Source organism: Mixophyes fleayi, chromosome 11, assembly GCF_038048845.1.
Source record: "Mixophyes fleayi isolate aMixFle1 chromosome 11, aMixFle1.hap1, whole genome shotgun sequence".
Taxonomy (NCBI): domain Eukaryota; kingdom Metazoa; phylum Chordata; class Amphibia; order Anura; family Limnodynastidae; genus Mixophyes; species Mixophyes fleayi.
The window spans coordinates 63662146-63712843 of NC_134412.1; the positions used below are offsets into that span (position 1 = coordinate 63662146).

General features: G+C 40.1%; 1 protein-coding gene across 2 annotated transcripts; it reads right to left on the reverse strand.

The window, feature by feature from the left end:
• Positions 1-4985: 4985 nt before the first annotated feature.
• On the reverse strand, positions 4986-27502 carry IL18 (interleukin 18). Of its 2 annotated transcripts, none has more exons than XM_075191083.1 (5): positions 27409-27502; positions 15516-15566; positions 15269-15409; positions 10772-10905; positions 4986-5344 (listed from the first exon to the last, which is right to left on the reverse strand). In XM_075191083.1, the coding sequence occupies exons 1-5, from the start codon at positions 27419-27421 to the stop codon at positions 5132-5134; spliced, it is 552 nt and encodes a 183-aa protein (XP_075047184.1). In that variant the 5' UTR covers positions 27422-27502; the 3' UTR covers positions 4986-5131. The 2 variants fall into 2 exon arrangements, with proteins under 2 accessions (XP_075047184.1, XP_075047183.1); XM_075191082.1 differs by having other exon boundaries at positions 10739-10905.
• Positions 27503-50698: the final 23196 nt, after the last annotated feature.

Below are 50698 nucleotides of genomic sequence, written 5' to 3' on the forward strand. Positions count from 1 at the left end.
TCATGCAAACCATGTGGGAGAAATTTGGAGTAAATCCAATCCGTACCAAACCATACCACCCCCAGACAAACAAATTGTGTGAGAGGTTCAATTGTACCCTGAAGAAGTTACTGAAAGCATATGTCCACTCGGAGGAGGAAGGTTGTTGAAGTTGCAGAGACCGCAATTCCAAAAGGCAGGTCACATTCATTTAGTCTCTCACCACGTCGATACCAGAAATGGACAGCCACTGTGGAAATCCGCGTAAAGAGTATCCCCAGAGGTACTCACCATGATGTGATCAGAACTAAATGAAATGCTAGCCATTGGTGTCATTATCTCCTCTGCAGCCTTTGGGCCACTGGGGTAGTCTTAGTGCCCAAAAAGTAATGTATCACCCACTTTTGCGTGGACTATAAGTTGCTAAAGGAGGTGACAGTGACTGAAGTACACCACATGCCTAGAGTAGATGAGCTCTTGGATTTTGGATCTTAGCAAGGGGTACTGGCAAATTCCCCTCACCAAAGAGGCACAGGAGCGATCTGCATTCATTACACTGTGTGGGCAATTTGAATTCAAAGTAATGCCCTTTGGTATGACGAGCGCCCCAGTTACTTTCCAGAAGGTGGTGGATGATCTGTTAGACAGATATCAGGAATTCTCGCAAACATATTTAGATGATATCTCTATATTCAGTGTCTGTATTACCATCTATGGAATAAACTTCATTTTGATTGCAACAATTCACCAAGGTGATTTCAAAGGACTCACTAGCATGCACGGTCCTCACAATAATCAACTTATTTCTGTGCTGTACCAAGTTAATTCAGGTAAAGAGACATATTTGTGATACTTAGCTTCCCTATGGTATGCTCTTCCTGGCCAGATTGCAGGTTGTGGCTGAGGGAGAACACACTTTTGATAACAGATCTTGTGAAGCCATGACTGTTGGATTGAATGGCTGCGCCGACGGTTCCTTATAATTTATATACATTAGTGGTGGTTGCAGATGAAATTAAGTTTCTCTTCTGATTTGGCATGGGCTGATAATACAAATGTAAATATTCCTGAAATATTAGATGAGAAGTGCGAGTAACAGATTACTACAGGATGCAGCAAATGTATCCTAGAGTTATTATGATAATGTGTATGCTACACAATCCAGTATAGGCTGGAAGGGTCTATTTTTATACTTAAGAAAAACCACAAAGAAAGTATACAGCGCAGAAAGGAGACACACACAGTGTACAATAACACAAGAAATACCATTTGAGTGGAGTACAAATATGTATACAATATCCAAGAGAATTGCAAAAAAAATCAATATTTAATAATCTAAACCAGATAAAATACAGATGCATATAAAACTACAACACGCATAACCCTACCCACAATAATTGAATTACAAAAAAATAAAGATAATTATTTAAATATAGTAAGTAATTCACATAAATGTGATAGATTTATCAGTTGCAATCTGACACTGTTAGCTAAATCCTCTTTTGATATGGTAAAGTATGTTAGGACTCCTCAGGTCCAAAAAAATCTTTTTCCACATTAAAATCAATTAATAAACACTTAAGCAGAAAGTCTCTTCTCTGAACAAACATCCAATAATCTGGTTCACGTAGAACAAATGTACTGGCGGATTTCCAATGATCAGTCGGATACAATAACTGCTGGAAGAGAGTTTAGCAAATTTCTTGCACTTACAGTCTCCACAGATAATATCTCCAGGCTATTCTCTCCTTCTCCGCTGTGAATGAACTCGTAGATAGTTCTCAGTACTTAAAATAAGGTGCGCACCTTTCAATTGTCCGGATAACATCAAGAGACAGTGAATATATGTTTCACTTGGATAAGACTTTTCAATACTTCTGGCTTGGAATAAATCACTTCAATAGGGATTCCAGTCTGCTACACAGGACAGGATGAAGTTATATTGAGGACTTTTTCACAGCCATATTCATTAACATTGTATCCCCACCTATATACAGGGCAGTCTTTTAGCTCTCATTAGATCTCTTACAGGCGTCGCTTAATTAATCGATCTCTCACATGACTCATCTCTTTATTCAATTTCAGAAGCAAATATAAAAATCTATATATATACCCTTAAAACAGCTGAAAAGCAAATGGGGTATTCATACAAATAGATTCCAATTCCTACTAAAAATACATCTAACAAAAAAAACAATAATTGTGACTTATTAACAATCTCAATATTTTGCAATTGTCTTAAATAAAAACATTTATTTTTTGGTGTCCCACATTCGTTTTAACCTCCACTCGAAACATAATTCTACTTAATAACATCACAAAATGTAAGAATAGATCTAAATTCACCCAGAATATTTAATACTCTCTAATCTTATGATCATACATTAATGATTCTAATTTCCCTCTAATATTTACATTTATAATAATGACACACCAATGAAGCAATATTAACCTCTTTATATGGGTATATTTTTCAAGTCATATATAGAGCTCTAAGGTTATTATTCAACACCCCTAATCTATACTAATAAAACCAGTCCGATTCAACTTTTATAATCATTTTCTTTTTCTTTTCATTTTATTGTCATATTGAATTAAGACTTATTGAAAGATCTCCTCATTTTCAATACCTTTATAAAATCCCATTTCTTTGAATTAGCAGTACTCCCATCAAAACAAGAAACTTTATTCAGAACCTTTAGTTGACAAACTTCACTAAATAAACCAATTGCCTCTAATGGTAAACGATAGAACAATCTATACAAATACCTCTTCTACCTACAAGTACCAATCATTGAATTCAATGGTCTCATTGAGACCTTCTGGAAACATAATTTGTAGTTTAAAAATCCCCCTCTAAAAGTAACATCAAATTTTTAAATTCCTATCAGTTTAATACCAGTCGGGTCATCTTTATGCTTTTCCACAAAATGTCTTGACACCCCATGGGTAAGTAGTCCCTTTCTAATGTTCAACCTGTGTTCCCTGAAGCAAACTTTCAGGGGCGGGTGGTTCTACCTATGAGCTGAAGGCCACATGGGCATTTCAGTACATACACAACATAAGCAGTGTCATAATTGATAAACTGGGAAATTCTGTATTCCATACAATTCACAATTGACTTAACAATTTTTTCTCCATTTTCAATGTATTCACATGTCAGGCACGTATTTTTATTACACTTAAAACACCCATTTGGTTTAGAAGGTATCTACGTTGTCACTGCTGTCTGTTTGGTCTGGGGTTTAATTGCAGTGACTATTCGTAAGCTCTTTATCTTTTTCCAGTACCTCTTCAACAGCCTTTAACCCATCTTTATGTGGAATATGGGTATAAAGGGCTTGTACATCAAGAGTGATAAATGCAAAACCTGGACACCAGATCAAATTATGGATATGCATAGTACCCCTAATATGAGATTTTTGAGTGTTGACATGTTCCTGAAGATAGTGGTCAACAAAAAAAGTAATATTGGACGTTAATGAACCCACACCCGAAATAATAGGTCTCCCTGGTGGTTGAAACATTGATTTATGAATTTTGGGTAAATAATAAAAAATGGGAGTAACAGTGTGCAATGGGAGCAAAAAACAAAATTCATCCTTTGTAATAACCCCTTCAGAGCTTTTCTCTCCATTTTAGTTAAATTATTTTTCCCTAGAGATTTATGCCCATTGCTGGAACTACATAGGTCTTTAAAACTATTAAGACTAATTTGATAGAATAATTGAATAGCAGAGCTTTTATGATTAGTGGGGTAAAACTTTTGATTTTTTTTTTAATTCCTTCCTTACTGGGGGTCTACCTTGACCAGAAATATCAAAAATAATTCTCTCTTAGTTTACATCTTCATTAATGTGACTTTCTTCCCATAAATTTTTCAATATTACAAGACCTTCAAGATCATCAGAATCTAATGTAACCCGACTTCCTTTTTTCAAACCTTTTTTCAAATTTTTAGATATAAAATATCTCTGTAAAAAGATCGAACAAGTTTGGATCGTTACTGGGAGCAAACTTCAGCCCCTTCAACAAAGGTTTAAGTTGACTACCATTTAAAGCTTTACTAGGCAGATTAAAGATTCCTTTTTCATCATTCAGGCTAGCTGGTGTCTTTTGGGGTCTTTTTCCCCCTCTTTTACCTCTGGATCTCTTAACCTTTTCGGTGTCCTTTATATCAACACCTCGTACCTGTTCCGATGTAATTGACGACCCCATGTGTCTTCCTTCTCTAAAAAAATCATCATCCTGTTGTTGGTTATCATACTGATATTTTGGTCTAGCCCCTAATGAATTAAAGTTATCTTTTCTTCTTGCTTTAAAAGTATCCTTAAATTGAGGAGAACTATTAGACCCTGTTTATGAACCAAAACCACCCCTATCACTATATGAGTGTCTCCTATCTGTTTGTCCATTGGTCCTCAGGGGCCTTCTATCTCCAGCATTGTTAGCAAAAAATGTTCTTATTTTTATACTTAGATGGAATTAAAAAGTTGTCGGCTGATAGAAAAACCCACACAATGTTGGCTCCACACTATGCTACAACCTTCACTACACTGACATTCAAATCAAAACTGACACCGGCATATGCTACAATCTACAACACACTGCAACACTACTGGCATCTACACTATGCTACACCCATTGCAATACTGATATCACAGTGTCCTACAATCTATATTAAACTGCAACCACACAAAATGCTACCATCTACTCTGTGCTACAGCCAACACTACACTGACACCCAATGGAATACTGACAGTACACCATGCTTCAAACTAAACAACATACAATTCTGGCATCTACACTATGCTACAACAGACATTAAAGTGACACCTCACAATACTGGTACCCATACCATTCTGTTTGAACTCTACTCATTTTAAATTTTTCAGCTTTTTCCATCGGGCAACAAACAAATCACTTTTGCTAGTTAGCTTTTATTTTAATGTAATGTTTGTTCAAAGCCAAGTGTATTTATGTAAATAAAATAGAACTATTGAGTATTATACAATATGTGTACAAAAATATATTAAAATATGAACGAAGATGTTAGATATTTGCAAAAACAAAATATGTCAGCTCACTTTAAACAATGCAACTACTTATTTTTGGATCCATATCCAGTTTCAATAAAATAAATCACAGCACTTTAGTTTATATTAAACATTGTTGTCTCATCCACCACATCATTAGGTTTCTTGAGGATCAGTTTCCGTTTACCATTTTCTTCCCTGAATGCCAGGAAATAATCTTTATGTAAGGATGATTCAAACTTAAAAGACTCATATCCTGCACTGAATTGTTTTTGGAAAAAGATGATCTCACTGCGATCTCCTTCAATGGTGTTAGGGCACTTTCCTCTCTGTAAGATAAATAAAAACATTTTAAATGCATTTTCTGTCCTGTCGAAAACTCTATTTGTTCCTAAATTTTATCCTCCTTACCCAACACTATCCTGGTTCATACATTTGATCCCCTCCGTATACTTCCAATGACATTCCCTACAACTATATTCTCTATATTTTGTCTTTACTACAATGGTGGCCAACTTGTAAAGTATGTGGCTCTTTGAGCTTAAAAATGTGGCTCCTGGCTGGCAGTGTGACTGCAGCATCGTGCTCCAGACGCCGGCAGGGACAGATTTAAACACATTGAACTGCTCGACTGAATGAGAGAAGCAGAGTCATTTTACCTCCTCTGCACAACACACATAGTGTCACAGACCAGCCAGTCAGGAAGGAGGAGGGGAGAGTGTAGTGAGCTCTCCCTCTTTCATCTATGCTGAATCCAGTGGCTAAATGTGACAGGTAAGTAAGGGGCAAGTGATGTCTGATTGCATTTGAAGAGACTGATATGCATATAAGGAGCTGGTGGCAGGTGGAGATGCCTGTGGGCATGTAAGAGGCATGTGGTGAGATTTGATAGTATATGGGATGGTATGTGGGATGGCCCAATGGCATCTAAAGGGCATGTGGGTAGATCTGATGACATGTGGGGAGGATGATGGTCATGTAAGGGGCATGTGGTGAGATCAGTTGGCAGGTATGGATGGTTAGGGGCATGTAAGATACATGTGGTGAGATCTGATGGGCATGCAAGGGGCATTTGGTTAGCTTTGATGGCATGTAGGGTGGCCTGATGGCATGTAAGGGGCAATTGGCGAGGTCTGATGTGCATGTAAGGGGCATTTGGTTAGCTGTGATAGCATGTGGGGATATCTGACCTCGTGTGGGGAGCTCGGATGGGCATATGAAGAGGTCAGAGGTGCATGTGAATGGGTCTGAGGCATGTAGGCCATTTATGGCTTTTTTTTAACTTCAACAGTTCCCTCCACAGTGCTTGCGGAAGCAGTAGCAGCATGAGCTACTGTGAAGAGACTATAAGTAGCCCTTTTAATCCTCCCCAGCTGGACACATTATCATCATTTATTTATATGTCACTTTACAATTGGGAACAAACACAGTAATAAAACAAGGCTGGGTGATACAGTCAGACAGAGAGTTAAGAGGGCCCTGCTTACAAGCTTACAATTTAGCGGACAATGGGAGTTTGATACATGATGTTTAGTGCTACATATTGTGTATTGGTCCAGCCAGATTGTAAAAGTGCTTAGTGCATTACATGATCCAGTCACGCACCAATTTTGGTCAGGAGGGTCAGAGACTTGTTGTCTTGTGTGAACTGTGTAAAGGGTGGTAATATGATACCACAGGTAGATTAAGAGGGTGGTTGAGAAATTTTGTAAGCTTCTCAGAAGAGGTGGGTTTTCAGAGAATACTTGAAGGTTAGAAGACTAGAAGAAAATCTTTGTACGAGGGAGGGAATTGCACAAAGTGGGAGCAGCTTGAAAAAAGTCCGGTAACCTGGAATGAGAACAGGTAATGAGTGTGGATGAGAGATGCAGAAGTTGGAAGAAGTATTTTATATTGGATTCGGTAATAAGCGTGCAGCCAATGTAGAGAATGACAGAGCGGCTCAACAGTAGAATAACGATATGCAAAGAAAATCAATCTAACCGCGGCATGCAAAATAGATTGTAGGGGTGAGAGTCTGCTTTGGAGAAGACCAGTAAGAATGTTATTGCAATAGTCAATGAAGGAGATGATGAGTGCAAGAATTAAAGTTTTTACAGTGGCTTGTGTGGGATATGTGTGTATTCTGGAAATTATTTTTAGATGCATGTAACTGCAAGTAGATATAGGTTGTATGTGGAAAACTAAGGATAGTTCTGAGTCAAGGATCACACCTAGGCAGTAAGCATGTGGGTAGGATTTTTGTCATGTTGTCCACAGAAATAGAGATGTCAGGTAGGTGTTAGGCTGCCAGGCTCGTAATATACTTACATAACTAGCAGTAGAGGTCTACGTCTATAGCAGCCACCTTTCCCGTAAAGCTTGATGTGCTCACAGGTACTCGAATGCCCCCAGGTCTTATCTCTTATTGTAGTGTAAGTTTATTAACAAAACCGCAGTGGCAGGATCCAAGCAAATCAGATGGTAACAGCTGGTCAGCCGTAAGCCGAGGTCAGGGGTCAGAAGAAAGCAGAGGACAGATGGAAGCGAATCGCGGCGGTGCTCGTAACCGTAGGTAAATTATTTTGGCTGGTGGGAATATTAGTAGCTTGTTTTTGAAAGATTACGTTGAGATGGCGAGAGGGCATCCAAGATGAGATGGCAAAAAGACATTATCGCATGCTAACACAGATGGTAAGAGATCCGGAAAGGATAAATAAATTGCGTATCATCCGGATAAAGATGATACTGAAATCCAAAGGAGTTCATTAGTTTTCAAGAGTATTGGTATAGATAGGGAAGAGCAGAGGACCTAGGAATGAGTCTAGTGGTACTCCAATGGATAAAGGAACTGGAGAGGAGGTGGGTACAGAGAAAATATTAGTAAAAGAGCGATTTAATAAGTAGGATGAGAACCAATATAATACAATGTCTATAAGAACTCAGGATTGTAGCGTTCTTTTGAGAAGACACTGGTCAACATTGTTGAATGCAACAGAGATATCCAGGAGAATTACAAGTAATGGCGTTTAGATTTTGCAGTGATCAAATCATTGATAACTTTTGTGCAGTCTCAGTGGAGTGTTGGGAGTGAAAGCCTGTCTGAAGAGGGTCCAGTAGGTTGTGTGAGGAAAGAAAGTTTGTGAGGTGAGTACAGACAATTCTTTCGAAAAGCTTGGAGGAACATGGGAGTTGAGAGATGGGACGGTAATTAGAGAGTTTAGATGAGAATTTAGTTTTTTTTCAGGATAGTAGTAATCACTGCATGCTTGAATAATGATGGAAAGATACCAGTAGAGAGAGAGAGAGAGAGATCACAGATTTTAGTTAATGTTGGGATAAGTACAGGGGACATGGACTAAGAGGATACGTAGTAGAGTAGGAAGATAAGAAGAGTAGATACTTGATCTTCATGTGTTGGATCAAATGAAGAGATTGGGGGGGGAGGAATCAAGCTGGTTGGGTAGAAGATGTCATTTCAAGTTATATCTTATGAATCCTGTCCTTGAGATAGGAAGTAAGATCTTGGGCAATGATAGATGAACGGTTTGGGGTCAGTGTGTTGAGATGAGATTTAAATGTGTTAAATAAGCATTTGGGGGTTAGAAGCGAGAAGCACAGATGAGAGATTGCAGTATGTTTGTTTAGCAGTGTCCAGAGTATTTTGATATTCGTGGTAGATAGCTGTATATGTGAGGAACTCATTTGAAGTACGATATTTACGCCAATGACATTCTGCTTTGGGAAAAAGTTTCTGAAGATATTGTGTTTCTTTAGTGTGCCACGATTGACATTGAAGTCGACACGGAGTATGAAGAGTAGCTGGAGTCAATTGATCAAGGACTGTTGCTAGGGTGTAGTAAAAATGTGGTGCTGCCATATTGTGGGAGGATAATGTAGATATTGGGGTGAGAAGGTGCGGAGAGAGGTGGAAAACTTATGAAGATTAATAGAGTTAAGATTTCTGTGGGTAGGCTTGGTAGGATTTGATAGCAGAAAGTTTAAAGTACTGAGGGAGAGCATGTAGCTAATAAACTGATGACCCGATTGGGGGGAAGGAGTGTTAAGGAAATCAGAAACTGAGAATAGTCTAGAGAAAACAAGATCAAGGTAATGGCCATCCTGATGTGTAGAGGAGTTGGTCCACTGGGAGAGGCAGAGGAAGGAAGGTAGAGAGAGTAGTTTGGAAGCACAAGTAATATGTGGATAGTTGATGTAATCCAGGTGGGCGATTGATCACTGCAAAACAAATAGCGAATGGGTTGAAAATCTGAATGGCGTGTACTTCAAAAGATGTTAATGTGAGTGATGGGACACTTTGCTTCCAACCCCACCTCCTTGCCTGCCTCGAGGTCTGGAGGTGTGGGTGAAATGGAAGTCACCATGTGAAAAGGCTGCAAATGAGGCAGTGTTTAATTGTGTAAGCCATGTTTCTGTTATTGGCAGAAGATTTAGGTTATTTGAGAGGAAGAGGTTATGTATGGCAGTTAAGTTTGTTACAAACAGAATGTGCATTTTAAAAGGCACATTTAAAGGACTTTGGAAAAGATAAGAGAGAGAGACAGATGATGTGTTTGAGGTTAGCTGTATTTCTGTAGTGTTCTGAATTAGATATACTTATATGTGTCAATGTGTGGGGGGGGGGACACCTTGATTTGGTGGTGTATCACCAGCTAATAGAAGCGGATACAAGGAAAGCTTGGAAAGATGATTGCAAGATGTCAGACCTTTATGTCCTGGTGACAGGGTGAGGATGTTACAGTTACTGAACAGAAATAGGAAAAAAGTTAATGAGTGGCAATTAGAGGGGAGTGTAGTAGTGAGGGGGTAATGTGGAAAAAGGTGTGTGTTGCAGGGAGGGTGAAGAGTGACATACTTCTAAAGATAATACCGTGAAAGATAATAAGAAAAGTAATTTGTTTAATATTAAGATTTAAGAATAAAGGGCAGAAGCTGAGGCAAATAAACGAAAATGCAGAGAAAAGGCAAAAGAAAAACTTAGTTGCAATGTCCAGTGCAGTTAGAGAAAAATTGTAGAGTCAGGTTGTTGTAGATGTAGCTTAGTTCTGGATGTCTTCAGATGTTGGTCAATGTTTATTCAACTGTGTTGTTTAACTGTGCATTTCCAAACACTTTGTGAGAGAAGGACACACGTCTGTCCGCAATACATCTGTGGCCCTAGACTATATGGACACAGCAGCAAAGTAAGAGCCGTGCAGTGCAGAGCTGTGCTGATTTGGTGATTATTGTGGCAAAGTTGGGTATTTTATTTTTTGCTTAGCAAGATATTGTTAATTATATTACAATTTCAATGTATGTGTGATTATACTGTGTATATGAATATGCACACACATATAAAAGGTAAAGTAGGTCCTTTGCTGCATCTATAGATATCTTTTGGTTCTTAGTCTCTGACTGGTTGGGCACCCTTTGGTCTACACATTATTCCTTTCTCAAGAAATTTACTATTTTAGTCGACATCTAGTGGGGGGAGGAGCAGTTATGTGTCAAACTGAGGCAGTTTCCTCGGGCAGCAGGGTTTGGGGGAAGCAAAGTAAAGATAATTAATTGAAAAAAAAAGTGTATTGTTTTTGTGAAGCAAAATAATTTGTTAGTGTTTTCTATGATATTGCTAAATCTAATAGAGATTAATGTGGCAATGCTGTAATAGTACATCACCCTAACACAAATACTTATGTTCATTTGTAAACATAAATGGGAAATCCTTTCACTTGTTTTCTCACTTTGAAATTTAAGAGCGTGAGACTTAGTCTCACCTTGAAGGTAAGTTCCATCGTTTCTGAGCAACACATGCAGTATTTCTCATTATCAACTGTAACAGTGAATGTCACAGAAAGTCCGTCAGTTAAAATATTAGTTCTATATGTTTGAACCTCAAATGTTCGTCGCTCTGAAAGAAAAAAGTATACATATACTGTATTTATTTTTTAAATTTTAGCTCAATAACAGTAATCAGTTAAACAGGAACAATAAATCAGCTTAATAACTTTTATAATCAAAAATATGATTTTTCTTATTGTCCTTTTATAGTAATGATTATAGTACATATGTTGTCACTTTCAGAAAACCTAGCTGATTTTAGAGCAGGTGTTTTGCATTTAGAAAACTTATATAGAGCATATGTTGAAATATTCACAAAATTCAGAAAACTAGAGCGTCTATTCTTTTACATTTACAAAACCCAGATGATTATAGGGCAGTCATGGGCAACATGCGGCCCTCTGAAATGTCACCAGTGGCCCTCAGCTTCTTCCTGTTTTATTGTCAGATTTGTTTTTATATCTTATAACATTTGTTTAAAATGCCTGCTGATATGTTATTCCAGATAAGTGTCTATTTTGATTACATGTAGTGTTTTAACTTGCTACTGAGACTAAGTGTAATGTGTGGCCCTTTTGAAGGTTAGATGGATGCCATGTGACACCTAAAGTGTATAAGGTTGCCTATCACTGCTCTAGAGCACATGTTTTCACGTTCCCACACCCTTGTCAATTGTAGAGTGTTCAAACATTCATAAAATCCATATTATAGAGTAAATCTATTCTCAAAACCCTGATGGATATAAGCATGTGGTGAGCATTCCCTTTCACTTCAATACACAGACTGATTTCAGTGATATGAACACTAGAACTTTCCTAGCTGGAAAGACGCTAACATTTAAAGCGCTTGTTTGACACTGCCCTAAAGCAAAACAATCTTTGCTATCACTATACACTGTACTGCATGTAAAATTAGTGTTTCATGCATAAACAGAACTCAAGCATTTTCATATGTATCCCATGTTAATGAGAATGTGTATTTATGTTACCAGTTACTGAAATTGTTTAAATAATGTCAACACTAATATTGAAAAACAGTGTTGACATTAGAAATTAGTGTGCACAAGGAATGTTCTGAGATAAAGAGCAGTAAGGAGTATGATTAAATATGAGGAATAGATATGAGTCAGGTGACAAAGAGAGTTGAGACAGTTGAGTGGAGGAGTACAAGAAAGAAGGTGGTGGACATGTAAGAGGTGAGGAAAAGGAACATTGAGGAGAATTTTTTATTATTATTATTATTATTATTATCATTTATTTGTTAGGCGCCACAAGGTTTCCGCAGCGCCGTACACAGAACAAACAGTAGACCATACAGGGTGACAAAGTACAGAACAATAAACACCAAGTACCAATACTTCAGAACTCCGGGCAGACATATGGGTAAAGATGGAGCAGAAGAACAGGTATGGAGACAGGAGGGGAGAGGGGCCCTGCTCATACGAGCTCACATCCTAAGGGAGGGTGAACAAACAGGCACAAGTGGGAGCTGTTAAAGTGAGGGAGAGAAAGGCATGGCTAGGGGAGAGAGGTAAGAATGAGAGAGGGAGGTTAGCGAAGGAGCAAGAAGGTTAGGGTTAAGTGGATGGATGGTAGGCTTTGAGGAACAGGTGAGTTTTAAGTGCCCGTTTGATGGAGCAGAGACTGGGTGAGAGACGGATGGAGCGAGGGAGGTCGTTCCAGTGCAGGGGAGCAGCTCAGGAGAAGTAATTTAGTAATAAAGTATATGAAATGATAGTATATGAAATGATAGTATTGTGACAGACTAAGACTATAGCGGTCGATAAAAAAGGAAGATAAGCTATAGAAAAACCTCAGACCACAAAGATGAGAATCTGTGTGCTGGGAATACGTCAGATAAGTGTGTCAACTCACAGTCCAGTAGTAAACTGTGTGTGTAATTTTCCTTCACAGGTTTATATCAATGAAATACAGTAGTTTCCCTGTCTCTAAAAAAAGGAGTGGATTTAGAGATAATCATACTTAGATTTTACTTACAGCAGAGACAGTTAAATTATAATAAACTTTTACCTCACTAGCTGTAGTAAGATAATGAACACATGAATATATAAAACCTGATTCATCAAGGAAGGCAAAATGAAAATATGGTTCGTTTTTTTAAAAATGCACATAAATCGGACATACTCACGTCTGTATCCAACAAGGAGCAGTTGTAAAGATTTAAAAGTCTTAGAAAAGTCTTTTGATTAATACAGGTCAAGGTGCGCTCTGCTCTAAGTGACAATACACTGCAGGATAAGTTCAATACATATGTGGAATATAAAGTCAATTAATGTCACGTGTTAATAATATTGTCATTAATGACAAAACATGATTTTTTTAATAAAAGGGTTTTTTTGTTTTTTTTTTATACAATAAAATACATTTATTTTGGTGTTATGAATGTCGACTGTACATCAAATAACTTTTTATAGTTGTTCCTTATTGCAAACACATGTTCTAGCATGCACACACAGCCATCATCACTATTAATCAGCACTTACACCAGACGTGCAGTTGGTGCAAGAGATAGAACAGAAAATCACATACTTTAGAGTAGCCAAAAGCTTGAATTTGTTCCTGTTGTGGCACATTGACTACGTGCATAACTCCAGTCCCCTCCCTGTTCCACCTCCCAAATCATAGACTGTAGTAAGGGTCCTTTGCGCTCAAATATTAATTGGACGTTGCTGTGTTCTCTGGCGTGTGGTTTGCTTCTTGGCATGCGCAGTGCGATTTTACCCAAAACACGGCACGTATCCGCATTTACATGCCTTAATGAATTAGGCCCATAGTGTCCGTAGTGTGTACATCTTTCCACAGACTTTTGTGTCATCAGTCATTTATAAAACATTAAATGTTAGGATTCAAAAACAACAACTTGAAATTTTAAAGAAACAGCGTGAGGTTTAAATTATATGTTTTATAATTTTTTTTGGAGATGAATTTGACTATCTAATATGGCAATAATGAAATTGTGGAAAAGTGGAAACTCTCTTCAATAACTGCAGTTTTTTTCATTAATTAAAGAAATATTGGTCAGCATTATTAAATTATAAACATTGCACAAGGATATTACAATATGGAATCGCGCTCTCCACCCAGGGTTTGCGAGAGCTGCACCTGCTAAGGGTATCCCTCCCTTTAATAAAATAACATAAAAATAGATTACAATGCTGGGCGCTCATCAAATGATTGACCTAATATACTAGATTCCTCGTGTTCTAACTATATTTACTTTAGAAATTAATGTAAAAGGTTAAAACATTTATTTAAAATACACAAAAGACATGAATCATGTAACACCATAAATAAATTAAGGATATTGAATACATTGATTATACTGGACACTTCAGTACTGCAACAGTTAAATACCTCAGCTGTCAATATGTCCATCAACTATGTAAATATATTGTAAGAAAATATATTGTATAGTATAAGAATGCATTCATTTCTGGGATGTGCTGTATGATAGTCACCACTGTTGTCATTGTGTAATCACTACTTTCCATTGCTCTAATCAAAAATATAATATAACATATTTTTGGTCGTCTGCGTCATCAATGACGCGGCCGCATCGCGTGTCATGTGATGCGGCCGCCTGTGCGCCCCCTGGGCTGAAACTTGTCAGCCCGTTCCTGTCCCCCTGACACTCATAAACTTATTTGGAAACTCTCGGGCCATATTCTCACTGCTGCTAGATGTTTGATAGCTAGAAAATGGAAACAAACTGAGTGTCCCACAATCCCAGAGCTTATTCAGAACGTATGTCAAATATATAATCTAGAGCACATGACTAGCATCTTAAATTATCGCCCTAACAAATTCCTCTTAATATGGAATTTTTGGCAGGACCATTTTGCCTCTTCATACTACATTTCTTAATGTTTTACACCACTTGAAAGATTTGAGAGCATATTTTTTTTGGATTGATTCTCTCTTTCCTTTGCTTTACTACCCTCCTTTTCTCCATTCAACCCTATACTAAAAAATGCGCCTTTCCCTCCCTTTCTCCTTTTTTCTTTATCTTCTTCCCCCCCTTCCCTAGTCCTTTCCTCCCCCCCACTGGTACGAATTCTACCACACTACGATAATTTCTCAACCTAGACTATTCACTTAACTTCACTTTAGACTGATATATTCTAAACTTGTCTAAAATGTATTTAATGTTTTCTCGAATATTCTGGGATTTAGTCCCATTTCATTCTCTGTATCTTTTAATTTTGAAAAACCTCAATAAAATAGATTTAAAAAAAAAAATATATATATTGGATAAAAACACAAATTTAAACCACATGAATCCTGTGTAATACATTTTCCATCCAGCAATTTGTTTTCTGGATTATCAAAATAAGGGAACACAAATGCTTGGTTATAGTAAGCTTTCAATCTAAAAAGTACAATGAGCACACAGTTACAAGTTTATTTCACTACCTGGGTCTGATGGATTAGCAAACATTGCAACACAGCCACTAGGATCCTCAGGGTGAGCTTCCAAGCATTCCTTAAAATAATTCTCAATAGTCCCTTTTATGCAGCTATTGCCTTTTTTCCATGCGTCTGTCTGCAAATCATCTGTAAAGTCAACAGAATGGAGAATGTAAACACAGGAAATCTAAGGACTATATTTATTATATGTTTGTTTATTTTATTTTTTTGAACAATATGAGTTTATACTTACATCTAAAATAAAGTATGTCATCTTGTATATCCCATATGTCGAGGTCCATTACTGTAATAAAAGTCAAAACATGTAAATGTTGTACAAAATCATGAAATGTCCTACTATGTCTTATGTAGAGTGAGAAAGGTTATGGGCATCGATTCATGTTCGGATGCAACCTGCACGAAACCTGCATTTAAATAATGAGCACGGAACTTGAGTGTAGTTCCGACTGTACTCAAATCCAAGTGGATCTCATGATACGTTTCAATTTGAAACTGAGTATAAGTATGAACTGTCTAAACGTTACTTGCCATATGTTAACAGACAGAACACAGTGCAGGATATGCACATGCATATTTGCAATGTAAAGTCCCAACAGAATACATGCAAAAAAAAATAAAAAAAAATTCTATAAAATAGATTACTAACTCATTATACTATAATCATTAATAAAAATATCAGTTTTGAAAATATATATTTATTTACATTAAATATATAAATCAGAATGCTCTTAATGTGTACTGTACATACAATGCGTTTTTATATTCTCTCTAACTTGCATACAAATTTTCGTTGCTATCTACTGGCAGGCATTCATGTAGTTTTAAATACAAAAATGGTGCTGTGACAGTCATCACTATCAGTCGGCACTTACACCTGCCCTGCAACTGGTGCAAATTATATGGCTAAACAAATGTACTTTAGAGAAACCTAGGACTTGATTTGGACAGATCTGCTTTAGCACGCCCATGGCGCATCCTTACTGTACATCGCCTATATTCGTCCACTCCGTTGTACCTTCACGTCCTAGGCAGTCGAAAGTCTTATTTGCATTAAGACATGAATTGCTTGCAATTGCATTCACTGATGTATGGTCCAATTCTGAGCATGCTCAGAGCTATTTCAAGATACAAATATATATATATATACAGCGCTCAATCTCTGACTACGAATCTGTCAGGGCAAGGAATATATTAGAGTGATATTCTGTATCTGAAGGTACAATATCTCATATACTTAATGAAATATAACCTATATATTGATCATAACGACATGTGTCCAACATATTTGCATACAAAATTTGATATATACAGTAGGAAATAGGATTTACATACAGTCCATGCAAATATCCATAATCTTGATGTTAGTCTATAGGATGTAATATAGAGCTGTTTTTTTTTTATTTTTCCCGTTTATATATCACAACAAGATCTTGATATCCATTGTCGAAGTCAAATAATTTGATGAAGTAAACTAAATTAATTAATATTGTTTTACCGTGCGATTGTGATTAATACGCCACATTATGATGCAATCACATGGGTTCATAACACACACATTTACATTCGCACTTACACTTGTCAATAATACACATTTATTAAGGTTCCAATACACACTTATTTATTAGTAAAATGTAGTAGACTGTTTATTTATGCATAGATAATACTATAGTAAAGGTATTTATGGTTCAGGTGTTTTAAAAGGTAAAGAGTTTGGTCTCATATCGAAAGCTTATTTAACCAGCATTAACCCAGTTTTGACAGCGTAGCGATCGTATCTAGCGATCATAAGATACAAGCAATATGAGATTAATACTCAAAAGTACTTTGTATGTGGGTCAGTTTGAACTTGTTATTCAGAGTGAAAACACGTGGACAATAATTGGGGGAAGTTGCCTCTCACCCTTTGAAAGGATCAAATGAACTGACCTATGACCAGCAGGCAACTGGAATATCATTAACCCTGGACCTGGACCTGGACCGAAGTGTTATCTGTATACATAGTGACATCATCAGTGTTTTTTTTGTACACTGAAGCTACATATAAGCATGCTGCCCATTGTTCTCTCTCTCTGATCCTGACTACATGTGACCATGACTGGGTGTAGCTCTTTAAGTAAAATGTAATGTATTCAGTGTTTTTATACTTTCCTGCTTTATTGTAACATCTTTAATGAGTAAAAATGGCTTGCTGTAAATCCTGCTATATTTTGCAATTAAATATCTTTGTGCTTTGGAACCACAACAATCGCATTAGACAATGTTTTATTTGTAAGCGATAAAATAACTTTATTACCATATACATTATGACAGAAATAGAAAATGATGTGTTAAGGGATCGATCATGCCACCATCAAAAACAAATATGTGCACTTAAACTGTAGTGTCGTGCAGCCAATAGTTGATTCCTGTATGTGATGTTTCCATAGAGGTTATGTCTGAATTTCAGTAGACTATCCCAATAAATCGTGGGCCTGTTCTAATAACTTATATCCTGATTGTGAACCGGAAATGTAATGGAAAGACTCCAATACAGGTGAAGATAGAAACAAGGGTCCAAATTATAAAAGTAACAAATTCATTAATGAAAAAAAAAGTAAACACTCATATAAAAGTTGTAAACATCAGATGATAGGATAACCCTTGTATGTCATGCCTCAGTGCATTTTGTCATCCACTGACTTTTTCAAGAGGGTAAATATACTAGTCAATAGTACCTGTATTTATCATCACACAATATTTGGAATCTGCTTAACACTTAAAAGGATTCTAAAGAAACACTGGCATATCTTAGAGAAGAATAAAGATCTTAAATCATTTCTACCATCTAAACCGCAAATTATTTTTAGAAAGACACCAAATTTAAGTTCTCAATTAATTAGGAATCATATTCTACCAAAAAATAAAACAGGATCGGCATGGTTGGATCAAATGACCCCTACTAATGCCTTCTTCTATTGTGGGACATGCGCCAATTGCAAAGAATTAGGTAGCAGAAGTACCAAACCATTACATATTTTTAAATCCAATCAAACCCAAAAATCATTTGAAATAAAACAATTTTTAACATGCGATACATCTAGCGTAATTTACCTACTAGAGTATTCCTGTCATAAACAGTATATTGGCAGGACTACAAGAAAATAAAAGTCAGGATAGCGGAACATCTCACTAACATACAAAAAGGTTATGAACACCATAGTGTGTTGCAACATTTCTTGCGAAAACACAATAAAGAGATCAAGGACTTACGATTCATGGCAATTAAACAGGTTGGACATAATTGGAGAGGAGGAGAATTCTTGAAAAAAATTAATAAGGAGAAGAAGAAGCAGCGTCCTGAATTTTCAAACTTAAAACGTTAGCACCTAGGGCAGGGTTTCCCAAACCCTGTCCTCAGGGCTCCCCAACAGTGCAGGTTTTCCATATCTCCTTGCTGGAGCACAGGTGTATTCATTACTGACTAACACATTGTAACAGATCCACAGGTGGTCCTAATTATGTCAGATGTGATCCAGAAAACCTGCACTGTTGGGGAGCCCTGAGGACTGGGTTTGGGAAACCCTGACCTAGGGTCTTAACATAGATTGGGGAATATCATCAATCATCTGTCCGGAGTCAATGATAGGAAAAAGACTGGATATAAACTCCATTGGCATACATTCACAATATAATGAAACATAAATGCTGAAACATGTATATGACACAACAGATAGTTTAAAATTAGGATATGGTTGCAATTAGTATTATTACTTTAGGATCTATATATGGGATATGTTTTTTTAAGAGGATATATGTTTGGATATCAACTTTATTCAGCATATGAATGATAAATGTTTTTATTTCCTTGTTTTAACATATTGATACTATACATTTTTTTATATTTTTTTATGTTTTATTTTAGTTGCTTTTATGCTATAAAGTCTAATAATACATGCACACTATAAATCTGATAATGGGGACATGAACCTATAGATTTATGTTTTTATATCTTTACATAGACTATAGGTTTATAAACACTGTTTCTATAATATTGGATAAGTGTCACAACTTGTGCTGTAATACCTGCTAACGTTGACACAACTCAGTGGAAGGTGCGGAGTCTAACCTGGTGAAAACCAGGGGGGTTTTCACCAGGAACGCCCGCAACGAAGTATGGGCTTAGCTGCAGGAGATACGCAGGTCACGGTCCTTCGAATAGCGAGGTACAGAATGAGAGTAGTCAGGTAAGTCAGTTCAGGTAATGTGCTGGCAGCGAGGTACACAGGGAAAATCCAAAAGAGAGGTCAAACAGGCCGGGTCGGTAACTTCCATTAAACAAGATACACAAGGGGAATCCAAATAGAATAGTCAAGCAAGCCGGGTCAAACAGGACACTAGATATCAGAAGAGTAGTCAGACAAGCCAAATATATACTGGAACAAGAAAAGGACCTAATACTCTGGCACAGGCATGGAGTCAGGAGCTGCCTTAAGTAGTACTGACCACCAATGGAAGAGAGACGATGGCGCTGTCATCGGCCACCGTCGGAGATTAGAATAGCGTCCCGTTGCCTAGCAATGGGATGCGCATGCGCAGACGAACCGGCCATCCGGTCAGAAGTATTGCGTCTGGTTGCCTGGCAACCAGAAGAGACAGGAGCAGAGACAGGCAGCCGTCCCGAAGGAGCAGCTGGGCGGCGCCTGACAGTATGCCCTCCTTTCCTCTCATCCAGTTGTTTATGAAATTCTTTAAGTAGTCAAGGAGCGTGTAAGTCCTGTTTGTCCACCCAGGACCTCTCCTCTGGACCAAACTCCTTCCAATGAACTAGGAACTGTTGATGGCCATGCAACATGCAAGAGTCCAGAATCCGACTGATTTCATATTCTACACCAGAAGAAGACTGCGTGGGTGTAGGTCGAGAAGGAGGCCGAAAGAACTCGTTGAGCACTAAGAGTCGTAGTAACGAAACATTTAAGGTGTTGTGGCATTTGAGAGAAGGAGGTAATTTCAGTTTGTAGCAAACAGGGTTAATAACCTGTAAGTGTAAGGACCAATAAACCGGGTTGCTAGCTTCATAGACAGAACTTTAAGTCTCAAATCCCTGGTGGATAACCAGACTTGGTCTCCTACAGCAAGAAGTGGCATAGGTCTCCGGCGGCGATCTACAAAAGTTATATGATGTTGGGTGGCTTTAAGTAATGTGCTTTAGTCCTAGACCAAATAAGCAAAAACTCCCGGAGGAGAGAGTCAGCAGCGGGAACCGTGAAGGCTGAGGACACAATAGGATCCGGCAAAGAAGGATGAGTTCCGAACATGATGAAGAATGGAATAAATCCTTTAGATTCATGGACATGCTTGTTGTGGGAGAATTCGGCCCAAGGAAGAAGTTAAGACCATTTATTCTGATTTTTCAGAAAAAAAGCGCCGAAGGAAGGTCTACAGGTCTTGGTTTATTTGCTCGGTCTGATCATTGGTTTGAGGGTGGTACCCTGAAGAGAATTTTAGATCTATACCAAGGTTTTTACAAAAGGCTCTCCAGAAGCGAGAAGTAAATTAGACTCCTCGGTCAGAGATGATCTCTTTGGGGCAGCCATGAATCCTGAAAATCTCTTTGATGAAGATGTCAGCTAGACGACTAACAGAAGGCAACCCACATAGTGGGACAAAGTGAGCCATTTTTGAAATCCTGCTCATAGCGACCTAGACGGTGTTATATTCAGCACCGGAGGGAAGATCTGTAATAAAATCCATAGCAATACTTTCCCAGGGAGAATTGGGAATGGGTAGTGGATGAAGCAAGCCAGCAGAAGCTCTTCTGAAAGACTTATGTTGGGCACAGCCAGTACAAGCCGCAATAAATTTACAAATGTCAGAATGAACTGTGGGCCACCAGAACCGGAAGTAATACAGTGGTCTTCTTTATCCCGGCATGACCAACATAGCATGAAGAGTATGCCCAATGTAAGGTCTTGAGTAGTAAATGGACCTCAACAAAGGATCGACCACGAGGAGGAGTACAGGTCTCTGTTCTGGTGAGTGCTACTATACTTGTGGGATCAATTATGGATTGAGGTTCCAACAGGGTCAAGCGATCCGAATCATCAAAAAACCTTGATAAAGCATCAGCATGCCCGTTTGTGGCACCTGGACAAAACGTAAGGACCATATTGAACCGTGCAAAGAAGGATGCCCAACGAGCCTTACGAGGGTTGAGACAGCGAGCCTCCCGGATAAATACAAGGTTTCTATGATCCATAAACACAGTGACTGGGTGAAGGACGCCCTTCAGTAAATGACACCATTCCTTGAATGCAGACTTGATAGCCAGCAGCTCCTTGTCACCAATCCCATAGTTACTTTCCCTGGTAAGAAACCATCTGGAGAAGAATCCACACGGAGTGTGAATGCCTGAAGAGGAATCTTTGAAAGAGAACTGCTCCAATACCAACAAATGATGCATCTACTTCCAAGAAGAATGGTCGTTCCTGATCAGGTTGAGCGAAAACTGGGGCAGAGTAGAAAGCCTTCTTTAATGTGAGAAAGGCTGTTATAGCTTCCGGGGACCAGACTCTGGCATTGACAGATTTCTTGGATAATGCCGTGATGGGTGCAATAATGGTCGAAAAGTCTTGGATAAATTGTCGGTAGTAATTGGAAAAAACAATAAATCTCTGAATTGCTTTAAGACACTGGGGTTGGGGCCATTCCAGACTGGCAGAGACTTTAGCTGGATCCATCTGTAACCCTTTGCCGTTATACAATAAATCCAAGGAAAGACACTTGTGGTACTTCAAAGACGCATTTCTCTAGTTTGCAGTAGCGACAATGTTTGCGTAGTCTGGATAGGACTTCTTTGACCTGATAACGATGAGAGGACAGATCCTTAGAAAACACCAATAGATAAACTAAATAAACTACAACAGAAGTGCACAGTAAATCTTGAAAGATTTAGTTGACAAAGGATCGAAAGACCATAGGGACATTGCAAAGGCCAAAAGGCATAACGTGGTACTCAAAATGTCCATCCCTGGTATTGAAGGCCATTTTCCATTCATCTCCAGTTCTAATACGAATCAAATTGTAAGCTCCTCGAAGGTCGAGTATAGTGAAGATCTGGGAACACACTGATTCTATAAAACAAATTGGAGATAAGAAGCAGGGGTTAACGGTTCTTATCAGTAATGTGATTCAGTGAACAGTAGTCAATACATGGGTGTAAATAACCGTCTTTCTTTTTAACAAAGAAGAATCCTGCTCCAACCGAAGTGGAAGATTTGCGAATGAACCCATGTTTTAACTTCTCTACAATGTATTGAGACATAGCTTGAGTCTCGGGTCGAGAAAGCGGATAAATCCGGCCCTTAGGAATTGGTTGGCCAGGCGTCAATTTGATAGAACAATCCCAGGATCTGTAAGGAGGAAGACTTTCGGCCTAAGTTTTGCTAAAGACGTCTTGAAAAGCAGCATATACCGAAGGAAGTGTAGAGTCTGTAGAAATGGAGTGACAGACAACCCAAACCACGGGAGAGGACACCGTGAACAAACATCTATGACAACACTCAGGACCCCAGGCAGTAACCTGGGCACAATCCCAGTCCAACAGAGGAGAATGCTTCCGAAGCCACGGCAGACCCAAAATTAGTGGATTGATAGACTTAGGCAGTACCAGAAACTGGATCGCCTCACTGTGTAAAGCTCCTACCATCAGCCAAACAGGAGAAGTAATGTAGGAGATGGAACCATTGCTGACACGATTACCATCTACTGTTGTAAGAGAGCGGCTGAAGCAATGATTGCAGAGGCTGGAGCCAACAGGCGAGAGCCTCCGAGATGAAGTTTCCGGAGGAGCCGGAGTCCACAAACTCCTTGGTAGGATAGGATCATTTAGGGGTATCCAGAGTGACAGCCATGAGGAGTTCAGAAGTCTCTTTGGGATAAGGAGCAAATGTGGAATCTCCTAAAGCGGCCTCCCTTTTACCATTTAGGAGGAAGGATTTCCCGGATCACCTGGATCTCCACAATACAGACAGAACCGCTGCATAAATCGTCTCTCCCGTTCCTCGGGAGACAGCCGAGAGCGTCCAATTTGCATTGGTTCCTCCGGTGGAAGCACCGGATTCTGGAATTGAGGTCTAAGTCTAGGAATAAAATGTCTGGTAGAGGAACGTTCCTGAGTTTGTTCTTGATAACGCAAATCCACTTTAACACACAGTGATATGAGTGTATCTAAGTCTGAAGGTAGTTCTCTGGAAACAAGCTCATCCTTGATTGCCAAAACATTGCTACCAGAGCCTCATTGCTCCATTTTAGCTCTGATGCCAGCGTACGGAACTGTACTGCGTATTGTCCTAGGGTGAGATTACCCTGGCGGAGACATAAAAGACTTGATGTAGCAGAAGACACTCTCCCATGTTCGTCAAAAATCTTCCTGAAGGAATCAATGAAACTGAATTCGCTAGAAGAGGATTGTTCCGTTCCCATAGCGGAGAGGCTCAGGCAAGGGCTTAGTTACTTTGGTCCGCTTAGAAGAAAACGTCCCAGGATTGCATTCAAACTGTATAGCACATTGGTTCAAAAAGCCTCTGCACCATTTAGGATCTTCATCGAATTTTCCATAGCCGAAATACGTAGGCTAGAAGAAGAAGTGGAAACCATAGCCACACTAGCAGATGCGACTGCAGTAGACACTACCGCCGCTGAAATCGTCAGGGAGTTTTGTAAGTTATCCAAGCGAGTAACCATTCCCTGGACACACTGAAGCAGGCGGGCTTGATACTTCTCTTGCTGTTCTACTCGCTGTGCAAGATGGTTCACCTGTACCCTCGGTAGACATAGCCAGAGTATACTGTCACAATTTGTGCTGAAATACCTGCTAAGGTTGACACAACTCAGTGAAAGGTGCAGAGTCTAACATACCCCCTGGTTTTCACCAGGAACCCTCGCAAGGAAGTATGGGCTTAGCTGCAGGAGACACTCAGGTCGCGGTCCTTCACTAAGTCGAATAACGAAGTACAGAATGAGAGTAGACAGGTAAGCCGGTTCAGGTAACGTGCTGGCAGCGAGGTACACAGGGAAAATCCAAAAGAGAGGACAAACTGGTCAGGTCGGTAACTTCAAGAAAACGAGATACACAAGGTGAATCCAAATAGAATAGTCAAGCAAGCCATCTCAAACAGGACACTAGATATCAGAAGAGTAGTCAGACAAGCCAAATATATACTGGAACGCTGGAGCAAGGAAAGGTCCTAATACTCTGGCACAGGCATGGAGCAAGGAGCTGCCTTAAATAGTACTGATCACCAATAGAAGAGTGGCAACGGCGCTGTTATCAGCCGCCTCCGGATATTAGAATAACGTCCTGTTGCTAGGCACATGCGCAGAAGAACTGGCGGTCCAGCCTGAAGTATTGCATATGGTTGCCTGGCGAACAGATGCGACGGGAGCAGAGACAGGCAGCCGTCCCGAAGGAGCAGCAGAGCGGCGCCTGACAATAAGTAAGTACATCGTATTGGGAATATTGCCCATGACCAAGATGGCCACCAAAACATTGTATAACCTTAACAATTAGTATTAGAATTATACCTTATTTACATATTTCACAATTATGGAAGCTATATAATTGTGAATATGTAGGTTTGTTTCGTTTACCATCCCATATATATTTCCAAAGTTTCAGTCACTGTTTAGATTTACATGTTCAATACACCAGCGCTTAGACGCATGCGCAAAATGACCGACGGGACCATTATAAATACAGGTACTATTGACTAGTATATTTACCCTCTTGAAAAAGTCAGTGGATGACTAAACACATTGAGGCATGACATACAAGGGTTATCCTATCATCTGATGTTTACAACTTTTATATGAGTGTTTACTTTTTTTTTCATTAATGAATTTGTTACTTTTATAATTTGGACCCTTGTTTCTATCTTCACCTGTATTGGAGTCTTTCCATTACATTTCCCAGTGGCACACACAGGGGGGGTTCTGGGTCTCTAGAAACCCCCCCTTCTCCGCTAACTAAGTGGCCACCATAGTGGCACTGTCCTATACAGCAGCCGCAGCGCTGTCAAAGAAGCGTCCGCGGCGGTGCGCGGGCGCATGCGCAGCAGCTCTCGCGTGTGTTTTTTTGTTTTGTTTTTTTTGTCAGGGGGGGAAACAATCCTGCGTGCGCCCCTGTTTCCTGATCACAATCAGGATACAAGTTATTAGAACAGGCCCATGATATTGGGACAGTCTACTGAAATGCAGACATAACCTCTATGGAAACATCACATACAGGAATCAAATATTGGCTGCACGACACTACAGTGTAAGTGCACATATTTGTTTTTGATGGTGGCATGATCGATCCCCTAACACATTATTTTCTATTTCTGTCATAATGTATTCAGATATCAAGGCCTTGTCATGACATATAAAAGGTGAAGAAAGAAAACAGCTTTATATTACATCCTATCGACTAACATTGACATTTACATGGACTGTATGTAAATCCTATTTCCTACTGTATATATCGAATTTTGTATGCATGTATGTTGGACATATAATGTCATTATAATCATTATATAGGTTATATTTCATTAAGTATGTGAGATATTGTACCTTCAGATACAGAATATCACTCATATATTCCTTGTCCTGATAGATTCGTACAGTCAGAGATTGAGTGATATTTGTTCTTTCAATATTAGAGGTAGATCACCTCAAATACAGCAGCCCTCACTGACCTAATAAATCTTATGTGCATGAGCGCCTCCCTACAGGGCCATCTTAACAACATTATGGGCCCCCCGGGCAAAGCAGTGCACTGGGGCCCCTAGATATAGATATATAGATGTATACAGATACAGATATAGATATATAGAGATAGATAGATGTACTTGCTCAGTGACCCTTGTAGGTTATTTTTGCAGGTTTTTTTCTTTTGCAGGATTATTTATTCTCATTAAGAGCCGTGCCTATGGGGCCCCCTTGCCCGTGGGGCCCCTGGGCAGCTGCCCATCGTGCCCAATGGAAAAGATGGCCCTGCCTCCCTAACACTTGGTATTCTATTTCAAGATACGGCATGCAATGGGACTTAGGTCCGAAGATGAATCGTCCTGTGTGCATCTTAGTTCATGGGAAGCCATTATATTATAATTATATTACAATGTTTCACATCCTACTCAGCATCAGAAAGCTCTTAGAATTTAGCTGGGAATTTATATTTTCTTTTAATTATTGTATTCTATTTATTTATCCAAGCTGTCCAGCTACTGAGGTACATCGCAGAATAAGAAAGGAAAGTGGGTATCCAAATAATTTGTCAAAATAATTATGTTATGAATCATAAAAAAATTATATTTATTTTGGCTGGAAATAATATTTAGAAATGAGCAACATGGTTTAAAATATAAAGTATTGAACTTAACAGAAGAGTTAAAGTGAATAAAATAGGACCAGATCTCGCCTAAATAATCATGATTATGCTGCTTAAGTATTCATCATATTAAAACGTGTATGATCAATCCCTTATTATCCATAGAGAATTTTTTTTGTTATGATAGCAGCTTTCATTAATATAAAAGTAACATAATATAATACTCTTTGTTCCTTGTATATAATGTATCAGCATCTGATGATGGTGGTCTGTGTTACAATGCATCAAAGAGGAAAGGATGCATCAAAGATCTTCCTTCATCACAAAAGCCTAGAAGAATAATTAAAAATGTTCTACATATCTGTCATGTCCTGTTTACGGATCAATGGTTTAATCGAAAATAATTGATTATGCAAACCGCTAACGATTCAAGTTGCCAAATAAAATGATAGACCACAGGCTACTTATGGGGCAGAGATTTGTAGGTAAAAGGTAATGATATAAAAGCCACTATAATAATTGCTGATAACCATGTAGTTGATATATTATAATGTGTAATTATATTATCTGTTCCCATGATTTTCATGTGTTCACAGCTGATAGGGTTAACAATCAGATCGAGTTACTTTGCACAAGTCAAAGAATATATTGTACATTTCAGATATATGTTGTATAAGTATGTCAGGGACAACTAAACACTCTTGGAGCTTTGAAAACCCATCCTGAAAATCAATTATCAGCAATGTTAAAAGCCAGCATTTATGCATATCAGATTACTTACCTTCCGTATCCATCGTTGCAGCTGATTAAGTTGGAGTCTATTAATGCATGAGGAAATGGAGGTTTCTGACCTAGAGCTGTTACTGTACCTCGACACATTAAGGAACTAACAGGAAAGCACTGACGTCATTTATGCTTGCTTCAGATGCTTCAGAAGTAACTTGAACACATGCCAATATTGCATCATGTCATAAAGAGCAAAAACACATTTTTCAGAATAACAAAACCCTAAAGGATTGTTATGTGGACATTTTTTAACTATGTACGATGTTTGTAATGATATACTGTGCTCTTAAGCAGAAAGTTATGTTCTCTGTCCAAATCACTGTGAAGGGAAATTATTTATTTTGCTAACGTCCATGTGGTTAGGACAAGGGTGAACTATAAAATAAGCTGTTCAAGCATATATAAAGAGAAAATTGCACATTTGATCCATATTAATCATTTGATCCATATTAATTAAGTCTTGTAGAGTGTCGTCAAACATGTATTGTACTTCTTTAACTCCAGAAAAGGAAATGCAAGTCCTATGAAACTGGGTAATTTCGGTTCTGTAAGAACACAGTGTTTGTTATCAATAAAACCACATGCAGGGGCTCCCGGGTCCGGTCCCATAGTGGGCTACTTTGGGCTGGGCTATCTGCACTTTTTTTTAACCTATATAATTTTCCAAATAGTTAGCAAAACCGAGTCTCAACCCCCCCCCGGGTTAAAATTTACCAGCCAGACCCTGGCCAGTGATATTACAGCCTACCTACACTTACAAACAGCTCTGGGGAAGATATCAGGATCAATATAACAGGTAAGCATAGAGTACTGAAACAGATCTCCAAAGAAGCAGACAAACACATGGGGTAATTTGAGCCTTGGATGTTTGGACTAATATTAGCTCTTGGGACTAATTCAACATTTTTGGAACTTTTCTGGAATGTTTAAAAATTTTGGGCATTTCTAAAATTAGGACTAAGGACACACCATCATACCTATAAAGGTTAATATGTTTCTAATGTGCTAACCAGTCACAGATGCAGTCAATTGTTTCTACATTTCCAATGGATACATTTTGCATTGAGATTTCCTAGTGCTGTACACATACCCTATTTTTGAGGCCATAAGGTGTAGTACTTGGTTTACAACTTTTTATGATTACGTATACTTGTTGGGTGAATGTCTCCTAACTATAGCACGTCCCGATCCCCATCTGGCAAAGATTGCGAACAGTTAGCGCATACTTCTTTGTTTCATTATAACTCCAAATTCATATGACATAACCTAACATGTATTTTTTTTCCTTCACCTCTCTCAATATGTTTAATTTTCTATGAACACAAAAATGTTTTATTTAAAAAATAAACAAAATTGCTTTTTTTTTTTTTTTTTTTTTTTAAACTATTTATTAGAAACATCTTTTTCCAATAGAAAAGGCATTACAGAATCTCGAGAGGTTAATCAGTAATAGATAACATGTGTTCACATACAACAGGACACTTAAACACTCTCATGGTTCTCTCCTACTCTGGAGATAATTGTATATTTATCTAATACAGTAAAGATGTTGTTTTAACATTTCAAATAGAGGGGGGGGGGTATACAGGGACCAGAGGGAGGGATGGGGGGGGCGTAAATGATTCACGCACCAAGTAAGAGAAAAGATGTGCTTGCTTAGGAATATCTTTCTATGGTTAGATTCCACTAGAACTGGAGTGGAGGTTGATTGTGATATAGGCCCATGAGGACCAAACTTTGTAGGAGGAGCCCCTCAGCACACTAGTAATGTGTTCCATCTGGTAAGTGTGCCAGATCCGACTGCAGACCATCTGGAGTATTGGTGGTGTGGAGTTTTTCCAAGAGGCCACTATCTGACATGTGACAGCGCTGATGATGTGCCTGAAGAGCTTGTGCTCAGATTTGGTGAGGTCTGGGAGGGGTAGTAAAATGTGCTTAGGGTCAGGTGGTATGTGAACATTTAGGATTGCTGAGGCTAATGCAAGAACTGCTGTCCAGTATGGGCGGATCCCGGGACAGTTCCACCATATATGCATGAATGTTCCCGTCTGACCACAATTTCTCCAACAATCAGCGCTGGTCTGTGGATATATTTTTTGTAATCTCGAGGGGAAATAATACCATCTGTGCAACAGTTTGTTAGCATTTTCTTTAATGTTGACATTTATAGAACAGTGAGCCGTACCATCAAATACATCCGACCATTCTTCCTCATCCAGTACAGTCCCCAGGTCATCCTCCCACTGCGTCTGAAAGCGATCCTTAACAGGCAGAGTGGCAGGAAGTAAAGTATTATATAGAATAAAAATGAGACCTTTGGAGGCTGGGCCCAAAAGACATGGATTCTGAAATGTGGTGGGTGGTCTGGAAGAGAGTTGAGCCTTGACTGTTTGATGGTAGTGCCTAACCTGAAGATACTGATGGAGCTGTCTCGGAGCAAAGCCACACTGTTCAACTAACTCTGAGGGGCGTATTCAATTGTTCCTCCGGTCGCCGGAAAAACAAGCGCTCTAAAACTATAACCGTTAATACGGTAATCACTTGCTGAATTTTATCTCGCAGCTCCCTGAGCTGCGAGATGAAATTCAGCGAGTAAACTACCGTATTAACGGTTTTTACGCGCAATATTACCGTATAAACGGTAATAGTTTTAACACGCTCGTTTTTCCGGCGGCCGGAGGAACAATTGAATACGCCTCTATGAATTGTGGAAATAATGCTGTTCTGGTTATATGATTGAGTAACAGCAGCTTGCCTTCACCTGCCCATTTTGTATACATAGAGCTAGATAACCCGGGTGTAAAGGCTGGGTTAGACCACAAGGGTACTAGAATCGAAGGAGTAGGAGAGAGGAAAGCTAAGTGATTGCATCTACACCAAATTGATAGAGATAGGGCCAGAACTGGATGGGCTCGGACAGAGACCGGGCGCTGTGTGGCTGGTAGCCATAGTACAGAGCAGATAGGTGAGCCACCCAGTATGTCCGACTCTATGTCCACCCATATCCTAGTTCCAGGGGGAGAATGCCATTGTACACACTGAGCCAGCCTCGCAGCGTAATAGTAATTGCGGATGTTAGGGATGCCAAGACTACCCGCCGCGGAAAAGCACTGCGAGAATGCGAGCAGATATCCTGGGTTTCTTGTTCGGCCATATAAACCGCATTATTAATGTTTGTAACATTTTTAGGATATAGGGGGGGGACCCTGATAGGGAGAGTGTGAAAAAGGTATAATAACCTTGGGAGCAAGTTCATTTTCACAGACGTTATCCTTCCCACCCAGGATATCAGTTTGTCCCATGCTTTTAGGTCTTTTTTTTATACAGGCTATGAGGGGGGGTAATTAGCTTGGTAGATATTTTCCACCTTTCTGGTAAGGGCCCAAGTATCTTATGTGTTCGGAATTCCAGTGAAAGAGGAAATTTAATTCTAGGAGTTGCTTTAACTTAGGGGGAATATGGACATCAAGGATATCTGTTTTGGCTGTGTTTATCTTAAAGTTTGATATTGTGGAAAAGATTTCAAGCTCTTGAAATAGGTTGGGGAGAGAGGTTAGAGGGTTAGTTAGGGTAAGGAGAATGTCGTCCGCATAGAGGGCTATCTTATGGGTACTGGAATGTAGTTGTATCCCCGTTATATTAGGAATTATACGGATTCTTGTACCTAGGGGTTCTATCACCAAGGCAAATTGAAGGGGAGATAGGGGACACCCTTGTCATGTTCCGTTTCGGATAATAAAAGATGGAGAGGAGCCTCCGTTCACCTGGACCGAGGTCGATGGATTATGGTACAGGGCTAACACCCCTTTGAGGAAGCGGTCTTGGAAGCCATACGCAGCCAAAGCCTGTATCATGAAGGGCCAGCCAACACGGTCAAATGCCTTCATTTGACCGCGTTGGGCTTGTTTGTTGTCATAAATATTTTGGATAAGATCTATGATCCGCCTTGTATTGTCCGCAGCCTGTCTACCCGGAACAAACCCGACTTGATCTGTGTGTATTTGCCTGGGGAGCACAGAATTAACCCTATTTGCAAGAATTTTAGCATTTATCTTAAGGTCAACGTTTAGAAGTGATATGGGATGATAGCTGCTGCAAAGGGAGGGTTCCTTACCCTCTTTTGGGATTACTGATATCCGGTATCGGGTCGTCGCCAGGTCAAAGGAGGTTCCATCGAGGATGGCATTAAATCATGTGGTGAGTTTAGGGCTAAGGACACCTGCAATTTTTTTTATAATATTTGGCTGGGAAGCCATCTGGGCCTGGAACAGAAAACACTTTCATGACGCGTAAGGCAGTAATGGTTTCCTCCTCCATTATATCTAAATTAAGGGATTCAATCTCTGCTTCAGAGAGTCGCGGAACTTGGCAAGAGCATAGGTACGTATTTATTCTGTCTTCTACATCAGGAGGAAGTTATATAGCGACGAATAGTACGTCTGGAATTCCTTCACTATCTGACTCGGATTGTATGTCGCTACACCCTGTGAGTTTTTAAATGATGTAATCGTGTTACGCGTGCATTTCTGCCGCAACCTCCTAGCCAGAAGAGAATCCGCTTTATCACTTTTTTTTGTAGAAAAGCTGCTGGGTCCATTTAAGACTGTGGGCTGTTTTTTTGGATAGGACTGCGTTGAGCTGGCCCCTCACCGCTGTCAGCTCCCGCAGGTGCGATGGGTCCAAGGAACCCTGGTGCTGAGCGAGAAGGGAGATAAGACTAGTCTCTAGTGTGGCTATCAGTTCTTTTTCCTCTCTATGCCGAGCAGAGGCGATGCTGATGAGCCGCCCGCGGATTTTGGCTTTATGCGCCTCCCAGACTATGGATGGTGATAAATCAGGGGACTCATTCAAAGCAAAGTAATCATTAAGTGCCTCCGTTAGCTCCAAGCATGTCTTAGGGTTGAGTAAAAGAGTATCATCTAGCCTCCATGTTAAGCTTCGCTTAGGAAGATTTGCTACTTGTAACTCAAGTGATACCCCCATATGATCTGTCCAGGTAAACGGATGAACATCAGCTTTACAGAGTTTGGTTGCTAACTGTGAGTCTACGAAAAAATAGTCTATACGGGTATATACATTATGAGGGTGAGAGTAAAACGTGTACCCCCTGTCCGTGCCATTGATGACCCTCCATGCATCCAACAGAGAATGTTCTTTAAGTAGGAGAGCAAATTGTTTAGAAAGTCGCGTGGGGTGCATTGGTGTTTGTGCAGATGTTGTGACGGTTGTGGATTTATCCAAATTAGGATCCAGTATCGCATTGAAATCACCTCCCATCAACAGGTGGCCCTCCGCTTGTTTGTTAATAAGGCTAAATAGCTTTTGTAGGAATGGGATCTGGCCTTGGTGTGGAGCATAGCAACAAATCAGTGTGACCGGAAGCTGGCCCAGTGTGCCCACTAACATGAGAAATTGACCCTCAGGATCTGCTATTGAGTGTCGTACCTTAAGAGGTACTAATGGTCGTACAAGGATTGCTACCCCTCGGTGATTAGATGCAGCTGAAGCAAAAAAGGTTTGAGAAAAGAGTTTCCCCTGAAATGTTGTGTGCGGTTGAGTTAGATGGGTTTCCTGCAGGAAGACTACTTCTGCTCATGTCTTTTTGATTGCAGCCATTACCGTTATGCTCGTACCTGTCAGGAAAGAAAAGAGGAGAGGGAGTAGAAAAAACAAAGGACGAGAGGAGAGCAATCTCTGGAGACCTAAAGAGAAAAATAGACCATTTAAGGTATAGTCTCTGTCCATTGTTCTCAGAAGGATCACACCTCTGTTTCAGCTTAAGGAGGGCTGTCTCTAGAGGCTAAGATCTCTGCCTTATCAGGCCGTGTTCCATTCTGGTTGCGGTGAGGGTCTCGGAGCTCGCGCCACAGTCGGCCTATCTGTAGAAGACATAGAGTTGGAAGACAGTCCCAGTTTTTCCAGTATCAAAGTGCCTTCTGTCGGAGTCTTTGCGAAGAGAGGTCTAGTTTCTGTGAAGACTTGAAGCCGAAAAGGAAAACATCACTTGTATCGGTACCCATGTTGTCGTAAAGCCTCTGTGACATCTTTCAGATCTCGGCGTTTCTGAATGGTTAGAGGTGCCAGATCTGTGAACAACTGGATATCGCTGCCTTGGTATGGGATAGAGTCCCTGTTCCTTGTGGCCTGCATGATTTTCTCCTTTATGTGGTAGAAGTGCATGTGGAGGATGACATCCCTTGGTTGCTGGCCCGGGGCAGACTTAGGGCGCAGGGATCTGTGAGCCCTATCCAGAAGTAGTTTGTCGTCTGTGGCGTCTGTTATTATGGTCTTAAAGAAGCCTAGCAGATAGCCAGGGAGAGCCTGAGTATCCACCGACTCTGGGATGTTTTTTAGACGAATTTTATTCCTCCGGGCTCTGTTTTCGATATCTTCACATTTTTCTGCTAGCGAATCCACATCAGCGCGTAGTGATTTCTTGCGAATTGTTAGCCACAGTCTTACAGATCTCGTCCGCCTTGGACTCTAAGACATTAGTGCGGCCCCCCAGCTCGCCAATCTCCTTCCGGAACTCTGAGATTGCTTGTGTCAGCTCACTTTGAAACATTGTCTTAATATCTTGAACTAGTGAGCTAATTAGGAGTCTCATGGTCGGGGGCACTTCATCTTCTCCCATTGTTTCTGAACCCGGCGAACGGCCCGACTGCTGCTGGTTCGTGGTAGACGCTTGTAGTTCAGTATGCTTTTTACTTCTGTCGAAGAAGTTGGAGGAGTCTGCTGTGGAGGTTCGCTTTGTTCTGGAAGTCATAACAGACTGCTTTTCTTCTATCAAATGACAATGCCGCAGTTGCGAAGGGTTGGTGCCCCTGCTTGGAGCATTTAGAACATCTTAGTCTAGGGGGAAGTTAGCCGTGAGTGATCGTATAAGGGATGTTTGTTGGAGATGGCGCCAGGCACCAGGTCACCCCAAAGGCGCTCTTCAGATAGGATAAGACTCTTGTGTAAGTTATTAGGTCATCAGCCTCCTGCAATTATTATTTGCTAGACTTTTAGTGCCAAACTCTAACCGTGTGCATCTATCCCTTGACTTATTCTACATATGTAAGTGCTTTCAGATAGTATTATACTTTGTCCACTGGGTGGCAGCAGCACTGCAGCAGAGGTTCCTCTGTGTCACAACAGGTAAGTAAGGGAGATGAGGAAGTGTACCAGAGAGAGTCAGTGTGGGCTTATTAAAGTGTGGCACACTGTTGATGTCCCCAAGGGAGAGCTCTAAGACACCAGCAAGGGCACCGTGACTCACCCGAGTCTCGATGAGGCGGCCAGCTTATTACTTTTCCACAGAGCAAAGAGAAACTGACAAGCAGCCAGAGAGGACCCAAGGGACCTGTTGAAGCGACAGCGCCACCTGCCGGAGCCTCCCGGGATCTATACAGATGAGCTGAAGCCAGAAGAGAAGCTGTCCAATGGAGCCTATGGCTGCCGCGACTTCCGGTCCGCGGGGTTTCTCCTCAGCCCTGAAATGTGACTAAGTAGATGGCAGGCTAGAACATGGGAACCGCCGTGGGGGGCACAGAACCGTTGCCTCTTCACTGCGCTCTCCCTCAGGCCAGCACGCTCCACACAGGGAACGACGGCGGCGGGGAGCCTCCCTCTGACTCAGCGTCAATCCAACCAGCAGCCCCCGGATGTCGCGTGCCCTCCTAAAGGTAAGGTGGATAGCGGGTAGCAGTGATAGCCGCAGGGGGGACCTGGCAGTGCCGCTGAGCGGACACAGAGACAGTCAGAGGAACGTGCAGAGGCGACCCTGAGCCAAGAGTACAGACGATGCGGGTATGCCTGCAAGTCACAGCTGCAACTGTCACGGCACAACAGCTTCACAGCAGGGTTATAGGCATCCTGGACAAATTCAGGGGATGAATAAGCACAATTTAGGTGTTTTATACAATCTATTGGATGGAGCTCCAGTAAAAAGCAGCCTACTAGTATGGCGATCTAGCCACGCCCCCGAAAATGTTTTTTTTTTTAAGAATTTTTTTAGGGAATTTTAGTAGGAAATGCAAGATTCACATATTCATATCTGAGAATAACATAGGTACCTCTTAATATCTGAATACATTGATTTAGTTTATTAGCTGACACAAACCAGTTTAAATGTTTAGAAGCATGTGATTATGGATTCTTTATTAATGCAAGCGACTCCATGATTATCTTTGCTGGCCATAATATTGGGATTAATTACTTAGTGTAGTTGTAGTGTGAATTTGTGTGTAAATAGCAAATGGACACTATTATGTGGCATGTTTTTGACTATCAAACAATTTAAAGGCATATTTTTATTTCATATTTCGACAGATAGGCAGACTATAAACAACGCCTTAAAAAATAAATCGTAGATGCAAGGATGCATGCTCAACAAACTGGTGGAGGGGCCTCCACAAGATCTACAGCTAACAGGCCTGAGGAGCGTGCAAGCGTGGCCATTTCTGAGGAGTTTCTTGTTGGGGTGGGCCGAATTGATACAGGCTGTGACCCACCCCTAACACGGCCGCTATCTCCCCTAGGTACATTAGGAATATTTCATATTTCTGTCTGTTAATGTTTATGTTGTGTTTAGGAACATGTGGCACCTCTATCAGTATGTGCCCTAATGCAACTTTTACAGTCATACTCTGTTTGTGCACCACATAATAGGGAATGAAATGTCCACACTGATTTGCAAATGTGTTAATGTGTTGTTCCACTCTAAATCAAAGCAAGCTAATTTGCATTTAAAACTTTTTGGTTGTTGGTTATTGTAGACATATTAGTCTTTCTGGACAAATTCATACATATTGGCATTTGTCAGTACATTGTTACATCAGAACACTGAGTCTACATCCCTTAAAGCACTCATTTCAAAGTGTCGTACAATACAATTTAGTTCGAAATAGCCCTGCAAAGTGTTTGCAAACTCTAATCCTATGTCTTATTTAGGCAAAGTTTGGGTGGAGTGAAATAATATACATACCCAAGCATTCGCCCACAACAAGACAATACCCCCAAAATCCAAGGTACATAGTAAACTATGAGATAGACTTTAGGATACTCAAATAGTTTTATCCACAGGGACAAGTGTGTAACGTCAGAGTACACTACAACATTTAAAAGTGAGTATCATGGCTGCTTAATTTACACATTTCTGACCAATCTCAAAACATTTAGAGCTGTCTGTCCTTTATTTTGTGGTTCAGAGATGTGTGTACTACTTAAATGTAGTGCAAGCTAAGGTTTCATTGTCCTGTGCTCTATGTTGCATGTACATGTTTAGTTTCAACCCTTAGGTCCATAATTTAGTACTTTGAAAAATAATCCATTAGGCACTTAGACCTGAAAAGTTTGCCTTGTAGTGTGCTTAAATTGTAAATTGTGTGTTGTGAAGGCCAGAGACATTTAGTGGATTGTGGTTAAACTGTCATACTGTAACTTAGCTTCTAAATAGAGACATAATTTGCAGCAGTTTCAGTGTCTCATGGTTTGTGTGAGGGAACGGTGTCTACCAAAGACTGAACAGCCTACAGTGCTCCTTGGTATGTGTGGAAATACTTCCAACAAGGCAGAGAGCCTACTTTACCAATGGTATATTTCATTAATGTAACACCAACAACATGCACAAAAACAACATATGGTTCAGGAATATCAATTCCAGGTATGCACAATGGACACGAGAGTCGTACCTACAATACAATGCTGGCATCTTTTAAAACCTAAGTAAAGGCTTACCGTTTCCTGTTAGTGCAAAGCCCCAGTTCCTGCCAGCAGGTCACTGTTTCACCTTCACTGTCACCATGCTTTTTGCAAGCACATTGAATCACCAGACATGGAGTAACTTTAGCCAAAGGAATAGGAACAAGGGTCATCTCAGTCCTTCTACCAATCTCCATCCTCTGTCAGCTGGATGAAACCATTACTTCCTACAGCAGCCAGTTATTTCTGTGAAGAGCCTCAGGCTGTAGCGATGTGTGGACTATCTGCTGTGTCTCAGGATATTAAGGCCTAGGAATACAAGACACGTTTCATAATTAAGATGATTACATTAGGCACAGAACAACACTCTGTTGTGCTTGTAAATACATGACAAAACATTATGTTGTTAGCCTAGTGATGTATGTCCAAGCACAATATTCAAAAATAACTTGCCTAGCTTGTAATGTGTTAATTAGCAATGTTAATAGCAGGGCTAAATATACCTAATCTATATAAATGGTTCAAGCATTATGTAATTTTGCCTATTCATTCCATTGTGTTTGAAACAGAACACTTGCCTGACTAGATTTTAACAGAGGCCAGGTTATTAGCCATAGCCTGATCTCCTGTTGTTTATGTAAACAAAGCTAGGTATTGTTAAGCCAAAATGGTCCAAGCACAAAAATAGAATGATTGATGTATGTTTCTCAAGATACAAAATATACATACACTTACCCATTTGCCATAAGTGAACAATAAGAAGCCTCATACTAACATGAATACATTACCTACAGAGTATTAGATAATGTTACACCATGTCATATCTGACCAATCTTAAGGCTCATATCCAACCACAGTATGGTGCTGAGCACAGACATGCTCTGGGAATGAACACAGACATAATGAATTCCCAGTGCTAATGTGTGCTAGGGCAGACACTCTAGGAGGACATGGGGATACAAAGTACATCTTAAACGGTATAGGGTCAGTTTGGCCCTGGAGTAAACTTGTATTAAAATATATGAGCCAAATCCTTAGGGAATGGGTTGAAGATTTGTAGTAGGGTTAGGACTTTTCAAAGTCTAACTGTACAAATTTTGGTGGAATGCTTTGGCTGGTCAATGTGATTTTATTTGGAATATTTGTGTTTAGTTTTGAAATTACATATTTTTGGGACTCCTTCACTTTGTGACATGGTTGTGCACAGTTAACATTAGCCATATTGGTAGTGCTTTCCTTTCCTTTATAACACAGTCCCTCTAGGTCCCAGGATAGCCATGCAGCCATGGTATATTTCTCGCCTAGTAGCTACTTAGGCACATAAAACTATGCATAGTGAAGCTAATTTTACATGCACCTTGGTGTAAACCCCTATGTTTGGGGTGGGGTTTTACATCTCCCTATGGATTGTGTGCCAGTGCTCATTACTTATTGCTTGTTTGTCATTCTGGAGGATGGCCACTCTGCTGTGTGAGGAGAATGAAATTGTTGCCTCATATTGCTATTATGTCTAATACTTTGAAAGTACTTTTGATACCTTACATTTAGACACTTGGTGAAGCAGGCATTGGTCCTACTATGGCAAAAAGTGTCCCAACATATTAATTACATACACACTTACAGATCCTACTTGCAGATATTCCTATCCTGATTCTGGCTTAAGGTTAATGTTTGTTTATTTCCAGAACCATTCGCAATGTGAATGCTATTAAATTCAGATACCAAGATTCGATATGGACATTTGAGTTAGATCAATACTGCTTGTCCCCCAGATTTTACCACCCAAAAAGAAAAAAGAACATATATGATAGGTGTGTGCAGCATCACAATCTGTGTCTTCACCAACAATTTAGTGTGTTTAGAAGTGTGTATATCTGTGTGTCTGGAATGGAACATTGCATGCCTAGACAAAAAACAATATAATTGCTGTGTAGCAGATCAAAACTAGCTTAGGGAGCCAGTCAAAACTGAAAAGGGTCGTTAGCGTCATTGTTTAACTGACGGACAAAACCGGATTTAAAGTGAATGTTGATAAGGACTCCAACAGATGCTGAAATTGCGTATGACACCTGTCACGAGCCGCGGCGGTACTCACAGCCGCCGCAGCTCGCTTCTGGTGCCCCCTGGCGTCCCGGCCGTCACCTTGACGAACGGGACGTCATTTACGGTTCCTGCCCGGGCCATTGGAGATAAGAGTACCCTAACCATCCATTCCATGCAGTCCGGCAGTTTCGGGTTTAACCTAATCCCCAAATATCATCAGCACCTAACTGTTGACATATCAACCACTTTACATTGCAATTTATTACAATTGTGGTTGCTTTTAAAAAAAATGTACACAATGTTTAATGTTATATGATATAAATAGAAAATAAATTTACCAACAGCAAAAAAAAAAATAATTCTGGTGAAGTGTATTAAGATGTATGTTGTGCATATTTAGTTGTGAGTGTTTTAAACGAATGATGCTTTTCGAACAGTTTATTTTGTGGCTATTTAGCTAGCTGCTTTTCCTTAACTTTCAGCAATGATTTGAGATAAAATTCAACTTAACTACCCAACACGGACGGAAGTAGCGCCTACTCTTCTCAACTTATTTAAGATCTCCGCCTTTTCCCCTCCCATTACCCACCCTTTTTTCTCAAGTGGTCAGAAAACTTTGTAAATGCAGTTGCGATGGAATTTCACTTAAACTTGAGAGACTCTTAGCTTACGCAACGGATTAAGTTAGTTTACGCAACGGATTATAATGGATATCCCGTCTTATCTCTTGTTTCTGGGCATGCGCAGTGACAAATTGTGTATCATCCGCAAAAAATAGCAGATCCGTTCCTTGTTGAATCAGGCCCTCAGTCTTGCTCTGTCCTTAACTAAGACTCATGCATTGCATTATGGAAGAATAAAAGAACGTCGCCATTTCTACACTTACTGCTTTAAGAGTGCCACATCAGAAATCTAGGCACACGTGTGCAATTTGTGGTACATGGCAAATACAAAGATGCTTTTGCACTGTGGCGTTTTGCACCTCATAAATGATCTCCAATATATAATATATATCTTCCGTGGTTGTAAGTTTTTGTGCTCTCACATGTTTTTAATTGCCACATACAGCTCTCAGTTTAAAAGGGATTGAAATAGTGGAGTTTCTGCTTTTGATTGTTCAGTTATTCACATAACCTGCACCCTCCTAAATAATTTTAAAACTATCTAAACTATTTTCATGCAGAGATCAGAAACATTCTTAGCTGTATTCTGTATAACCAATTATTTTTGGCACAAGTATTAAGCTTGTAGGGACTTTAATTTCCTTTGGGAAATATTATTCATGAATAATTCAAAGTGACAGCAATTTTCCGTTGAAAGTATATTCTCTTTTGATAGTAATGACTCAACTGAAACCCCTACACTGTGTTTTCATTATTTTTGTATGTGGCTGTACTATAGTGAGTGAATTCAAGATTCTTTCTAGGTAGTAGTCTTTTATCCACAGGACATCCCTTGTATACATACTCATATCCATTTTACTTATTTTTTTATGGTAATCTACTTGGAAACACTCTTTTCACTATGTTTTATTTCTGCTTAAGCTTGCCTTATTCAATCACAAACACACATTTATTTTTATTTTCTAAAATCTGTAAAATGTATAATTCTATAAAAGTAAAGAACTATATTACAAAATATTTCAGAGCAAAACGCAGGGCTGGCATAAAAAACACAATGAGCCTGAACGCAAATTGGGCGTAAATCCTGTGTTTAAAAACAGTATGCAACTTGTATGTAGTTCTACCTCTATTCAAATCAAAGCATTTCTTAAGATATGTTACATTTGAATTGGAGTTGGAATACACTCTTTATAAACAGAGCTTAATTTCCATTCACATAGATACACATACAGGCTGAGGTTTATTTCAGGAGCGTTTGCATTATGTTTTCTACATGCGTATTTACAATGAATTTACATTACAACGCGCATAACTTGTATGTGATCATAAATTAAGATAACAACTTATAGCAATATCATAACAAACCAATTTTAAAAAAAAAATAACAAAATTAACTATATTTTTTTTTCAATATAATCCATATATTTCAGAGTATCTTTTATTTCATCTATTATTTTAAAATAACTAAATAAATAACTCTTGAATGCATACAGTGCATAATAGAAAATAAATCTTCAATGCGCACATTCGTTCTGTGCTAGCTGCTGAGATGCATGCTGTGTTGGTCTTCACCTTAAACCGAAGTTTACACCTGCTCTGTAGTGGGTGCAAAAAATACAGCTGTGTCACACCAGTGTACTTACACTGAGCACAGAGTTTGAATTAACAGCATCTGCGTGAACTCAACCTTATTGTACATGGCCTATGGTAGTCTGTCCCTTCCCTCCCTTGTTGTTTAAATTTTAGTACTGATTGTTTGTTTAAATAAGCCCATACAGGCAGCATAACAAATGCAGAACATAGTGAAAGGTTGTTCATATAGTTAAATAGAATGGTGCTCTTATAAATATACCCACATAAGTCATAATTGCCAACTTTCCCGGAATGTCCGGGAGACTCCCGCATTTTGCGAGAGTCTCCCGGACTCCCGGGTGAGTGTGGCAATATCTCGAATTCTGCCCACTTCACTAGGAAGTCCCCCACTTTCTAGTGAAGTGGGCAGAATTAGGTCCCAAACGCTGCGATTCCCGGTGAATCGCGGCATTTGGCCCCGCCCCTCGCTGTCAAATGACACGTTTGCGTCATGCCGTCACCGGGGGCGGGGCCAAAATGATGCCATTTTTGTCACCCCGCCCCCCTCACGCCCACCTCCACTGGCAGCCCCCCGGAAGAAAGCTGAAGAAAGTTGGCAAGTATGACATACCTGAAAAAGGTTATCCAGGTGGAAATTCCTGTAAGTCTTGGTTGCCAGCATGCCAATACAAATTTTCAGTTCAACTCTCCCAACAATGTGCATTGAAGTGAAGGAGTAATATATAGTACACAGTTTATAGTCTAGTACAGTTTATTGAAATGAAACAGCAAAAGAAATATAATCAATATATACTTAAAGGTGAAAAAGAGCAAATAGCCACAAATTGCTTAATAGAATCCCTGAGACGCGCTGGATGCCATTCTGTGAAGTCACAGATTTTTAGAGCTCTGCAGAGGCATTTATAAAATCTACATGCATCTGGATTCCTCTTCCACAAATAGTGACCAGTGCAACCTGTAGTGACCCTGCACCTCTGGAGACCATCTGGGCCTTTTAACAGGGCAGGAAAGCATATGTCTGCTTGAGGTCGCAATATAAGCCTGCAAGCCATAGCTAAGGCCAGAAACCTTTTCAGCATAATAGAAACAAACCAGCACTCCAACAACTGGTGCCAATAATTGACTCCGTGGACCACTGCTGAGGGTGATATCAAGAGCCTGAACATCCTATCTGACCTGTAGGTAGCAAGTCGCTCCAGCCGAAAGAACTCCCTTCTCAGGAACAAACACCTTGGCAGTAAATATGTGAAGCAGAATTTAAGCAGTCTATCAAAGGCAAACCACTCTGCTGGCACTTCTCAACCCCCTTTTCTTGAGCACCTTGCAAGAAGATACTATGCCGTGCATCCAGACCAGAACCTCAGTCAAAGGAAGAGGTACCCCTTCCATGCAACGCTTGATTAATTGACTTTATGCATCAGATTTGCATTTCACAACAATGTACGCCAAGTAATTACTGACTTCCACAGAAATATCATAGATAAGAAATTGCATTGATGCCCTTGAGTCCAAGTAGGGGGAAATCTGTAGGTCCCTTGCATATGCAAGCAGAAAAATATCTTCCCTTCATCAAGAAGTGGTGTCCTTATCATAGAATTGTGAGCACATTGAGAACAGGGCTAGGTGGAGTAATATTTGCTTTAAAAATATTCAGTTGATTCTCAAACCCGCCCTTATTTCCTCAAATGCCTCTTCATGTCCATCCTACGAGAAGCCTCAGACACTTATCTTCTACTTGACAGAGCCCACAGATCCCTTCGACCCAGATCTGCCCTGGACCAACCACCTGTGTATCCTGCGTATGCAAAATATGTACTTTTATGACATCAAGTAAAAGGTCATGCAAGCTGTGAGCAATCTTCACCCAGTTTCTTACAATGACATTGAGGTCCAAGTATTTGCTAACCTAGCCCCAATCACAAGACAGAAAATAAGGGACCTCCGGGGTGTCACCAAGGCTCTTAGACAACAAGGTTACAGATAGAATTGGAGCTTTCCCTTCAAATCCAGGGGGCATATTTACTAAACTGTGCATTTGAAAAGTGGAGAATTGCCTATAGCAACGAATCAGAGTCTAGCTCTAATTTATTTAGTACATTCTACAAAATGACAGCTAGAATGTGATTGGTTGCTATAGGCAATATTTCTACTTTTTTAAACCTGCAGTTTAGTAAATATACCCCCAGGTCTCCACAGAATTAAGATCCCTGTACACTAAGGTATTATTATTATTTTGGAGAAGTTGGTCCTAGGCAATACACAATCTTCTTTTGCCTGCCTTCTCTATCCCTACTTATTCTCAGACTCATTGCCAGTCCCCAGAATGAGAAAAAACATGCAAAAGAAGCCTCTGGAATCAACAAGCTGTACTAGACTGCCTATCTATCTCAGTTCCATATTATTACCGTGCCACAGACCATGTCAAACCTAAAATAGCCTGTTTCCTTCCCTCCCCTACACCATGTTTTTTTCTCTTTTGCAGGCCTTGCCCTTCAATAGGTGCTTTTATAGCCCAGCTGATTGATTCAAGGAACTGCAATTCTAAAGCTCAAGGGTCCTTTGACCTACGATTCATAATATATTTTGCTAAGTTGCTTTACCCTGTTTGATTCTGAAGATAAGGATGTTATTTCTCTTTTTAATAATAATTTCGTGTTAATTTGTGATTGATATATAAACAATGTGATTATTATGTTGCTGCTATGTTTTATGAAACTTCTCTTAAAGTTCTCATGTCAATGTGCCAACTTTAGTTGCTGTCTACCCCCTTTAAACAGTGTCTCCCTTGCCCTCCCCTGTTGCTATCCCTTTTGGGCACCGCTTACGCTCCCCCTGGCCAAGTTGCTACTGTTAAGTCGTTCCATAACTCACCCATTGTTCAATCAATCCCCCAGCTCAATGAGCTTTTTATTTTGTACTACACTCGCCCTATTGCCTTTTGACTTCTCCCTCTCCCCTCTACACAGATACTTTTCTCCTTCATTGTTACGCTTTACCTGAGCCTCACCATCATACCTATGAAATACCTCACTTGGAGGGGTTTCTCAGCTCTCTTGCTTGTCCTTTCCCCGTCATGTCATTTTTTGCTTTTTCAACATCCAAACATAGAGGTGTGGCCTTTCTAGTCTGTAATACCATCCCACTCACTATTCAGCACACGTTGCAGACCTAGATGGTAGATTTATTATGATTATCGGTACCCTGGGTCAGCCGTTCATTACCTTATTCTGTCTCTGGTCAGATCCCCTTCATGTTCAACCTTTTCAAACAGATTAAGAAGCATGATAAAGGTCACTTGCTCCTGGGGGGAGATTTTACCATGATTGATCACCTACCCAATTACCTACTCCTTGTTCATAACTGAGACAACAAGCTTTACAAAGAAATTTGCTATCATTGATTTAATTCATCATTTAAATGAGTGCAGGTTGTCATCTCTCTTTCCCTCATTGGATGAAAAAAATGTCTTTGACCATGCTGGGTGGCCTTTCATGACAAGAGATCTCACTTCCTATAGTTTTTGGGATAAATTTCTCTTGGGTATATATACTTTGTATCATAACCCCACATCCTTGGTCAAGGTGAACAGATATACCTCTTCTTTCACAGTGTGTAATGGGACCTGACAAAGGTGACCCCTATCCCCCCTATCTTCGCACTAAGCATTGAACCTATAGATCTGGAAACCACAAAGTTGCTCTTTACACAGATGACATCCTCTTTACTATACAAAAGCAGAAATTATGATAATATATAAAAAAAAAAGTACTTTTATAGAGAAATATGGCCTTAAAATGAGCAATGGCAAAAGAGGCAAGATAGCACCAACTAAAATAATGAATCAGCCCATATATGTCAAAATGGGTCTTACTTACCAACAATACACGTCCAGAATCCATAACAGAGCAGGACACACTCATGAAAACATAGACATTGTTATAGAAGACTTTGTTGTGACAAATAATGACAGTATCACAACAATCCAAACAAACCTCATGGACAAAACATCAACACATACATCTTAAAAAAGAAGCAAACCAGGGAAGGCATGTGATATGCCTCACAACAATACGATATACTCAACATTATTGAGTATAGGCCATATTTCTCTATATGGTACTTTTTTTTACAGAAGGAAGTAAAAAAAAAACCTTTCACCATAGGAAATAATATTGAATAAAACCCATTAAATAACATGTCATTTGTTAGAAATAGGTTCGACGTACATAAAAACTCAGTTAAATACAACCAAGAGAAAACTAGACATGTCAGAAGGGGCAAAGGAGTAGGTAAAAAACCAGGACAAAGGGGCGTGGCTTGATAGCTATCTTAGGCAGACATGGGTCAAACGAGCTCCCATGGAAAAAGCCTGAAATAGCAGTAAAATTTGAGCTATGTCTCCCACCACCTGAATTTTCCAGTGGAGGACTCCATTGTGGAGCCCAGGGGGCTGAACTAGCAGAATTTTAGCTGCCTTGGTGCCTTCCTGTATCATGTGCCCAATTGCCGGCCTTCACGTCAACGCGGACCGGTGGTCTGCGCCACCAGCTATCCACCCCAGTGTTGCCTGACCTCATCAGAAGTGCGAGACTCGGCACCCCTATTACCCAGACTCACCTGCCATCACACAAGCTCCCCGTGGTTTATCTGTGCCTGTGTTCAGCAGCTGTCTCCTCTACCCGGTGACTTACTTCACCGAGACTGGGAGTCGTTATCTGCTGTGGGAAATCTCAAGCTGCTCAGGTCAGTACCTCAGACATCATCATCAACATTTATTTATATAGCGCCAGCAAATTCCGTAGCGCTTTACAATTGGGAACAAACATTGATAAGACAATACTGGGTAATACATACAGACAGAGAGGTAAGAGAACCCTGCTCGCAAGCTTACAATCTATAGGACAATGGGAGTTAGAAACACAAGGGCATGTGCTACATCATATTGCACAATGGACCAGCTAGAACACAAAGGTAAAAGTATTGAGTGGGCTGTGTGTGTTGCAATGTTGGTCAGAGGGTTGTTGACTTGCGTTAGCAGTGTAGAGGATGGTAATAGGGTAATCTAGGGAAATTAAGATGGTGGTTGAGGAATATCCTAACCCTGTCTGAAGAGGAGGGTTTTCAGTGAACGCTTGAAGGTTTGAAGACTAGTGGAAATTCTTGTGCGTGGGAGGGACTTCTACAAAGTGGGTACAGCCCAGAAAAAATCCTGTAACCGAGAATGGGAGGATGTGATGAGAGTGGAGGAGAGACGTAGATCTTGTGCAGAACGGAGGTGTCGAGTAGGGAGATATTTCGAGACAAGTGAGCAAATGTATGTCGGTGCAATTTTGCTGATGGCCTTGTATGTTAGTAGAAGAATTTTATATTGGATTCGTTGATATACAGGCAGCCAATGTAGAGACTGACAGAGTAGCTCAGCAGAGGAATAACGGTTAGTAAGGAAAATCAATCTAGCCGCTGCATGCAAAATAGATTGTAGGGGTTCAAGTCTGACTTTGGGAAGACCAGTAAGGAGGGAATTGCAATAGTCGATGCGGGAGATGATGAGTGCATGAATTAATGTTTTTGCGGTGTCTTGTGTCAGATATGTGCGTTAGGTGTATGTAACATGATGTAGCTATAGAGTTGATGTGGGGAATAAATGACAGTTGTGAATCAAGGATTACACCTAGGTAATGAGTTACCTGCTGAACAGTTAGGCTCTCTGCCCTGTATAATAGGAGTCTCCAAAACCGCCTAGGATTGTAAATTCCCCTGTGTTGCCTATATCATATGTGCGGCTGGCTCTTCCTGAGTGGACATCTCTCCCTCTAGAGATTAAGTAATAAATGTTGACACCTCAGCACTACATTTTATACAACATACCTGGTGCCCAGTGGCGGATCCAGGAAGGGGGCGATCGGGACTTCTAACCCATAAACTCAGAGGGAAGAATGCTATTAAGCATATCAAAGTCCTTGCTGGTCCCTGTGGTACTCGCATCTCAAATCCACCAGAAATTGCTAATCAGTTTTCCGCTTACTACACGCAGCTTTACAATCTCAGGCTAGACGATTCTCACTACCACCCTTCTCCTGCTACTATACCGGATTTTCTGGACTCCCTTCAGCTCCCAACCCTGACACGATATATAGTGTCTGACCTGTGCTACGCTTGGAGAGAGGAGGAAGTTCAGATGGCCATAAAATCCCCTAAATATGATAAATCACTGAGATCGGATGATCTCATAAATGGCTTCTATCTTACCTTCCTGGCGGAGCTCAGTCCAGTACGTAAAACTGTTTAACAAGGCTATGGAGACTCTTATTTATCTAAAGAGATGTTGGAGGCAAGGATAGTCACCATCCCCAAGACTGGCAAGGACCTAGTCCACCACCATAATTATAGCCCAATTATGCTCTTAAATACCGATCTTAAGCTGTTTGCTAAGCTGATCACCAATAGATTGAACCCTATCCTGCCAAGCCTAATTAATCAGGACCAGATTGGATTTATTTTGGGCAGACAAGCCCCAGACAACACACGCTGTGTCCTTAACCTACTATTAGACCATATGACCCGAGCTCAGCCTCTGCTGCTCCTCTCATTGGATGCTGAAAAGGCATTTGACAGGATCCATTGGGACTACCTGATGGCCGGCCTTGCCAGGTTTGGTTTCATGGACTCTTCCTTCAAGCAATCTGAACCCTTTATAGTTGTCCTTCGGCTAGAGCTCTCAGTAATGGGTTCCTATCGACCCCTTTTGATATTACTAATGGAACCAGGCAGGGCTGCCCGCTCTCTCCGCTAATTTTTGCACTGGCTATGGAGCCTTTAGAGAAATGGATCCGGACAACGCCCGCTATTACTGGTACTAGTATTGGTGATATGCATCATAAGATCTGCTTGTTTGCAGATGATGTCTTCCTATTCCTGACCGAGCCTGAGACCTTTTTATCCGCCTTGCAGGGGGTCCTCCGGGCATACTCTGAGCCCTCCTACTACAAAATTAACTCTACCAAATCAGAAGCTATGGGGGTGGGAATCCCACAAGATAGTCTTCTTTATCTTCAGGCTGTTTACAAATTTCATTGGTGATCCTCATCACTTAAATACCTGGAAATTCATATCCCCTCCCACCCAAAGGACCGAATTATATCCCACTTCTAAACCATTATACAACATTAATAACCTTGTGGATAGAGTTTGAGGTCTCATGGCTTGGTAGAATAGCTGCGCTCAAAATGACGCTTTTACCAAAAATATTGTACTTGTTCAGAACCATACCCTCTTTGGTTCCACTTCAAATAATTAACAAGTTTTACACAAGCACCTTGAGATTTGTCTGGAGAGGCAAGTAGCCCAGGTTAGCTCGGTCGTGATTGTTTTGTCCCATGGTAAGAGGTGTCCTTGCTGCCCCTGACTCGGAACTTTATCAACAAGCTGGAAGGCTTGATCAGCTTACGGATTGGATGGCTCCCTATCCTCGCAAACCATGAGTTTTTATTGAAGCCCACTCTGTATCTCCACTTACAATAGAAGACTTGCTCTGGTTGGAGGAGATGACTAGACCAACCACAGTGTCCATGCTGCCTAGTGTAAAAGATTCTTTAGCTAGTTAGGATAAGTTGGTAAGGGTGGTTCAGGACTTCTCTTTTCCATCTTCCTTACTTTCCCTCTCTGCTGTGGCATCTTTAATTCCAGATCTGCGCCTGGATTTTCAGGGGAGTTAGTAGACTATCAGACCTTTATGAGCAAGGGTTCCTGGTGCCGTTATCCTCTCCTCAGGAGCGTTTCCAGTTTCCGACCTCTGATTTCTACAAATACCTCTGGGTACGCCATTGGATCCAAGTGCTGAGCTCTGCTTTGTCCTTACTACATCACCCCCCATCACTAGTGAAGCTCCTGACCCACTCATGCTCCCACCCTGGGGGTATTTCAGCTTGGTACCAGTGCCTCCTAACCGCACCTGTACAAAGTAAGATACCTGTACAAGTGCAATGGGAACTTGATCTTGGTCATTCTCTGACAGAGGAAAACTGGGAGCGTATTTTAAAACAATATATAAAATCTCTAAATGTATTAATCACTCAGAGATGCTCATAAAAATGATACACAGGTTGTATTACACTCCAGTTAAACTGCATAGAATTTGAGGAAGCCGGAACCCTCTTTCACATTTTCTGGACCTGTCCTAAAATTAAATCCTTATGGGAGGAGATGTTTGATCTAATTCAGCAAGTAATGCACCACAACCAACTTTGGCTTTACTCCAACTATATGCGTCTGACTTTCCAGTTCATCACCGATATGTGGTGGGTCATATTCTAATTGCACTAGAGCGGCTATAGCCCAGCAGTGGAAGAACCCAGCGCCCCCGCCTCTCTCCAAAGTCATAGCAAAAATTCAATATAGTTACACGATAAAAACCATTGTTTTCAAGTATTCTACTTTAGCCTCCCCCCCTCCCCCTGATAAAGTGGTTCACCTGGTCTGACTATTATGCCACCCACTCAGCTGTAGTTTCATCTCCTAATTCTCAATAGAGCTCCTCTCTGTTCAACGTTTCAACGTTGACTCATTAATCGTAGAATCTCCTGTATGTTCCCCCAATTTTTTCTGCTAGAGCACCCTCTGGTGATGTCTCCTACTCCCCCCTCCTTTCCCTGCCTCTTCCCTGTAGGCTGTGATTCCCCCTGTTTTGTCTTTTTGGTTTGATGTATATTTGTCTTTGATACCTGATATTTTTATCTGTCACCTTAACTGCGATTGTCTGTACACTTGTTTATGTTATCTCTAAAAAACTCAATAAAAACTTTTTGTTAAAAAAAACCCAAGGACAAGAACTAATAGAACGATAACTTGAGTGCGACCAATAGAACACTTTAATTTGAGCAACTACCCCTTTACAGATCATGGTTTTATCAAAGGAATGAAATATGCCCCCTTCAACAAAACTTAACAAGTTTGAAACTTGTATTGATATTCATAAATTTATTAGAAAATTATCTCTTAAAAAGTAATTTCATAAATCACCATTAGAAACATGAGTGACAAAACCTAGTATCCAAATTAAAGACCCCTAAACAAATTGGCCTGAAACCCCAATTCACAATCTATCCAATACTTGTTAAAGACCATTTGATTGAAACTTTTGAGAGGACCTACACCAAATAAAAGATACTAAATTACACATGACAATAAATTTTAACATGGTGGAAAAGGAAGAACTACTAAAAAACAGAAGGATATTGTGATCAAGCTTGCAAATAAAGGGGGGGGAGTATAGTGATATTGGACACAAAAAAATGCATAAAAAACATATAATATACTGTCAGACAAAGCACGGTGGCTCAGTGG

Bases quoted from the DNA above. Each gene is read 5' to 3' on its own strand.
- IL18 (XM_075191082.1), bottom strand. The intron at 15,410-15,515 runs GTAAGTATAAAC...TTGACTTTACAG, and splicing joins TGACATACTTTATTTTAGAT to ATGATTTGCAGACAGACGCA. The intron at 10,906-15,268 runs GTAGTGAAATAA...TTTTTCTTTCAG, and splicing joins TGCTAATCCATCAGACCCAG to AGCGACGAACATTTGAGGTT.